The sequence below is a fragment of the Podarcis vaucheri genome (assembly GCF_965113315.1).
Source record: "Podarcis vaucheri genome assembly, chromosome: 5".
Lineage (NCBI taxonomy): Eukaryota > Metazoa > Chordata > Lepidosauria > Squamata > Lacertidae > Podarcis > Podarcis vaucheri.
This window is the reverse complement of record NC_138763.1, coordinates 98,285,095-98,357,183: the sequence shown is the minus strand read 5'-3', so window position 1 is coordinate 98,357,183 and position 72,089 is coordinate 98,285,095. Positions and strand designations below refer to the sequence as shown.

Here is a 72,089-nt window from a genome sequence, read left to right as displayed (position 1 = left end):
CATGTATGTGCTCACAAACACCACAGTTTGACTTACTATGGCCTGTGAACCAATCCAGGCCTTTTTTTATTTGCTGAACCATCCACTTGCATATACTTGGGCTGTGATGTTCTTGGCACTGGCTAGCTGCTTGACTTTGCCTTACTCATTCACAGGAATTTCTCCCCTTCACCCCTTATGCTACGGGGCCAGAGAATGGGCATCAGAGCAGTGCAAGTGTGGCAGCAAGTTTGCTCTCCCTGCTATATCAGATTTCCTGATCAGAGCAGAGCTTCAGGCTTCCCAGAATCCAGCCCTGGCAACTCTCTCAGGATATTTTCCATTTGCATATGTTTCCAAAACGGCTGACCTCCCTTTAAGCTATCCTCCTAGTAGCAGCCCTTTCTCAGCTGCACATTACGCTAACTCACCCAGCAAACTCACTTTGCCATCTTTTTTTCCTAGAACGCAGAATAAAGTGAAAGGATATTACGGGAACCCAGGAGATCAGGATTAAAATTACCACTCAGTCACAAAGCTCACTGTGTGACTGGTCACTGTTTTTCAGCTTATCCTTCCCACAGGGTTGTTGTGAGGAGAACATGGGGGAAAGGACAACCAGGAATGTCACACTGAACTACTTGGAGAAAACATGATAGATTGATTATGAAAGTAATACTCAATGAGAAAGAATGATAGCAATTAAAATGCCTATGTCCAATCAGCATGTCCACAATTTTGAATTGGAGGGGTGTGTTTGTGAAATCATGGGGGGGGGACATAATAAATATCTGGGACTCAACAGAATATTCAGGTCTACAAACATTGGTCTTTGCAAGAAGTTCCTCAGCAAATCCAATTTGTGGCTGTTGTTGGCTGGGCTAGGCTTGCTTAGGTGATATATGCAGGCAGGGTGCAATCCATAATCCTGAACTATATATAGGCACTGAGCTCTCATCTGAACCATCTCTTGCAGTCTTATACTTTTTGGTTAAGAACCTTTTTATATTTGCCAGGTTGTTTTAGATTCTTATTTCCCACAACGACCACGTGAGCGCATTTTTAGCAAGACAACAGAAAATAACATCGCTAGCACCTTCAAGACTAACACATTTATTTGGGCACAAGATTTGTTGGACGCAGCTCACGTCATCAGATGCATCATTCTTGGTACAGTGGTACCTCAGGTTACATACGCTTCAGGTTACATACGCTTCAGTTTACAGACTCCACTAACCCAGAAATAGTGCTTCAGGTTAAGAACTTTGCTTCAGGATAAGAACAGAAATCGTGCTCCAGTGGCACAGCGGCAGCAGGAGGCCCCATTAGCTAAAGTGGTGTTTCAGTTTAAGAACAGTTTCAGGTTAAGAACGGACCTCCGGAACGAATTAAGTACTTAACCCGAGGTACCACTGTATTCTATGAAAGCACATGTACTTGAAAGCGCTACTTGATTCCTGTGGCTGCTGTTAAGCCCTGGCTAGTTGGCTACCACTTGGATCGAGAACATACCAGACCAGCCAGACCAGAGTAATCTATCCAAAACTACAATGCCTGTGACAGATGGAAGGAATTTTAAATTTGGCCTCTAGGTCTTCTGGTGGGTCGGCTTTTTAAAAAAGTGTGAAGGCCAGTTAGCTTACTGAGAAGGAATGACTAGAACTTATGAGTGTCAGAAATCCATGGTATATATACTGTGGGGAATAAGATGATTTCCCAAAATGTCCAGTATGCCTTTGAAGAAAGCGCTTCAGAACGGATGCATTGTCTATCTAAATAGCAGAGCTGCTAAGCTCAAATCCTGTGGCGGGACTGTCATCATTGGCAGCAGGAGAACTGCACAGCCACTGCTAACCCCCAGTGGCCCCAGTAAAATAAAAATAAATATTACAGCATGCATTTACTGGCTGGAGACAGCTGAGTAGCACTTCCTGGCCAGAGCAATACATTTGAGTGGTGCAGAGAGCTGATTGGCCAGGTAATGGAAGATTGACATAAATGTCTCCAGGCGCCTCTCTAAATTCAAATAGATTTTGGAAGGATGTGTGGGACAGGAAACAAATTGACTTTGAGATTATTATTATTATTATTATTATTATTATTATTATTATTATTATACAAATGGCTGGCATTCCACTTGGTAGGGACCAGTTTACATAATCCAAGGGAGAAAACAGCAAATTCCACTGGATTAAAAGGGGAATCCTTAGCATGGGCAGGGGGGCTTCTGTCCCCCCTTAATCAAGTAAATAAATAACTAATACTTAACTAAAAGTAGAAATTGCAGAAAGGTTTTGACAGATTTTTCTGAGCACTTGGGGTCAAAAGAAAGTGACGTAAAACAACTGTTGTCAAGACATTTCATCCCGAATCTGCTAGACAGAGCCAGACAGAGGATGATGACAGGTGTGTGTCCAGACCCCACCCCCACGACATAAATCCTGACTATGCCATGATGCTTAGCCTACTATGACCTGAAAGAACATAAAGATATGCACCACTCCCTCTTCCCCCAGAAAAGCTGTGCCACGTTTATGCTCTTAACGTAAAGTGGCCATTAATTTGTGCTGTTCCTACCCTCTCTCTCCATTTGCAGCTGGGCTTAGAGGTTTCACGTAAAAAGCCCCCATCATTTAGGGCCCAGTTACAGGAACACGGGACGAAGCATTTTTCCCCTTGAGCACTGAAGTCCAAATAGTGAAAACTCACATTTAAAAGCACCATTGCAACTTGCATGCTGTTTAGACAAGTTGGTGTCAACCATTCGGGTGTTGTTAATTCGTATCTCCAGTAATATTGGACCTCTGCTTTCTCCTAGAGTGAAATATGGAGGGCCTTTAAGGAAGCGTTCAGAAATTCTAGCTGCCCTTGATAGTCAACCATTCATTTTACAATATCAAAGCATTTACAATATAAAACAAAATGAAAGACTCTCAGAGCCATTTTTATAGTTATGTATTAATAACTTTGACTTTATCGAGGTTCCCGAACACATACAATTAAAAGAAAATGCTTAGGCTGCAATTCTATACACGCTTACCTGAAAGTAAGTACACCGAATTCAGTGAGACTTACTTCCAATATAGGTTAGCACTGTCAATCCTCTTATTTATTTCATGACTATTGATACTCCTTTTTTCTGATTTTAAAGGTAATTTTTTCCTTTCTGGAAATATTTATCATTTTAAACAAGATTGGCTTTTTCTTGGCCAGCAGTGTGTTTATATTTAGCGTGCATATCCAATAAACCCCCCAAAATCAGTTGGTTCAACTAGCAGAACGCTTTGGCATTTTTAAGACCAATACCATTTTTATAGCATCAGTTTTCATAGGTTAGAGTCTACTTCTCAAATGCACTTTTTCAGTGAAATTGCTGAAACCCTCTGCTTGACAAGTTTGGAAAAGCTCCGAGATTTATTTTGTATTCAGGATTCACTGTCCCACCCCAAATACCAACCAATTCTTTTTGCATTCAAAAGCACTCTCAGAATAAAATTAAAAGGTTTTATTGAAAATGTAAACCAAGGTCTTTGTTTAAAAATACAGATTTCATCATTTGCAACTGTTACAGCTACAAAGTTTAACTTTTCCAGAGTCTTCTAAGATGTTATGCACATTGAGTTCAGCATATTCTCCATTAAACTCCATGGGACATAACGAAGAATGCATAGCATCAGGTAAACATGAGCCAAGAATCTTCTGTCACCTGAAACAGAACCTTTGCATTTCAAACCACAAGCTAAAAAGTCTAACATAGAACTGCTGCCATTTCAACATGTTTGCTATGTTCCTCTAATTTTTCTAGACTGCTATTCTGAGGGTCCAGGCATCCCTTAAAGCAGGGGTCAGCAACCTTTTACAGATGTGGGCCAGTCCACTGTCCCTTTGACCATGTGGTGGGCTGGACTATATTTTGAAAAAAAAAATTAAAATTCCTATGCCCCACAAAAAACCCAGAGATGCATTTTAAATAAAAGGACACATTCTACTCATGTAAAAACATGCTGATTCCCAGACCGTCTGTGGGCCAGATTGAGAAGACGATTGGACCGCATCCGGCCCCCGGGCCTTAGATTGCCTACCCCTGCCCTAAAGATTATTTTTCTCATTTTCAATTCCAACTTGATAAACTGTTAGCCTAAGTGGTAAACACACAGGCCCAGATTGGGCCAGGGTGCCTTCCCCATCAGTGATAGGATGGAATCACTGCCAGATCCACCTCCCAGATCCACCTCAAAAATGCTTCTTCAGAGTGGCTTGCCCAGTTTCCTGCATCTCTAAAGGTAAAGGTAAAGGGACCCCTGACCATTAGGTCCAGTTGTGACCGACTCTGGGGTTGCGACGCTCATCTCGCTTTATTGGCCGAGGGAGCCGGCGTACAGCTTCCGGGTCATGTGGCCAGCATGACTAAGTCGCCTCTGGTGAACCAGAGCAGCACATAGAAATGCCGTTTACCTTCCCACCAGAGTGGTACCTATTTATCTACTTGCACTTTGACATGCTAGCAAACTGCTAGGTTGGCAGGAGCAGGGACTGAGCAACGGGAGCTCACCCCGTTGCGGGGATTCGAACTGCTGACCTTCTGATCGGCAAGTCCTAGGCTCTGTGGTTTAACCCACAGCGCCACCCGCATCCCTCCTGCATCTCTACACCTTTATCATTTCTGCCCATTACCCAGACAATAGTAAAAATGTAAACCCTGCCTTCAGCCCCAAACTTATCAGCACCAGAATTTGGAACAGCTGTCAGCAGTATCCAAGGGAAGGGAGTTTGTATGTGTTCTTGCCTATAAGATCCCATAGAAAATAGCATTAAGACTCTCATCCTCCTCCATATATCTGTCAATATATCCTTATCCGCCTTGTACTTTTGAACTAGAAGCAATAATCCTTATCACAATTCCATTATTAAAATATTTTTGGAGTCGTCAGGTACATCTTTTAAAACACACGTACTGAACCGAGGATTGTTTTGGCTTCTGTATCTGATTACAAAAGAGTTTTTTCAGGTATAGGGGATTAAGAAGTTTTTTTAAAAAATGCATGTAATTCAATATCCTGAAACCCCAGATTCAAAATATTTAATTATGCTTTGCTGCATGGAATGCACAATTCCAACCTGACCAGAACAGGAAATAAACATCACAAAGAAGAAAGGGTTTGATTCATAGCTGTCAACGTTTCCCTTTTTTTAAGGGAAATTCCCTTATTCCGAATAGGATTCCTCGTGAGAAAAGGGAAAAGTTGACAGCTATGGTTTGATTTTCCCAAAAAGAAGTCCGCTCAATTTAATTTGAGTCTTGAGCATGTATGTGCCTCTATTCACTCGCCTGCAGGGAGAAAATAATGACTTAACTAGGCTTATTATATTTAATTGGGCGGGGGGGGGGAGTTGCCTTCAAGTGACCAAACAGGGGAATTTTGCAAGATTTGGCTTCTTTAGGCAACTATCAATTTGCATTTATGTATGAGCAGGCAGGAATAAACACTGAAGGATAGCAACATTTATGGAGATGAGACAGAATTGCATTTTCAGACATTTTTTGGCTTATAGAATGTAGCAGTGATAATGCAATTTGAAGGGGAGGGGTCATTGATGCCGAGTGGGGCTTCTCTCCCCCTTGTCTGTTTTATCTTATGAAAATCCCCCTCCCCTCAGCTGCTTTTAGGGAAAACATACAGGAATCTTCTCTCCAGGCACAGGTTAAAAGCTTCTTTTCATATTCAAAATGTGGCCTCTGTGGGTGCATTTGTAAGACCAAAAAAAGTCTATTAAAAATCACCAAGTCACGTAGAACGGCAATTCTGCTCCTATTTGAAAAGTTCTGGCCAGTTCATTGGTTGCTTTTATCTCTGAAGCGAAGTCAGGGAGCACCCCAGAGTACAAACCTGAGGGTCAACTTACCCCTTGGCTAAACTGAGGGTTATATCCCACGCCCTGAATATAGTAGTTGTGTGTTTGAATTGTCCACACAAAAATAATCCCTGTTTGCAGAGAAGTTTGTAGAGAAGTATGCTAGAGAGAAGGGTTTAGCTAAACTTCATTCCTGATATGCTATCTTCCAATGAGCTGGGAGTTTTGTCTCTTGGGGATACACCCCACCGGCAGCTTGAAGTGTTGGGGTCCAAAGAAAGTCTTTCCACTTTGCTCTGCTGTCTGTAAGGTAAAAGGTAAAGGCCCCCTGGACGGTTAAGTCCAGTCTAAGGTGACTCTGGGGTTGCGGCGCTCATCTCGCTTTCAGGCCGAAGGAGCCGGCGTTTGTCCACAGACAGCTTTCTGGGTCATGTGGCCAGCATGACTAAACCGCTTCTGGTGCAACAGAACACCGTGACAGAAACCAGAACGCACAGAAACACTATTTACTTTCCTGCCACAGCGGTACCTATTTATCTACAGTGGTACCTTGGTTGGCAACCGTTTTGGATTATAACCATTTTGGATTACTACCATGTCAAACCCTGAAGTGTTGTTTCCCCTTTTTTTGGATTACAAAGGTACCTCGGGTTACATACGCTTCAGGTTACAGACTCCGCTAGCCCAGAAATAGTGCTTCAGGTTAAGAACTTTGCTTCAGGATAAGAACAGAAATCGGGCTACGGCAGCACCAGGAGGCCGCATTAGCTAAAGTGGTGCTTCAGGTTAAGAACAGTTTCAGGTTAAGAACGGACCTCCGGAACAAATTAAGTACTTAACCCGAGGTACCACTGTACAACCCTTTTATTATTATTATTACAACCAAATGTTTTTTGGAGGCCCCATTGGCAAAAGCGTGCCTTGAGTTACAACCTGTTTTGGTTTACAACCAGACCTCTGGAACGGATTATGGTTCTAAACCACGGTATCGCTGTACTTGCATTGGCATGCTTTTGAACTGCTAGGTTGGCAGGAGCTGGGACTGAGCAACGGGTGGCGCTATGGTCTAAACCACTGAGCCTCTTGGGCTTGCCGATCAGAAGGTCGGCGGTTCAAATCCCCGTGATGGGGTGAGCTATCTGTATGTACTTGCCTCCTGTGTGCTGAGGTCTTTCTGGCATGTAAAGAAGGATTAGGCCATATGTTAATCATGACAGAATTCAAAGGAGTCTCAGGGCTAAGCTTTCAAGAGTGATTTAAAGCTACCTTGATTCACTTTCTTAGCTAAAGCACTCATTAACAAATGCAATTCAGCATGAATAGTTTTGAGTTAGATATAAACTAACCTTGATTGCCGGTCCTCTTCTATGTTCATTGGTAAAGGGCTGAAACCTTCCTTCACAATGAAATGGGAGTTCGACACAAACTCATATGACTTGGTTCCTTGCTGCAGCAACAAGAAAAATGATCGAGGATGGTTGTCTGAAGACATGGCTCAACTGATTTCACGGCAGGCTGCGTTATCCTAGATGAACAATGGAGTTCTGTGCTTCATAAAGGTAGTCTTGACTCCTGCCATGTATCATTCAGGAACTTCTGTGCAGGAGACTGCCAAATGGGCCCATTGAAGATTTCTCCATGCTTGTCCCATGCAAAATCGAAGCCACAAGAGCATTGTTTAGATAACTGCATTTGATACTTTCAGAAGCGACCATTCCTGAAATACTGTCAGTGAGACAACCATACAGTGAAAGCACTAAATGGTACTACCTGGAATCTAGAGTGCCAATTCCAAAGGCTTCACATCCTGAACATATTTATTCTCACGCTCTGCTTATGTCATGTCCAGTGCCTTTGATCTGTGGTGCACTTGGATCAAACCTGATTAATAGTAAACAGTTTCTAGTAACAAAACAAAACCCTTAAAAAACACCAGTTATAAAGGACAAACAACCAAACAGCAACAGCAACAAACTTTTAAGATTTTTGTTTCTTGGGATAAAAAGCACATCACTGGATTATCAGAAATATTATACAGCATTATATGTATTTATTAAGAAAAAAATCTGCATTTTTAATAATTTAAGGCTCAACAAGAGAACAAAACCCCAACTCTGACAACAAAATACTTTTCTGCTAGAAGGCTGAAAATACCACATTCACTTCACACACGAGAAAATCAGTTTTGTACTAAACGGGGGGGGGGGTATATTACTTCACTAAAAGTTTCTAGAGATTTTATGAAGTCATACATCACCGAAAAAGTGCTCTTTTCATCTATAAATATAATCAGACATATAGAAAATAGAAATATTTCAGCTTGAAACTACAGTACCAACAAATAATCCATTTACTTCCCATGGAAAAAGAGGGTTTGGACAAATGAACTGTGCTACAAATGAACTGTTTCTTTTTTAGTAAAATAAATTATCCGCAAGCAACATCAATTTGCACTTAAACAGCTTAGAAAGCCTCCTAGATAATGGGAGGTGTCTAGCTTAATCTTAGCTGGTTTTATAAATAGATGACAGTCTCATGGGAAGGGGAGAACATTAAAAACCAAAATGAAACAAAATAACTTGCTTTTTCCTGAAGGTTTCTTAAGAACGGCTACCATATTTCAAAAATGAATACTAAGTGACAGTACCATTTAGCTTTCTCTAACAATTCCATCAAGCAAACGTTCTTCCTATTCCCCTTGTCTTACAAGTCTGTTTCCCTGTTGGTATCCAGGCAGAGTGCATAGAGAGATTTTCTGAGATCCATGCTGCTTTTAGCTTTGATGTTGGCCTTTTCCACAGACCCGGTCCCATTGTTAACCCCCTCGGCGTTTTCCAAGTGCACAACGGATTTGTCCAAAGAGTTTTTGCTGGTTCGTCTCTTCAAGTCCCCGGCTGAGCCGCCTTGAGCAGTACTAGACTCCTCCTTGAGGATGGCCTCTCCCTCATGGTCCGTTTCTCGGTGGTAGAAGTAGTTGAAGTTGGAGACAATAACCGGGACAGGCAGGGCGATGGTGAGCACCCCAGCAATAGCACACAAGGACCCCACAATCTTGCCCCCCACAGTGACAGGCCTCATATCTCCATAGCCCACCGTGGTCATGGTGACCACGGCCCACCAGAAGGCATCAGGGATGCTGGAGAAATGTGATTCGGGATCATCAGCCTCAGCAAAATACACGGCACTGGAGAAGAGAATCACGCCGATGAAAAGGAAGAAGATGAGAAGGCCCAGTTCCCTCATGCTGGCTTTCAAAGTCTGACCCAAGATCTGCAGCCCCTTGGAGTGCCTGGAGAGCTTGAAGATCCGGAAGACCCTGACCAGGCGGATGACTCTGAGGATGGCCAAGGACATGGCTTGCTGCTGGCCTCCGTTGCTGCTGCTGCTGCTGCTGCTGCTGCCCTGCGGCTGCTCCTTCTTCTGCTGCTCCTGAGCCAGCTCCGTCCCCAGCGTGATGAAGTAGGGGATGATGGCCACAATGTCAATGATGTTCATGATGTTCCTGGAGAACTCGGGCTTGCTGGGGCAGGCGAAGAAGCGCACCAGCAGCTCGAAGGTGAACCAGATGACGCACGTGGTCTCGATGATGAAGAAGGGGTCGCTGAGTGTGCTGGGCGCCGTCGGGGCGCTTTCCGCCGTGCCGTTGGGCGACGGGAGCAGGGGCACGCGCAGCTCCCGCTCGTCGCGGAACTCGGGCAGCGTCTCCAGGCAGAAGGTGATGATGGAGATGAGGATGACGAGCACGGAGACGATGGCGATGCCCCGCGCAGAGCTGGAGCTCTCCGGGTACTCGAAGATGAGCCACACTTGACGCTGGAACTCGTGCGCCGGGAGCGGCTTCTCCTCCTCGCGGATGAAGCCTTCGTCCTCGCGGAAGCGCTCCATGGCCTCGTCGCCCAGCTGGTAGAAGCGGATCTCGTCGGCGAAGACATCGATGGAGACGTTGACGGGCCGCCGCAGCTTGCCGCCCGACTGGTAGAAGTAGAGGATGCCGTCGAAGCTGGGCCGGTTGCGGTCGAAGAAGTACTCGTTGCGCAGCGGGTCGAAGTACCGCATGCGCTTCTCGGGGTCCCCAAGCAGCGTGTCCGGGAACTGGCTGAGGGTCCCCAGCTGCGTCTCGAAGCGCAGCCCGGAGATGTTGAGCAGGACGCGCTGCTGGCCGCCCAGGGCGCGCTCGCTCTCCGCCTCCGCCTCCGGCCCCTCGTCGCCCTCGTCGCCCCCAGCAGCCGCCGCCGACGAAGACGGCGGCGGCTCAGTGGCAGAGGGGGCCCCCGCCGCGGGCCTGGCCCTGCCCGGGCGGGGGGGCCCTTCCTCGTCGGCCGCCAGCATGGCCACGTCGGGTGGGCGCAGGAGGCCTCGCGGCGAGCCGCGCGCTGCGCCCGGCTCCGGGCAGCCCTCCTTGGCGCCGCACTCGGGCAGCCAAGGGAGCCGCTCAGCCCGGCTCAGGCCGCTGCCGGGGCCATCTTCGCCGATGGCCGTGGCGCCGCCGTTCTCCAGCGTTACCAGCGCGATCTCCATGGGGAGCAGCCGGGGCGGCGTCGGGGGCACCAAGAGGCATCGGAGGCGCCCCGCATGCTGCGCCCCGTCCGAGGCAGCCACCTCCCGGTGGGGCGGCGCGCCTCCTCCTCCTGCTGCTGCTTGGGCGCGCACGAAGCGCGCCAAGCGGCGGCCAAACGCGGAGAGGAGGCGGCAGGCTCTGGCTCGCCGGCTCCTCCTGACGTCAAGCGAGGCTCTCGCCTTCTTCCCGGGCGGCGGCGAGGAGGCGGGGGTCCCGGCGGCGCTCGTGTCTCCGGCGCAACCGCGGCCTCGGCAAATGCGCGCGCGCGCGCGCCCCCCACGCCGCCACCGCCGCCTGCTAAGCGAAAGCCCGCCCCCCGCGGCGCGCCGGGCCCGACGACGAAGAGCCGCTGCTGCGCGCGCCGGGCGGGACGCGGGAGATGCGCGCGCGCGCGCGCCGCCTGGACCTCTGCCTCCGGGTGCAACGAGAGTGCCTCCGGGCGCGCTGCGCAGCGAACGAGGTAGAGAGCCCCGGGGCGCCTCTCTCCAAACGGGTCATCTCCATAGTTCTCCAGGGAGCGCTCCCGGCGCAACTTTGCGCACCTGTTGGGATGCGCGGGGATTCCACTCCGAGGCAGCGGAGGAAAAGGAGATGCGCCCAGGCGGAAGGGGGGTTGTTTTGCTTCGGCAAATACGGCGGCGGGGGAGGGGGGCCGGCGGCGGGGGAACTGCGGCTTCCCAGGGATAATGCAAGAGATTATTACTGTTCCCTTGTGATATTACTTTCATCATCCAGCGCACGAGTGGAGAGCGGGGGGGGGGGGGAGAGGGAGAGGATTATATCTCAGGAAAGCCACACGGATGTTTTGCCAGTACATTTGCAGCAGCAGAGAAATGGAGGCGTGTGGAAAGCCAGACATCTCTGCAAACGCCGCTACCATTTGGCATCTAGGTAGGGCTTGCGCATGCAGCAGCTTCAGAAATCTTTTCCGGTTAAGGTTGGTCCGTGTTTTATCTCCGAGACGCGGATGTAGAGAAAGTGGCCGGGGAACCTGTGGCTGATAAGCCCACCTGGTGCATTTACAGCGAAGGTGAAATTTGAACCAGCGACTCGCCTAGTCACACACAGGATCAACAGAAGCCAAAAGATCTCAGTCTCAGACCTGAGACTCAGAGGCATAGATAGCCCCTTTCATGAACTGGATTTTTTTGGGTTTGGCTAAAGGGATTTTACATCAACAGGGTCATATGCTAGTACCTCAATATATATACACCCTAATGAAAAAATTCTCAACAGCCAAGAAACTGCTCTCCTTCTCCTATATTGGAGATGCTCCCTTGAACACCCCCACTGGCCTTAAAAGTATAGTAACCTCTGATGGACACAGAGACTGGCAGCAGATCATGGCAAATGCACAGAGGATGACCAAAGAAGTATTAATAAGAATGGCCATTGTTTCCTCTTCAGAACAAAGGAGTGAAGGAGCTTTGGTTGCACCTGCATGACCTCAGCTAGTTGTCATTGTCAACTGTTCCTTTAAATGTTTTGGCTTGTTTTCCCACTACATGGAGTATGGGATCAACTGCCTTGTGGACTCAGTAGGCAGCAGCACGGTTGTGGCAGATAACCCACAGGCATGGTCGTGTGGCAAATCTTAGATTTATGGAGTTGGAAGGGACCACGAGAGTCATCTAGTCCAACGCCCTGCAACGCAGGAATCTTTTGCCCAATGTGGGGCTTGAACCCACAATCCTGAGATTAAGAGTCTCATGCTTCTTTCTATGATTCTCCTGAGATCCTGGTCCAATCTTGCCAGAGATGGGCACTGCTCCTCGTCTTTCCTTTCTTCAACTATGCTTCTGATTTCTAGGCATATGTTCTTGCCGGCTTCAAGGTCACTGGCATTTCAAATCCCCCTTTGTACTTGTTTTTATAATCTTAAGGACTAGAAACTTAATTAAAAGAAGAATCTGCACCAGCTAAAACTTGGGGCGCTGAATACAGGTGTTTTTTGTTTGTTTGTTTGTTTGCAACCACTTGCTGACAACACACATTCCCAGCATTGTTGGTCTAGATCAGGGGTCAGCAACCTTTTTCAGCTGTGGGCCAGTCCACCGCCCCTCAGACCATGTGGTGGGCCAGACTATATTTTGAAGAAAAAAATCAATTAATTCCTATGTCCCACAAATAACCCAGAGGTGCATTTTAAATAAAAGCACACATTCTGCTCATGTAAAAACACCAGGCAGGCCCCACAAATAACCCAGAGATGCGTTTTAAATAAAAGGACACCTTCTACTCATGTAAAAACACGCTGATTCCTGGACCGTCCGTGGGCCGGATTGAGAAGGCGATTGGGCAACATCCGGCCCCTGGGCCTTAGGTTACCCATCCCTTGTCTAGATGACTCTTTGGGACTGTTCTAATGCTAGTTTTACAATTTTGTGAAATCAAAAACTTCCTCTTTCAGGTTCAGCCTCTCCCATTGCTATTTCACTATACAGTAATGCAATTTTAAAACCCAGGAATCTAAAACAGAACCTGACTAAACAAAGGGCACTTACCTAATCACCTACCCATCACACTGAGCAGTAAAGCAATAAAATGAGCTCAACCTGTAATCTCTCAGTTAATGTTAGAAATTACATTTGGTGAATGGAACTTACTTGCAAGTAGGCAATATGGAAGGATACTATAATATAATGCATTGCAGGATAATATTCTGTAGAATTAAGTGCTTTAATTTTGCTTCCTGCCAATTGAAGAAAAACTGCCTCTGTGATGCTGTAGAGTAGGTCTTTAGTGTGGAAACAACCGGTGCAGTTTTTCCTGCAAAGATTTTGTTGTGGAGATTGCTGTGGCCTGGTGTCATTTTGTTGCTGCAATTACTATTTTTCCTGTTATTTTCCCTATTGCCTTTGCTGTTTTGTTGTGGTTTTTTTTTTTGAAGTTGTTTTTGTATGTTTTATTGTCATAATTTTGAAGGCCACCTCCAAACGGTGGGGGGTGGGGTGGGATAAAATGTTCCAAATAAAGAAAATGAAATAATAAAACCTGCTGAGCCAGGCTTTTGTGGGGCAGGAAGAGCCCCCGCCCCATAACCCGTTGCAAAAAAACTCCTGGGTCACTCTGCAGGGATATTTTCATACTCAATCTGTCTGGCATCTTCATCAAGCCATATCATTCCCAATTTCCTAAGGATTAACTCATTTCCCTTTAATGCAAAACGTTGCCCTCATATTTCAAATCTGCCCCAAAGATACAAAATATCCCTGCGACAGAAAAAAAAGTAATTATGTTAAATGGTTGACATTAGTGATTATTTCCTGCCAACGTGGTCCTTTTGATATAATTTTCTTCCAACAATTTAATACGGTGTTAGTGGCATCTAAGGTTACAAGCTTGCAAAAATAATCGGTGTAGATTATTTATTGTTGAGAACTGGAGGTTACCTTATGAGGGGAGGGGCGTCAAGAGTCACCCGTGGGGCGTGAGAAACTTGCAGGTACATCAACTGGCCACAGAGACAGGAGCTATGAAACTGCAGACGTAGCTTTATCTCTGCCATTCTATGCAACCGTATTTGGGGATATTTCTTCATGTTTCTTTATTTTTTTTGAACGAGAACTAGGAGCTGCACTCCTGCTCATGTTGCTCACCAGCCCAGCCAACCCCCTCTCCCACCCTATGCCAAACAACCCCAACCCCACACACTGACCCCTTAGACCTGTCAGTTTGCATTTCTTAGTCCAGAAAGTATTGGTTTGGTGTGCAGAGATCTTTCCTATTCTATTTAATTCAAGAGGGTTCTGGCAGCTTCTTTGTGTGAAAGAAACAAGCAGAAGGTTCATGATATTTGGGTGATTCCTTCAGAGAAGCTGATTGCAGCTGTCTTTAACTGGTTCTCTTAACTCTTTCTGTCAAGGGCATGCTGTCTATAAGAAGCCAGAAGGAGTCTGGGTTTCACTTGCTTTCTCTATCTCTTTTCCTATCGGTGTGGTGTTCTGGATATAGTGTTAAGGTTTAGTCTTATTATAACTTATTGTAAGTTTAAGTGAAGTCTGATGCAACTGGATTTCTTATGGACAGCGCCATTCCTGAATGTACTGGATTTGTGACCATTATGCTCATTTGCCTTCAGTTGGTACAAAAATGGTATTATATACCTGTAAGGTTATATCATATTACAAAATCTGGAAGTAAGAATTGTTGGAGGAAATGTGGAGTGATGGGAACGTACAGTCATATGTGGTGGGACTGTCCGTTAGTTAATGAATTTTGGAAACAGATTGGTATAGAAATATCGGGAATTGTGGGTTGGAAGGTGGGAATATCTAAATTAATGGTTCTTATTAGTATGAGCAGCACCGAGTTAAAAACAAAAGAGGAATATAAATGGGTAAAATTGATGGTAACTGCAGCCAGACAGGTTATAGTGAGTAATTGGAAAAATGCAGAAGAGCTAGGGGTAAACCAATGGAGGAAAAAACTGAATAATATTATAATTTTAGAATATCTAACTGTGAAGATTCACAGAATGAAAGGGTTTAAGGTCAGTGAGAAAGAGGAGGATTGGTTTGAGAAGATATTGAATTATTTGGGTAGGTTTGAACAATTTGGGGCAATTAAAATGTTAAAAGTTAAATAAACCTTGCGGATGGAGGAGTATTAACATATATAAAACTGTACATATGGTTGATTTGAATATGTTATTATTGATTATGTATACCCAATGTATCAGTCACCTGGGGGGTTTCACTGTTTGTGTTTTGGTGTTTTGTGTCTTGTTGGTACAAAGATTTTTTTTTTTTTTAAAAAAAAGTGCCTTCAGTAGCAGAAAAGCTCTGCTGGATGAAATATTAATTGTCTCCAGTCTATCTTTTGGGAATCCTGCAACGTGCTTAAGTTTTTACTCTGCTAACTGTACTCTGGAGTTCTGCTCTGGATCAATATTGAGTAGAATTCCACGACAAGACCAGCAACGAGAAACCTTTCTGGCTCCCACTCTGAGGACTAACATTTGACAGGTGGGTGGGGCAACCCACCTATCAATCACATGGCATTCTGGTGTCACACGGTGGACACGTGCTGCTCCTGCCCGCTGTCCAAATCAGCAGTTGAAATGGGGAGTGTGGGAAGGTGTAGTGGGAAGGTGGGAGTGTGGTGGAGTGGTTAAGAGCGATGGACTTGTAATCTGGTGAACCGTGTTCGCTTCCCTGCTCCTCCACATGCAGCTGCTGGGTGACCTTGGGCCAGTCACACTTCTGTGAAGTCTCTCAGCCCCACTCACCTCACAGAGTGTTTGTTGTGGGGGAGGAAGGGAAAGGAGAATGTTAGCCGCTTTGAGACTCCTGAAGGGGAGTGAAAGGCGGGATATCAAATCCAAACTCTTCTTCTTCTTCTTCTTCTTCTTCTTCCACATGCAGCTGCTGGGTGACCTTGGGCTAGTCACACTTCTCTGAAGTCTCTCAGCCTCACTCACCTCACAGGGTGTTTGTTGTGGGGGAAGAAGGGAAAGGAGATTGTTAGCTGCTTTGAGACTCCTTTCGGTAGTGATAAAGCGGGATATCAAATCCAAACTCTTTTTATTGCAAACACTTCCCTACACTAATTTCAGCCACTTCATCTCCTCCCCCTTGCATGTCAGAAGTGCAAAGGAGAAGTGTGGGGGTGGTCACAAAAGGCTCAGACCCCCTTTCCACCTCATGCTGCTGCCCCAGCCAATGTCATAGAAAGTGGTCTCGGCCAGAGGGGACAGCACAGGAAGGAGCCACCGGATGGGGGATCGGTGGCAGTTGCAGGACTGGCTTGGCCACGCCAGTTGTCTGCCACTTCTGGCCACCTTCCCCCGTCCTGCGCTGCTCTTCCTCCCAGGCTGACTCTTCATTCTGGGGAGAGGCTGAGGTAGCACAGCAGATGACCAAGCTAGGTGGCAAGGAGGAAGGTGGCCAGCAGGAGCACCAGCCAGCCTGCAAATCTGGCTGGCAAGTGGAGGAACCAAAAGAGCTTGAGGGAGCTGCTGCAGCCTGTTCTATGTGGGATGTGAAACACAAGAGCAGTCAAGTACAACATTCCTAGAGTGAGCATGTTTACACATGGGGAGGAATGTTTGTCCAGCCAGCAGGTAAACTTCCTGTTTCCTTCTGGGCTGGGACAGACTTCCTCTGCGTGTGACTGGAGGTGGGTGTGGCCTCACCTGTGCAGGTAATGACAAAAGCACAGGGCAGGGCAGCCATCTCTCTTTCATCACATGCCTCGAAGAAACAACATCTACTGAGCCAAAGATGCCCTCTTGGCTTCCAGCCAAGAGAGGACAAAGGGACTGTCTTCCTTTGAGATAGATTCCAAGTGTATGTTACTTCATTAAGCTAAGTCTGCCTTCTGGGATCTGATTGTGAACAGAATGTGAGTAAACTCTTTTTATACTTTTGTAAAAGACTGTGTCGTCTCTTATATTTTATGAGGGGGGAAAAGGGGGAAATACCAGAACAGTTATTATAGAGGCTTTAGCGAGCCTGAGCAAACGCATCCATTGCAAAGTTTAAAATAAGGGGAATGTTACTCTGCTGAAATTGTGGAACTTGTTAACACAAGTTGGATAAGGATATAATCAGACAATATATCCTCTCCTGCATCCCTGAACATTCCCACATTCTAGCTGTCCTGCTGTGGATCACCAGGACTTCCCTTCCAACATCTCCTTCTGTGGCCAAGCAAACTGCAGTGTGACTACAGTCTTACATTTTTATTACATGTAAAGATAGATTGGGGGCATTCTTTGCAAAGGGCTTAAATAATAATAATAATAATAATAATAATAATAATAATAATAATAACAACAACAATAATTTATTATTTATACCCTGCCCATCTGGCTCGGCCTCCCCAGCCGCTCTGGGCGGCTTCCATAGAAACCAAAAATACAGTAAAATATCACACATTAAAAACTTCCCTGAACAGGCCTGCCTTAAGATGACTTCTGAATGTCAGGTAGTTGTTTATCGCTTTGACATCTGCTGGAAGGGTGTTCCACAGGGCGGGCGCCACTACCGAGAAGGCCCTCTGCCTGGTTCCCTGTAGCTTTGCTTCTCGCAATGAGGGAACCGCCAGAAGGCCCTCGGCGCTGGACCTCAGCATCCGGGCAGAATGATGGGGGTGGAGACGCTCCTTCAAGTATACTGGACCAAGGCCGTTTAGGGCTTTAAAGGTCAGCACCAACACTTTGAATTGTGCTCGGAAACGTACTGGGAGCCAATGTAGGTCTTTCAAGACCGGTGCTATATGGTCTCGGCGGCCGCCCCCAGTCACCAGTCTGGCTGCCGCATTCTGGATTAATTGTAGTTTCCGAGTCACCTTCAAAGGTAGCCCCACATAGAGCACATTGCAGTAGTCCAAGCGGGAGATAACCAGAGCATGCACCACTCTGGCGAGACAGTCCGCAGGCAGACGGGTTTAAAAGATATATCGTCATCATTTTGGGAGGTCTAAGGGGAAATCAAATGTTAACAGTGGGACTGCGTCAATGTAAACATGCTGTTCAGTGGGACTTACTCCCAAGTAAACACACTGAGAAATCAACAAAATGATTCAGCGAAACGAAGTTGGGAATCCTTATTTTTGATGTAATCCTTGTTTCTCTTCGGCCCCAGTCTAATGATAGACCCTCTGAGTGTCCCTATTTTCCAGGAATTTCCCTGATTTAGAGAAGACATCCCGGTTTCTGATTTGATCCCAGAATGTCCCGCTTTTCCTTGGCATGTCCCAATTTCCATTGGAGAAATGTTGGAGGGTATGGTGTTATTATCCAACCCCCAAGCCACCTGAAGGCAATCCTCTATAGGGAAGTTTTTTTAATGTTTAATATTTCATTATGTTTTTATATACTGTATGTTGAAAGATGCTCAGCATGCTGGGGGTGACCCAATAAGATACAGTGGTAAATACAGTGGTACCTCAGGTTAAGAACTTAATTCGTTCCGGAGGTCCGTTCTTAACCTGAAACTGTTCTTAACCTGAAGCACCACTTTAGCTAATGGGGCCTCCTGCTGCTGCCGCGCCGCTGGAACACGATTTCTGTTCTCATTCTGAAGCAAAGTTCTAAACCCGAGGTACTATTTCTGGGTTAGCGGAGTCTCTAACCTGAAGCATCTGTAACCTGAAGCGTCTGTAACCCAAGGTACCACTGTAGTAAAATTATCTTTATGGAATGGGATGTCCATATTTTCATTGGAGAAATGTTGGAGGGTATGTAATGAGGAATGCCTGTTCATCTGCTGTAGTGCCTCTGCATGTTGAATAACTTTCTGGGGTATCTTTTCAAATAAATAAAAAATTCTGCTATTGTACAGTTGAATTCCTGCAGAACACAACAATATGAGGTTGGTTTTTTTAATGACGCAAGTTTATTTCATAACATGATAGTGTTTAGATTCATTTTAATTTCTTTTCTTCCAGTTATCCTTCCCCAATAAAAGATAATTTAAAAGATGATTTGGAAAGTAAACAGCAGCTTGGGGGGGGGGCTTTTACATCGGCTGAATCACCTGCCCCACTGTACTGCATTCAATTTTAAACTATCAATACGTGGGATTTTAATTTCTGCTTTTTTCTTCCTGCAGGACCACAATGGTGCTCCTGCAGGAAGGTTTCAAAATATCAACAACAAGCTTTAGAGGAACATTTAAAAAAGAAAACAGTGTGTGAGGAGACTCGGCAATAGTCCATAATCTAAAATCTGTGGTGCAGAACCCCCATGAACTGAATTGCCAGGACAATATGGATTACAACTAGGGGAATTGGCTCAATCTCTCCCCCCCCCCGGCAGTATGTTTTAGGGCATCCTGTTGATTCACACAGGCAACCACGAGGCCTTGATCATGCCCTAGTCCCATATGTGGGAATGTTGAGGGTGGCAGGAGAGGATATATTGTTTATTACTATCTACCCTAACTTGCGCTAGCATGTTCCTTCAATTAGCAGGGTGTGTTCCCCTTCTTAAAAGGTAAAGGGACCCCTGACCATTAGGTCCAGTCGTGGCCGACTCTGGGGTTGCGGCGCTCATCTCGCTTTATTGGCCGAGGGAGCCGGCGTACAGCTTCCGGGTCATGTGGCCAGCATGACTAAGCCACTTCTGGCGAACCAGAGCAGCACACGGAAACACTGTTTACCTTCCCGCCAGAATGGTTCCTATTTATCTACTTGCACTCTGACGTGCTTTCGAACTGCTAGGTTGGCAGGAGCTGGGACCGAGCAATGGGAGCTCAACCCGTCGCGGGGATTTGAACTGCCGACCTTCTGATTGGCAAGTCCTAGGCTCTGTGGTTTAACCCACAGCGCCGCCCGTGTCCATTCCCCTTCTTACACAGCAGAAAGCTGGTTGCAAGCTCAGTTTCAGCAGTACAGGAAGTTCACAGGATGGAAAGGAAGAGAGAAAAGTGGCTGCGTGACTTGACCTTTTACCAGGTCTGGAAAGGTCACGCCCACTCACTAGTCACATGCAAGGAAGGATGCTCCAGGCCAGGAGGAACAGGAATTTTCGACTGGCTGGACCAAACATTCCCCTGCATGTCCACTCTAGCAAAACAAGGAATGTTGTACTTGACTACTCCCACTGGATTACATCTCACACCGTAACTTCTCTGTCCTGAAACACTCTTGAGGAAACAGCGGTCACAGTCGACAATGGAAGCTTGTCTGTCATTATGGATCCTCACATTGAGGAAAGCTTGATAAGCTTTCTGGGAAATGCAAATGATCTCTGGAACATTGATTAAAAACCCGTGGGATTGCGGGAGAATAGCTGAAGGAAATATGGGCACAGCAAAGGCATGGAAAGTCTGTTCTTAGAGGCTGTTCAGTCAGTCCCTATTTTCATGAATCCAAATTACTGGGAATGGGGAAAGGAGATAACGTTTCTGTGTAAGCTCCCAGAGGGAGACCCCAGCTGAAAGGCGCTTCTGTTTCCTGTACAGTGGATTAAATTGCAACGCCATTGACAAATCACAGCAAAACATCTGCATGGGGGTGTATTCTCTGTACTGAAGTCTAATCCCCCCTGAAAAAATTCATTAATGTATTCAGGGCATTCACATGCTTCTATCTATAGCATCTGGCTGGTCTATTTCAGCCTCATCCTTGCAGGTGATGATGCTTCTGGGGGCGTTTCCCAGTACAGTGGTACCTCGGGTTAAGTACTTCATTCGTTCCGGAGGCCCGTTCTTAACCTGAAACTGTTCTTAACCTGAAGCACCACTTTAGCTAATGGGGCCTGCTGCTGCTGCTGTGCCACTGGAGCACGATTTCTGTTCTCATCCTGAAGCAAAGTTCTTAACCTGAAGCACTATTTCTGGGTTACTGGAGTCTGTAACCTGAAGCGTATGTAACCTGAGGTACCACTGTACAAGTCAGGTTTTATTTTGATTTAGAAAGAAACTGGTTTTCACCCAAGCCTTGTGGCAGGAATTGGGAACTAGGAAGAGGACCTGTTTTCTGGTATGTATGAGCAGTGCTTTTGTTCCATTAAAAATGTTTAGGGGTACGCTCATTTTCCTATTCATATTGAAATACTGTCCCTCAGTGAGGCCAAACTTAGATTCACAAAATGTTTAGGGGAATGCGTACCCCTGTGCCCCCCCCCCCCGAAAAAAGCACTGTGCATTAGAAATGGATAGGTTGGAGGCCCAAAAGGAATTGCTGGGGGGCAGAGAAACAAGACAAAAAGGCCCACCCCTCTATAGTATCCCACTGTGAGATTTCTGAACATTAACTGCCCAGTTATAGGACTGCTCATCTAGATCCAGACTTGAGTGGAGGAGAGGGTGGAGAAGGGTGTCTACTGCTATGGGATAGTTTGGTTGGGGTGGAAGAGGGGCTCATATCACACACATCCTCAGCCCTAATTTCATCTTTCATTCCAGGATATTTTAAGCTGTTGGGGCATTTGGGGAACACTGTGTACAGTTCCTGTCACCTCACCTCACAGAGGGTTTTATGGAGTTGGGAACGGTTCAGAAAGGGGCCACTAAAATGATCAAGCAGATGGAGCGACTCTCCAAGGAAGAAAGGTTGCAGGCAGCTAGTTTAAAGAAAAGGCAAGAGGAGGTGACATCATAGAAGTACCTACAACTATGCATGGCATAGAGAGAAGGAATAGAGAAAGGTTTTTCTCTACCATAACACTTGTGGGATTTCAATGAAGTGGAACGTTGTTGGGTTGAGGACTGATAAAAGAAGGTACTTTTAATGCAGGGCCTGGTTAAACTATGGAACTCGCTGCCACAGCAGGCAGTGCTGGCCGCTTTCATGGAGGAGAAAGATACCAATGGTTGCTAGCCATGTTGGCTATGCTTTACCTCCACAGCCAAAGGTACCAATGCTTCAGGATACCAGCTGCTGAAAACCACAGAAGAAGGGAGTGGTCTGACCATACTCTTCTTATTTCCTTGTATTCTCTCCTTGTGGTATGCAATAAGATGGTTTAGTGTAGTGGAAAAGAGAATAAGCTATTAATCCAGACATCTTTGCTTCAAACCTCTCTCTCTCTCTCTCTCTCTCTCTCTCTCTCTCTGCTTCAGCCTCTTTCTGCAATATGGGGCTATAATAATGACCTTACAGAGCTGCTGTAAGGATTTCAGATATTATTTTTGAGTGCCATTTAGGCACACTTGTTGTTGTTTAGTCATTTAGTCATGTCCAACTCTTCGTGACCCCATGGACCAGAGCACTCCAGGCACTCCTGTCTTCCACTGCCTCCCACAGTCTTCTCTTCTCATGAGGTGGCCAAAGTATTGGAGCCTCAGATTTAGGATCTGTCCTTCCACTCAGTGCTGATTCCCTTCAGAATGGATAGGTTTGATCTTCTTGCAGTCCATGGGACTCTCAAGAGTATCTCTTGGTAATTAACAGTAATACTTTTGTATGCATGTAGACAGCATCTAGACAGCATCTTAAACAGCAGAGACATCACCTTGCCAACAAAGGTCCTTATAATTAAAACTATGGTTTTCCCAGTAGTGATGTATGGAAGTGAGAGCTGGACCATAAAGAAGGTTGATCACTGAAGAATTGATGCTTTTGAATTATGGTGCTGGAGGAGACTCTTGAGAGTCCCATGAACTGCAAGAAGATCAAACCTCTCCATTCTGAAGGAAATCAGCCCTGAGTGCTCACTGGAAGTACAGATCCTGAAGCTGAGGCTCCAAAACTCTGGCCACCTCATGAGAAGAGAAGACTCCCTGGAAAAGAACCTGATGTTGGGAAAGATGGAGGGCACAAGAAGAATGGGATGACAGAGGATGAGATGGTTGGACAGTGTTCTCGAAGCTACCAGCATGAGTTTGACCAAACTGCGGGAGGCAGTGGAAGACAGGAGTGCCCGGTGTGCTCTGGTCCATGGAGTCACGAAGAGTCAGACACGACTAAACAACTCAACAACAACATAGCTTGGGCAGCACAGGGCAAAGAATGAAGGGAGAAGCCGAAGCACAAAGGACCTTTTTGCTCTAAGGTCCCCTGTCTAATCCTCAATTTATTCCCTCTGAAATCTCTTCCTCTGAATCATCATCATCATCACTTGTTACATAGGAAACATCTCCAAGTGACTTAGGACATTTTAAAGAGCAAAAGTGCAAGTAAAACAAAACAAAACATGATAAAAAACAAGCAGTTCATAAAAATCCTCAATGACAGCAGCAAAAAGCTTCAGCAGCACATCTAACAGGAAATAGTTATAGAGCACAGGACTCTTAATCACAGGGGTTCAAGCCCCACGTTGGGGAAAAGATTCCTGCATGAAAAGTTTAAATTGAGACCAAAAAATAGTTTAAAATTAATATTAAATAATTTTTGGGCATGCAGATAAATTACCGATGGTTTTAATCATCTGATCCATGGAAGGTTTTCCATGCACGAACAGAGTCTCATTTTATATTCCAAGCAGAGAATAACTTCTTGGGCCAAGATGCTCAATTCACAATAGCTCCAATATGAGCTGTGCAAATTAGTATTCAGAACCAAGGAATACAGAGGAGGAGAATGAAATCTTTCCATTCCATTCCAAAACTGGGGGTCCAGCATTGGTTTGGTCTGGTCCAGTTAAATTCCAGGTGGAAACCCAGATTTTTGAATGCTGGGATGATACTGATTCTGTGCGTGAACTATTCATGTTTATTTGGCTTTTCAGTATTTTTCTTTTCTTTCGAAAAGAACATCAGTTCCCTTGTGTCATTTTTATCTACTTCCATTTAAGTCAACGGGGACATATTGACTTGTGAACATAGACAGAAAAGCAACAGACATCACTGCTGAAATCAGTAGGAAGGTTTAAAGAGGTTGCAGCTCAGGAAATGTGTCATGGGGACAAACTTCAGACCAAGCATTCCCAAGGCTGTAGCCTCTTCCTGTCCCTCACTGCTCAGCCAACAGTGTATAAAAACAATAACTTTGACTTTAATGGGTCTGAATATGCATTAAGTGTGTTGCCATCCCCTGCCCCTCTGCTCTTTACCCCGTCTTCTGTTCAGCTCTAAAAGCACAAGTACAACATCTTATGGCACCTTGCAGATTTAATTACAGATAGGTAGCCGTGTTGGTCTGCCATAGTCAAAATAAAAAAATTCCTTCCAGTAGCACCTTAAAGACCAACTAAGTTAGTTCTTGGTATGAGCTTTCGTGTGCATGGTATCTGAAGAAGTGTGCATGCACACGAAAGCTCATACCAAGAACTAACTTAGTTGGTCTTTAAGGTGCTACTGGAAGGAATTTTTTTATTTTGCAGATTTAATGACATAGTCTAGGCAAAGTTAAGCACCTTTAAGCCTCCTTGATTTCAACAGGCTAAACTTCTTCCACCCAAACTAACGAGGCTTAACGCTGCCTGATAAACTATTATAGCATGAGTTTTCAGAGGCAACCAACAAATGCCACCAGATATGCCATTTAGAATAATAAGGATTTATTTGTTTTACTACTCACAGAGATATAAAAACTCTTTACATGATAAGCTTAGAGTAACTTACATATGGTCTCCCATCTAGAGTGCTGACCAGGCCCACACCTGCTTAGCTCCAATAGTGTTTCGGAACACAGGTTGCAGGCAAATGGTGCTGCGATCCTGACCTTCTTGTGGGCTTCCTATGGGCATCTGGACTAGATAGCTTTTGTTTTGCTCCAGAATAGCAATAGTGTTCTTAATAATACTATGGTAGCAAGTCTGAAGCCACAGCATAGGGATACCATCATGATTATGGGATTTTTTTAGATGTATCCAGCTTGCTTCTATGAGAAACAGAATGCTAAGCCAGGATGAGATCTTGCCAGGATGGCAATTCAGATGTTTCCAAGATGGAATAGTTGGAACATATAAACATGTTCTTCGTGACTGCAAGGTCTGCCCATTAAGACCTGCCAAAAGAATCATCAGTTTCAATCCAGACGAGTTCCATTTTTCGAGGGTTCAACAATTGAAGGGCTCCATTCTTCAGCGCAAATGCTCAAAGTCAACTGCTTTGTTTCTGATGCCATTAAGACACCCAGGAGGGAACAGCGCAGTATCCTTTCCCACCACTGGAAGAGCTTCATCTTGGAACAGCTGCTATAAAGGCAGTCAAAATTCCAGCAGCAGTCTCAAAAATGTCTTTTGTCTTTTTCACTTAAGTCCAGCAGTAGAGGTTTCGGATGACAAGCAAAGATTTAGATGAAGACCACCAGGTTTGGAATCCAGCTGGGAATACATGCACCACAAGCAGACTGCTAGAGGCGTAGACAGCAGTGGCCAGAAACTGGAACTGCAGTGGGTAGGAAAGGAGAAGAATATAGATCAGCTATATTGGTGATCTCCATCAGTCAAATAATATAGATAGATGAATCCTTCTTAATCAAAACAAAATAAATAAATAAATAAAAATTCCTTCCAGTGGCACCCTAGAGACCAACTAAAGCACAATAACAAACTTAGTTGGTCTCTAAGGTGCTATGCTACTGGAAGGAATTTTTACACGGCTACCTACCTGTAACTTCTTAATCAAATTACACTTAAAATTAGCAATTAAAAACAAAGCAGAAGTACTAAAAACAAAATGTCTAATTCAATTACATTGACTACTTAACACACTGGCCATGTATCCGGGACGGATCCACTGGTGTATGAGCACCGATGAAGAACCTGCACTTGATTGTCATTGTCATTGTCCTGTCTCTGTGTTGCAGTAGCATAGCCTACAGCCTTTTTGCAGACATTGTGCCCACCCCCCTCCTTGGAACTCTGCTGGAGCCTGTGATATGGATGGAGCACAAACGAAAGATGTTATGGCCTTCAACAATAAGGGTAAAAGCATGAAACAAATATGAGTCCTGAGACTCCACATCTTCTTCCTCTTTTCCTATGGGGTGAAGCGATACAGTGTCTTGATTTAGTCCTTATGCTCATGCAGTGGACAGTTGCCCAGGATTGGAGTTCTGCTGGAACAACTATAGATTGGAATCAAGTTCCAGTAACACCAGAGAAGCAGAAGCCAAAGTAATATCCACCAGACCTGGATGAACTATGGCAGGGGTCGGCAAGGTTTATCTTGCCTGGGCCAGATTGGTCCCACAGAGATCCCTTCGTGGGCTGGTCTGTGTGTGTGTGAGAGAGAGAGAGAGAGAGAGAGAGAGCGTGCGCACCCGTGATTTTCTTAAGTAATGTAGGCACAAGAAGGCATAGGTAAAGATAAAGGGACCCCTGACCATTAGGTCCAGTCGTGGCCGACTCTGGGGTTGCGGCGCTCATCTCGCTTTATTGGCCGAGGGAGCCGGTGTACAGCTTCTGGGTCATGTGGTCAGCATGACTAAGCCACTTCTGGCGAACCAGAGCAGCGCACGGAAACGCCGTTTACCTTCCCGCCGGAGTGGTACCTATTTATCTACTTGCACTTTGACATGCTTTCAAACTGCTAGGCTGGCAGGAGCAGGGACCGAGCAATGGGAGCTCACCCCATCGCGGGGATTCGAACCGCTGACCTTCTGATCGGCAAGTCCTAGTGTAGTGGTTCTAGGGGTTGCTCGTGAGTAAGCTGGTGCAAACACCTGGCTGGGTTGCCTGAGTGAACCTTTTCTGTCCGGACAGCCACTCACCCGTGGCTGTCTCAATCGCTGGCAGAATCCGTCAGTGGGCATTTCTTAAACTTCTTCCAGCAAAGAAGCTCTTTGACGCCTAGTCTCCTCCTACTCTCTCTGCGCGAAAGCCTTCTGCGCAAGGAGGGCGTAGGCAGCAGAGGACCTCTACTCTCCCCACTGTTCCCTGGCAAGGAGTCATGGGACCGCCTCGCCACTTCCCCCATCTGCCCCCCTTCTCCACTGGTGCTACGCTGATTCTCTTCCTCAGAAGATGGGCTGCCCCTCCCAATCCCGGGATGCTCGCTGGAATCCCTCTGGATCTTGCTCTCTCCCTCCGGCACTGATGGCAGTTCCCTGACACCTACGCTCTGTGGTTTAACCCACAGCACCACCCACATCCCTACAAGAAGACATAGAGAAGGGTTAATAGCTCAGCTATCGAAAATAAGAGTTTCGGGGTGGAAAAAGCAAAAGACAAAAGATGCGTCTTGAGAAGCTTCTTCAAGTAAAATAGATTAGAAGTTAGACAAGCATTATGTGGGAGAGAATTTGAACCATATGCAGCAGGAAGTGGAAAGAGAGAGAGTATCAGATTCAGCAAAGCCACCCTTCCTGTGTGAAACAACTCAATGACTTTGACGAAGAACCACCAACACACTCTTGCCATCTGCTGGGCAAAGGGCTTCATGCCATCACTAAGATTGTTTGGGTGATAGGTAAAAACTTGTCTCTTTCCCCAGGCATCTGGTGGATTAGCACAATTTTGCTGTCAATTGTTGGTGTGCTTTTACTGCTGAGCCTTTTGCTGTCATTTCACTGGTTTTGCTCTTTGGGCTGTTTTATCTGTAAGCTGCTTTGAGTACCTGTCAGCAGCAAAAGGTGGGGTAATAATAATAATAATTTTTTAAAAATGACTTTTATTGCAATGCATTTTTTCCATTTTATGCTAAGCTTTTGATTTTTTTAAGTCACTTGGAAACTCTTTAAGGGTTAAGTAAATTAAAACTAAGAATAACTGTCATATATCTGCATTCCCAGCCCATATCAGCTGTCATCAACTATGGTTTACCTTGTATTGGTTCATCCAAGGAGACAACAAAATCAGCAGTAAGTGACCATGGTGTGTATCCTGTATCATTCAGAGTGATGGCACATGCAGACTGTGAACAAATAAAAACATTCCTATCAGTACGTTAAATATATCCTGTCCAACATGCCCACAAACATTTTTTTTAAAAGCTCCTGCATTTTTAAAATTGCTTTTTATTGATTTTCCAACATGACAAAAATAATACATTGCTTAAGTCTTTTTCTTAATTCACAAATTATTAATTCCTCCATATGGCTTCCAACCTCCTCATTGAGGGGTCATCCTTTCCCCCCTTTTTGTTATCACTATTTCCATATTCCTTACTCAATTTCTTTCTTCTATTATGTCTCATGTATTCTTAATCTAACTTGCAACTTGCGGAGTTTAGTCAAAACATGTCCATTGTGGACAATGTTTAATTAAATATTCTTTATAAATTCTCCATTCATTGTTGTACCTTTGGGTTGGCTGCCCCTAATTATCTCAGTTAATTTAGCTAATTCAAGTTTCTCCTGCCACTCCTCTTTTGATGGTATCGTTTCACCTTTCCATTTTTTGGCAACCAGTATTCTAGCTGCTGTTGCAGCATATAAGAATTTCTTTTTTTTTTCCTTAGAGAACTCTGGTCCCAATATTCCCAAGAGGAAGGCTTCTGGGTTGTTTTTTGAAAGTTTGTTTAAATATTTTTTAAATTTCTTCGTATATCGTGTCCCAGAATTTTTTAATTTTATTGCAGCCCCACCACATATGTATCATTGTCCCTTCAGCCTGTTTACACCTCCAGCATATGTTGTATGTATAGAATATGTTCTATACATCTTTGCTAATTTGTTGGGGGTTAAATACCACCTGTAGAACATTGTCATATGTTTTTCCTTGAATCCATTTTCCCTTGATTAAAATGCAAGAATCACAGCTTTTATTAATAAAATGTTTTCGCATTCAAAAGAACAACTTTAAAGTTTTAATTCTCAATCAGGACAACCAGAAACCAAATTTTTTGATCTGTACGAAAGCAAGGTGTTTTGGCTGACTCATGAAAGGCTGCCCCCAATATTTAAATCTAGATGGCAATTGTTATGTACTGAAGTTCTCACCCTGGGCCAGCAGAGGCATACTGTAGATAGTTCAGGTCCACATATGCAAATAAGGAATCAAAAGTGACGTTCAGTGATTGGATAGTTACAGAAAATGGTTACTGTTGCATTCTAGTGGAGCTCTATATAAGCAGGCTGGCTGAACCCTTCAGTTCAGTTCTGTTCTGACCTGTGAATAAACAAGAGCTGTTTGGAGAATCGCTGTGTCGTCTGATATGTTCACCCAGAACCTAACAGTAATCTAGATGGATTTGGAGCTGGGTCCTGTGTTTTGCTATTTTCGCTTTGTAAAACACCATGCACAGCAATAATAAATGATTGCCAGCAGGCAATGTGAAAGGGCCAATGCCTTATATCCTTGAAAATGAAAGGGAAGGTTGAGGGAATTTCTTTTGCTTATACCTCATGGAACATATGAAAGCCTTTAAGACCTGGGAGTTTCTGCTTCTGCAAGTGAGGTGTCCTGCCACTATGATCAAATGATCTGTATATTGAGCATTTATCCCAATTTGCTTGTGGGGAGATTAGACGATGTTGTGCCAAGTAAGTGTTATCTCAGATTTGCCAGTGCACCAAGAAAAACAGCTATTTATTGCAATTTATGAAGCACAATAGGGACGTGGGTGGCGCTGTGGGTTAAACCACAGAGCCTAGGACTTGCCAATCAGAAGGTTGGCGGTTTTAATCCCCACGATGGGGTGAGCACCCGTTGTTCAGTCCCTGCTCCTGCCAAACTAGCAGTTTGAAAGCACGTCAAAGTGCAAGTAGATACCGCTCTGGCGGGAAGGTAAAAGGCATTTCCGTGCGCTGCTCTGGTTTCGCCAGAAGCGGCTTAGTCATGCTGGCCACATGACCCGGAAGCTGTACGCCGGCTCCCTCGGCCAATAAAGTGAGATGAGCGCCGCAACCCCAGAGTCGGTCACGACTGGACCTAATGGTCAGGGGTCCCTTTACCTTTACCTATGAAGCACAATTGACATGCCTGGTTTTAATCCAATATCCAGCACGAACTCACTGTCCTTGTTATCAAAGCTATCCAGGGAACTTCCTTCCCCTCTGCCTTTATTTCGAAATATATCCCAGCCCGTGAAGTTTGCACTTCTGACTGTAACACCCTCAGGTGCTGCAAAGTCTCCCCCTGTTCACTTAAACTCTTCTAGTTTCTTAGTCTTGCCATGCCCTCTACGTTCCTCTTAAAATTCCTACACAATGCCAGCTCCCTCCTCAAAGCTCACCTCTTTCACTTAACCGCTTAGTCTCCTCGCATCTGAAATGAAATGTAAGCACATAGGTGCATTTGCTATTGTATTGTATTGTACTGACCCCTTGCGACTCTTCCTTCTGCATTCTCCCTTTGCTGTCTCTTCTGTCATTGAAATTTATATTGCAAGTTCCTCAGGGCAAGGACTAGTCATTGTGGATGTGCTTCTTTTATGCTGTAATGTGTAACGTGCAGTGATTGCAATATATAAATAGGAAATAGTCATAATAAACTGCTGAAGTTTTTGACCGCAGTTTGTTCCCTCGCTGGCAAGGGAGAGGGCTGGCAGGCCTGAGGTTTTCCACAACTGCTTTAAGATAACCTTAAAAGCTGCTGTATTTGGAAGGCTGGAGTGCATATTATTAAATAAATAACTTTGACCAACTGTTATTCTCTTTCCTTTGACAACATGCAAAATTCCAGTGTCTGCAACCACGCAATCTTTAGAATAAGACTTAGTACGTAACACTTCTAAGTGTACAAATACATCATCCTGCTGCCTTTCGACAACTCTGTAAGATTCATCAGTAACTTTATCTTAATATTGCTGATGGGAGGGCAGGCTGCTGTGTCTGAGTGGCTTAACGTAAGGCCAACTTGTGGTTTTCGGCAGAGGTGATTATTGAACTAGGGATTTGAGAAATTTGAACCTTTTTTGCTTCTCAGCCTTGCTGACTACCCTTTGGCACAGCAGTTTTCTCTTAGCATTTGAAGGTAAGCTACTCGAGTGAGCCAGATTGTTTCTAGAAACCTTATTTCTTGAACATTCCTCCTCATTTGTTCGTGAGATTGATGGCGTTGCATCAAGCAAATATTATTCCACACTTCCCAGTGTTTTCCTATCACGTTCCTCACTACAAAAAGTCCAGTTTTTAAGAGAAACAGATCTGTTGCACAAGAGCACCAGACCAGCAAAACCTGAAGCCCAATGCAATTTTGGGCTGCATCAATAGGAGTATAGCATCTAGATCAAGGGTAGTAATAGTGCCACAGTATTCTGCTCTGGTCAGACCTCACCTGGAGTACTGTGTCCAGTTCTGGGCACCACAGTTCAAGAAGGACACTGACAAACTGGAACGTGTCCAGAGGAGGGCAACCAAAATGGTCAAAGGCCTGGAAACGATGCCTTATGAGGAACGGCTAAGGGAGCTGGGCATGTTTAGCCTGGAGAAGAGGAGGTTCAGGGGTGATATGATAGCCATGTTCAAATATATAAAAGGATGTCACATAGAGGAGGGAGAAAGGTTGTTTTCTGCTGCTCCAGAGAAGCGGACACGGAGCAATGAATCCAAACTACAAGAAAGAAGATTCCACCTAAACATTAGGAAGAACCTCCTGACAGTAAGAGCTGTTCGACAGTGGAATTTGCTGCCAAGGAGTGTGGTGGAGTCTCCTACTTTGGAGGTCTTTAAGCAGAGGCTTGACAATCATATGTCAGGAGTGCTCTGATGGTGTTTCCTGCTTGGCAGGGGGTTGGACTCGATGGCCCTTGTGGTCTCTTCCAACTCTATGATTCTATGATTCTATGAATTTACCTTTATGTGTTTGAATTCTGCCTGAACATAACAATAGTCTGGAAGCAACCCCAGTGTGGTGAATTGGATTGTAAACCAATTATCTCAGAGTCTACCCCCCCAGGGGGGTTGTGGGGTTAAAGATGGGGAAAGAAAACCATCTAAAATGTAATAACTAACATCTCTGAGTGCATCTCACAGTCCCTTTTCACCTCTTCCATTACACAAAAGCATTTCAGGACTGCCAAGACCACACATCACATGGGCCATGGTATTGCAGCTCCACCTGGCGGTAATATCCAGTACAGCCTTTCTCAACCTTGGGTCCCTTGATGCCATTGGACTACAACTCCCATCATTGCTAGCCAGCATGGCCAGTGGTCAAGGATGATGGGAGTTGTAGTTCAAGAACACCTGGTGTCCCAAGGTTGAGGAAAGCTGGTTTAGAACTACAGAACACATCAATCGCCACCATTTAAATATGAGTCTGTAAGATTCTGGTGAACTTATATGGACATTTTCAACATGGATCAGTTCTCTACTTTATGGCCAGGCTGGGGGTTCTTTATTGTGTAGAGAGGGAACTTTTTATAGTAGCATCCCCAACCGGTTTTCCAAAATGCAGAAGGTGACAAGAAGCAGTGAACTATATTTAGCAGAACTGTATAAGCACAGACACGGGTGGCACTGTGGGTTAAACCACAGAGCCTAGGGCTTGCTGATTGGAAGGTAGGCGGTTCGAATCCCCGCAACGGGGTGAGCTCCCGTTGCTCGGTCCCTGCTCCTGCCAACCTAGCAGTTTGAAAGCACATCAAAGTGCAAGTAGATAAATAGGTACCACTCTGGTAGAAAGGTAAACGGTGTTTCCGTGCGCTGCTCTGGTTTGCCAGAAGCGGCTTAGTCATGCTGGCCACATGACCCGGAAGCTGTACGCCGGCTCCCTCGGCCAATAAAGCGAGATGAGCGCCGCAACCCCAGAGTCGTCCGCAACTGGACTTAATGATCAGGGATCCCTTTACCTTTACCTTATAAGCACAGAATAGACTTTGCAGCTCAAGGGAGGACAGACTGTGTATGTTCAAAGGAAATGAGTAAGACTGATTGCCAAGGATTAAGGAAGCCTTTCCATGGTAAGAAATGATTAGATCTGACATGTCTAGGAAAGACCCTCTCATGCTATCTCATGCTGTCTATTATCTGCTCAGGCATTTGCTGCTGTCACCATAGAGGAATAGCCAAGATACTTAGCTGTGAATCAGAATCCCATCTACAAACGCAGTCCTTGATCATACTGACCTACCTTTCAGAATTCTGGTATCGCATTCTGAGATAAGGTGTAGAGCTCACTTTGCTCACTTGAAGGGGTTATGTAAATACAAAGTACAGTGGTACCTCGGGTTAAGTACTTAATTCGTTCCGGAGGTCCGTTCTTAACCTGAAACTGTTCTTAACCTGAAGCACCACTTTAGCTAATGGGGCCTCCTGCTGCTGCCGCGCCACCAGAGCACGATTTCTGTTCTCATCCTGAAGCAAAGTTCTTAACCTGAGGTAATATTTCTGGGTTAGCGGAGTGTGTAACCTGAAGCGTATGTAACCCGAGGTACCACTGTAATATCATAAACACAAGGTTCTAAAGAGGTTTTATTTTGGAGTAGAAATGTAAGTTGTTGCCTCGTTTATAGGAACCTCAGTGGAGTACACATCCTGTTTACAGTTTGTTTGTTTGTTTGTTTGTTTGTTTGTTTGTTTGTTACAAACGGATGCTGTCTGGCAAGGCTCCCCAGATTACATTTCCATTTTTCTCTGCCTCCGTTTTCAGGAGCCTAACAGCAGAATTCTTGGGTGTTCCTTGCAAACAGAGGCCATAACAAATTTTGCTTGTAGAGCACAGAAAGTGGCTAAATATTCAGTTCTAATGAATTTTAAGACAACAGGGTGGTGATGTCAGGGAATTCCAACAAAAAATGGAAACAGGAGTGGAAATTGCTGCAGTTCACATTTTTATCTGTAGTCAGGAATGGAAATCAGTTAAGAGAATACGATCAGTGTCTGTTCAGATTGTTGCTTTTGTTTTAAGTCTGCAAGTGATACTTACTATGATTTATTTATTTTTTACATTGTTTTCATGTTTTCTTTACATGGATGTATCTTATATAAATCGTTACATAAGTTATGTAACTTATGTTAAATAGTGGAGAGAGAGATAAATAATGTGGTATTTGGCAGAAACTGAACTGCAGCAGTACGGAAACAGCACTGGTTATGGTGAATACAGGTCGGAATGGAAATTGCTGGTACTTACATCCCTCCTTGTAGGGGTTCAATCACAGCTCCCTCCAATAATAAGTTGTTGAATTGGGTGGTGAATTTCTGGTGGTTAAACATAACTGGATTAATTTGTTTCTGCTTCCTGGCCGAAGAATCCAACCAGTCTTCAGATTTCCTCTGCCCCCCCAGGCCTTGGTACATTTTACCTGCATTTGATTCTGCCATGGGTTCCATAGAACCCTCCCGGTAAAGGTCCAAAAACAAGAACAGTTTCAGGTTATGAACGGACCTCCGGAACGAATTAAGTACTTAACCTGAGGTACCACTGTAGTCAAATAATTATTAAGCTCTTAAAATGATTTTTTATTCATAACAAACTTAATAATGCAAACACATTGCCATTTGTAAATTACAAAAGTTCCTTTAGAAACACAGTCTACAAAGACTCATAATCTTGTCTCTAAAAACTTGCTATAACTTGAAATAATAATAGCAAACCAGTGATATTTTAGGGAGCAGGCTAGCAGGTGGGGCCCATTACTTACACCATAGGAGCCTACACCACACAAAACACTGTTGGTGTATGTAGGTTTTATTTTATTTGTTTTTTATCTTATATTTTGGAAATGTACATCCAGTTTTTTTCTTCCTTTAATTTTTTTTTGGGGGGGCCCAAGAGAGTGGGGCCCTAAGCTATAGCTTGTTTAGCTTATACGTAAATCCAGCACTGCAGAGGGTGCTCTCATTAAGAATGGAGATGTGGTGGAAGGGACTTTAAATGACAATGGCTGCAAGTAGTAGACTCTTACTGAACGTCACAATATGATTTTACCACTGGAGAGAGTGACTGGGAGGTCAGGAGGGATGTCTGGTTAATCAGAATTTGCAGCAAGGGGACGCGGGTGGCTCTGTGGGCTAAACCACAGAGCCTAGGACTTGCCGATCAGAAGGTCGGCGATTTGAATCCCCGCGACGGGGTGAGCTCCCGTTGCTCGGTCCCTGCTCCTGCCAACCTAGCAGTTCGAAGCACATCAAAGTGCAAGTAGATAAATAGGTACCGCTCCGGCGGGAAGGTAAACGGCATTTCCATGCGCTGCTCTGGCTCGCCAGAAGCGGCTTAGTCATGCTGGCCACATGATCCGGAAGCTTTACGCCGGCTCCCTCGGCCAATAAAGCGAGATGAGCACCGCAACCCCAGAGTCGGTCACGGCTGGACCTAATGGTCAGGAGTCCTTGTACCTTTAACTGAGGTATAGAAAGTGGAGGCATTTCCCGAGAAACTTAAAGTTGGACAATGCACACTTAGCCTTAATCTGGTCGCTGGGCTAAGGCACTTGCCAGAGAATGCCATCTTAATTGTCCAGGATTACTTAATACCAAATACAGGCATTCACTTCCAGGGGTTCTGAGGGCTAGTTAGGCTTACACTTAATCTCTAGTGTTCTGTGCACATGGGTTTTAGTGGGAAAATTCCTCTGCGTGGCAAATACCATGCAGAATATGTGTGGCAGGAAAAAACCAGAACTTCCTTTGATGCTTAGCTTGAACTGATTCCTTTGCAATGGCATCGTATACTCTCAGCTTGAGGCAAAGCCAAATGAACACAATGCGCAAGAGGCATGTGCAGAGTTCGAGCTGAACCGAGTTTCTTGGAAACAAGTGGAAATGTGTGTAATTGGAGCAGACTTACCCTCTGAGAGCAGCTTTCCCCGTACTTTCTTCAAGGACACCCCCAAGACGCAACCTCGTTTGACTCTTCCGGCAGACACTGCAGATGGCAAAGGAAGAGTTGGAAGCAATGTCTGTTTCTGCGCAATTTTCTTCTGAGGAGGGAGATTCCTTTCCCAGACTTTGGCGGAGCTTCCCCAGGTATGGCTTTGTCCCCCTCTCCTTTGTTGCGAAGGTTAACAAGCAAAATTATTTATTTGTTCATGGAGTGAGCACTAAAAGATGTGCAGACACCAGGATGAATTTGTTGTTTTTATTTGAACATGATTCATTGCACGATTTTATCACATTGATTACAGCTCGAAGTCTTAGGCATTTTCCTTTCTTTGTGGGTAGCAGCATATGAAAACGTAGTAGGGTTATATGCACTGTTGAGTCCGCATGCAGTGATCTTCAGATGAAGGATGGTGTATCAATTTAATTAATATAATCATCATAATCATCATCAGTAATGCGGTCCAGGGCCCTCTCCCTATCCTATCCTATCATTATTATCATGATCTTCATCTCACCCTTCATCCTAAGATCCCAGTTTAAAGCAACTTACAAACACAGAAGAAAAGGGAGTCCTAAAATATGCCCAGGGCAGGGGCAGAGCCAGTAGGAGCCCCCAAGGTGGGCGAAGGCCAGGGTATCAGCTTTCACCCTCTCTCCATGCTATGTGATGTCCCCAAGGGTTAAAGTTACTGTTGTTATGTACTGAAGTTCTCACCCTGGGCCAGCAGGGGGATACTGTAGTTAGTTATGCAAATAAGGGATCGAAAGTGACGTTCAGTGATTGGATAGTTTTAGAAAGTTGCTACAGTTACGTTGTACTGGAGCTCTATATAAGCAGGCTGACTGAGCTCCTCAGTTCAGTTCTGTCCTGGCCTGTGAATAAACAAGAGCTGTTTGAATAATCGCTGTGTCGTCTGATATGTTCACCCACAACTTAACAACTGTCATTTTCAAAACCCTTACTTCCAGTGGGTTTCAATGACTGAGCATTTGCAACAGCTTCCTCATAGACTAATGTGAATCCATGGGATAAATTTGGAAGGCAAAAGTAATTTTGGTAAGACTAAGGAACGTAGGTTGTGCCTTGCGTACATTCCTACATGTCTTTGGTCAGATGGTGTCGTTTGTGTCTTGCCTGACTAAAAACATTAATGGGCGTTCTGGAGATAGCGAAGAAATTATCCCTGCACTGGATAAGGCTGAGGTCTAGGGTATTTCCACTGAATATTTCCTAATGCGAAATTCTGAGGTGAATTTTGTGGTTCCTTCTTGGGAGAAAAACCCAAGGAACCTTGGGGAAAGCAAAGAGGCTTTTTGTAAGGTTAGAAAAGTTTCATTGGTGCGCAAGACTCCTCACAACCTGACAAATTTGCAATCAATGTGTGCCTTTGTTTCCATTTTGCACCACTAGAGGTCTGTATGATTCCACATAAGTCAGGAAACACTCTAGTGACTGATGCAAATGTAAAATCCATGTAGTGTTTTTAAGAAAGTCCACTGCTAGGTTTTACTTTGCTAGGTTTAACTTTGTGTTTTACCTCCTCTTATTTATTTAATGTTGGTGTATTATTGCTGTTTTCAAATTTTGTAACCTACCTTGAGATCTGCGGGCTGAAAGAAACCTCTGAAAAGAAATAAACAGATGATTAAATAAAAAATGTTTTTAAAAAAGGAAACCTTTTATAATCACTTGTTTTAGCATTTCAGTGGTAGAATACTGTGCTACTTATATCAGTCAATAGCAGAGGGGATTATGAACTGCAACATACACAAATGTAATGTTAGGAATCTGAATGGTCTTGTTAGAAAAAAAACAAGGTGGTTTCTTGCTGTTGTAAAAGTGAATTCAGGCGAGAGATGGCGAGCTGAACTAGTAGTGGCATTTGATGTAATGGCTACCATTAATGGGTTCTGCACTCACATTGCAAGAAAGGTTTATCCAGATGAGCAGATGAAGCCATCTTGTTCTGAATCAGACCTCTGGCCCACAAATTCACTGACCAGCAATTGCAATCTCAAGGATCATAGCTCTGATTGACCGGTTTAGGCATTCAAATAATGTACTCTACCATTCTTACCAAAATATTGGCCAGACTGACATGCAGTAGGGGTGTGTGTGCCTGTGTGTAATTACTGGGATATTTACAGTAAATTAATCAGCACCTGGGTCCAAGTGGAGAGTTAAGACTTTTTCAATATCATGCCAGCACTGACACACACTGTATCCTTAAAGCCCTTTCGAAGCACATTCACACACACACACCCCAATGAATTCTGGGCACTGCGGTTTGTTAAGGGTTGCTGGGAATCATAACTCTGCGAGGGATAAACTGCAGTGCCCAGATTTCTTTGCCGGAAAGAATGAGCTCTCAAATTTCCTTTAAAGGTACAGGGCATGTACACATTGACAGCTGAAAACACAGCAAAGCCCTTTCTCCCCAGATTTATGTTGCTGTACGCAACACCTGATTTGCTTCCTCACACCTGCACCCCTCCCCAAATTCCTCCTCAAGGTAGCCGAAATCTGAACATGCACAACGATTATCGAAAATGTACCTACCTTAGCACAACCATAGCTTACGTTTTTGACTCAGATGGAAGCTGCTTTGAGAGGAAACACATCAATTGGCAGCATTTCTCAAGAAACTACAGGATACAGGTGGATTGTGGCTCAAGCCATGTGTCTTCAGCTTCAAACACCAGCACTGGGATGGAGTTGGAGTAAACAGCCGTGCATACACAGCCCCGGCCTGCTGGTGTGTACAGATTCCAGTGAACTCCTGGGAGAACTGAGGTTTTAAAGTGACATATAGGTATTACCTTTCTGCAAACATGGCCAAAAACATCTGGCAAATATAGAACAGACCCATCTCCTGCATGACAAGAAAATGAAAAATAAAATTTGTTGAAGTTCTGCAGAAACAAATGTCCTATGAATCACACGTCTTCTGCATCATTTGTAGTTTGGATGTCAAGGATGAATCAAATGTCGCACGTTCCATTGCCCCATTTGAGGTCATTAAAACGTGGGTGGGAGAATTTTGGTGACGTTCCAAGGTGGCAGGGTTGGGATGAAGCAGTGGCAGCTACACCTCAGACATCTGGTTGTCCTCTCTCTGCCCCACAGGTGTGTGTGCTGCAAGTTCCAGTTGGCTTTTTGGAAAGAGCTAGGAAAGGCAGCCAACTTTGGGGGCAAGAGAAAATATTTCCGTAGGCATTGTGGTGGAGAAATGGGAGTCCCACAGCCACCTGCTGCAGAGCAAGAAGTCTTCTCCCCCCCCCCCAAAAAAAGGGAGACAAGCCTCTCTGCTTTCAGAAACCTGCCCACCACCTCAAAAATTGTGACGGTTGTCCGGCCCACTCATGAAAATTGCGGAAATTGCCTCCTTCCTCACTTTCACAGCCAAAGAATGTAGCTGTGAAGATTGGACCCAAAGTTTCCTCCAACTCTACTTTCCCCTGACCAGGGAACAGAGCTGCCTCATCACTGGCCATCTCTTGTTGGGTGGAGGAGTGATGCCAGAGTAGCATCGCTGCTGCCAGGGGGACAAGCCCTGCCACCCCAAAACTGAGACTGGGGGGGGGGACATGAGCTTGGGGCAGCATGTCCACCTCAAAAGTTGGGTGAAAAGCTCTTAGGGCATGGGTGGAGAATCTGTGGCCTTCCAAATGTTGCCAAACTACAACTCCCATCATTCCTGACCACTGGCCATCCTGTTAGAGTACCCAGCAACATTGGAAGAGCTCTGTGTTAGGGGAATTTTCAACTCAACACCACCTCTAGCAATGCGCCAGCCTCTCTCCAAATTTGGCTGAAGTATACTTGGGATATGGGACGCAGCTGGCACTATGGGTTAAACCACAGAGCCTAGGACTTGCCGATCAGAAGGTCAGCGGTTCAAATCCCTGTGACGGGGTGAGCTCCCATCGTTTGGTCCCTGGTCCTGCCAACCTAGCAGTTCGAAAACACGAAGTGCAAGTAGATAAATAGGTACCGCTCCAGCGGGAAGGTAAACGATGTTTCCATGCGCTGCTCTGGTTCGCTAGAAGCGGCTTAGCCATGCTGGCCACATGACCCGGAAGCTGTACACCGGCTCCCTCAGCCAATAAAGCGAGATGAGCGCCGCAACCCCAGAGTCGGTCAAGGGTCCTTTACCTTTATACTTGGGATATACAGTTATCAGAGAGGGATAAGAGGAATAAGTAAGAAAGGTGGGTTTGACTCCAGAAAGGCCTTAATTTATATGGCTTATGAATGGCTATCTAATGGCAATCTCTCTTCTGTCTCTATCGCAGCAGTCGCTATGGATAAATGATCTCTCCAGTATACCTTGCGGATGTGAGCTGAATCCGTAATGTTGAAGATTTTCCAAGTTTGTGTTGGTGCCATGTGGATGACTGCGTAAAATAAAGTTTGTAAAATAAAATAAGTTTGTAAAATAAAATAAAATAAAATAAGCCCTATACCTGAAATATTAATTGACCGTTAACTGTACAGCCAAATACAGTCACTTGGCAAATATTGTTACCTCAGTTGCTTTGCTCCATGACTCAGCAAATACAAGAGTGAAGGGGTTTTGTTTGCTACAGAAGTCAGTAGACTCACACCCTTCATTTAGGGGTATTTAATTCTTGACACCTGTGTATGAATACCTCTGGGGTTCCAGAATTAAAAACAAGAACTGTTGAATATTTAATATCATTTGTATAATGTATTGAATTATAAATAATAATTGCTTACTACCATTTTCATAAAAAAACATATTCAAATGTTATTTAAAGGCAGCTTTCTAGCGCACAATTCTCATATGGCAGGAAAAAACAAGAAGGCGCTTTAAGATGCGTCGCTTCAAACTGTCGTAATGGGAGTTCAGTACAAACCAGCAGCACAAAAACATTGTTAGGAAAAGGTGGCCTGGAAGAGGTTAAATTTTCTGTGTCCATTTGAAAACCTTATAGATGACATTCATCGTTCAGTAGGAAAGGAGTTCGGAAGCACAACTCCCATTTGCACTTTCAAAATGTGGCTGGCACTGGGGACAGGCGTTCCCTCACCCCAATAGTTGAGCTCTATCGAAGTAAGTTGTACTCAGACTAGAACCATGAAAGTTAAGGGGCGTAAGTTAGGTAGTTTGACTTTGGGATCAGCCACACTTACCTTGTGCCCCGCGCTTTCTAGGAGTAGGTCTCTGCAATGCCCCCCCTTTTTCGCCCTAGCACTTTCCCCATAAAAATTATTTAATGCTGGATCAGAACAAACAGAAATTCAGATGAACGACAGCAGCAGTGTTTGGACACGGCACTTTTAAGTGCTGATCTGTGTCTAGAAATGCAGAACAAAAGGAAGTCTAGATGAGCTCTAACATTTTATCCAGGCCAATGTTTCTGAACATAATGCTTCATCATTTCACGGACCATTTCTGGTCGTTTTGTAGGTGCCTGGTAGGAGTTACACTTGCTAGCAGCTTCTAGCGGCTTTTATGCTTAATTTTTTGATGAAGGAGGCGGAGGAGACATTTATACCACTTCTTAATTGAAACGCTAATTCCTTCTTCCCCCAAAGAAGTGTTTACCTCAAGTCCTTTCCGACCCGAATTCAAAAACCCACCCAAATTCACCTGGGTCTAAACATGTGGGGACCTAGCGTGCTTGTCCCTACTTCCCACCCACATTTTTCTTTACTCGGGGGCCAGCAAACTTTTTCAGCAGGGGGCCGCTCCACTGTCCCTCAGACCTTGTGGGGGTCCGGACTATATTTTGATGAGGGGGAAAAACAAACGAATTCCTATGCCCCACAAATAACCCCAAGATGCATTTTAAATAAAAGGACACATTCTACTCATGTAAAAACACGCTGATTCCTGGACGGTCAGTGGGCCAGATTTAGAAGGCTATTGGGCCGGATCTGGCCCCTGGGCCTTAGTTTGCCTACCCATGCTTTACATGGACTGATAATACCTGGGAAAGACCAGTCCTTCAACTCCATTTCACTAGAGAGTAACCCTTCAAGCATCTTCTCTATCCAAGCATCATCAGGCTGTATTAATAAATGAAATTCATCCAAGCAAAGGCAATCAGGTGGCTTTCCCGTAACATCCTGTACTTGTACTGCATCCAAGAGAGCATCTCAATTGGATTCGATTTGAGTTTTTCTCTCTCATAAAATCACAGAACTGTAGAGTTGGAAGGGACCCTGGGTATCATCTAGCCCAAAACCCTGCAATGCAGGGATGTACAGTTGTCCCATACGGGGATTGAACCTGCAACCAGGGTGTTATCGGCACCATGCTCTAACCAACTGAGCTATCCAGGACCAGCTTGCTAAGTGGTATGTGAACACATCATAGTGGGATATCGATAGACTAGCAGGAACCTGTGAGAAGAGGATTCCTCATCACTTGAAACCACTCTGCTGGATGACACTGTTGACGCAAAAGGAGGAAAAATATTATCATCAGCACAGAGTAGGCTGTACAGTGAACTCTGCCAGGACCAGGTTTTTCTCTGCTTGTCATCAAGCTGTTGTCCCAACTGCTTCAAAGCCTCCACACCTCTTGAATTCAGGAAGGAGACTTGACAGAAAAAGCCTACCGTCATTCTGGTTAGTAAGGCTGAAATCCTGCATCCATTGACCCTAGGAGTAAGCCCCATGAAACTCGCTGGGACTTCCTCCAGCATAAATACCTGCAGGATTACACAGCGAGTTAATTACCGTACATTTAAGTGTGAGGCAGGTGAGAAATTAAAATGCGGGAAACTCCTGACGTGCCCACAAATTGCATTTTTGAAAGCCAGGGTACCATGATGAATAGAAGCCAAGAAATTGCCTGGGTTCAAATCTCTATTTAGCCGGCAAGTTGGTTTTTGGGAGGCTACCTTAACAAGATTGTTATGAAAATAAAATTGGATATACTATAGGGTAGATCAAGGCGACTGAGAGAATCGTTTGTGGTTGAGATGAGATTTGAACTGTGGAGTTTTCTGGTCCTCTTCACATGACCTTTTTAATGTGCATTCAGGGTATCGGGCTGGTCACACACACTCAAGTGGATTGGCACCCTCAAAATGTTTGTGGTGGTCACAGGTCACAAAGTAGCCATCTGTGCATGGTCCGTAGCTTCCAGCAAAGATCTCAAACCTTTTCCTTCCAGGGATGCCCCCCTTTTCTTTTTTACTACCAGCTTTGATGTGCCTCCATGTCAACGTGCCCCACTGACGCCACTTCTTCCTGGCATAGGCAACTCCCGTGCACTCGCTGTCAATGCTTTTGTGGAACCAAGAGAAAGGTTCAGCAATCACAGCCTGAACATTAAAAGCTGCAAAAGAGAAAGTAGGATGCTGGCATGGTGTCATAGTGCAGATAACGTACCCGTACATTAAAAATGGGGGTGCGGAGAGCTAATACTGCTGTAGGCTCACTCTCACTAGCCGTGTGGTGTGCTTGCATTATAAGGAGGGTTAAAGGGAAGTTTTGTGGCTGACGGGTCCTGTTTTGTTTCGTTCAGGGACAAGCCTTTGCTTGAAAGTGGAAGGCGTCCAAATGGAGGAAACGCACACAAATACAGCAAGGTCAGATCCACACTTACCTTTTCTCTGCATTTCCCCAGGCATGGTCCACGCTTTAAAACTTCATGTCTGAATGACCCCCCCCCTCATTTTTGCTCCAGAGCTTTCCCCGCAAAAGCCCACTCTTTACGGCTGAATCGGAGCAAACGGCAACGCACAGAAAACCTGAATTGAACTTTGCTCCGATGCGGCTTCAAAAGAGCAGGTTTTTGCAGGGCAAAATTTTTTTAATAAAAAATAAAATTTAAAAATGGGGGGGCATTCAGACACAGAGCTCAAACACCGGAGCTCTCCTCCCCACCCCCAAGGGCTGTGTCTCTGTGAAACTGAATGTTGCAGGGGGAGGGATAAGAGAAGCACGCCTGCTGCTGCTACTCTTAGGGCAGATGCTGGCAAGAACAGCAGCCACAAGGCCCCTATGGATCCTGCCACCTGAGGCAGTCACCTCACCTTTCCTCATAGGTGGGCCAGCCCTGCAACCAACTTCCACTTTTTTGGTGGGGAGGGTGGACTGTGGGGATAGAAACAATGACTTGGGAGGAGTCAAAGAGGCCACTGAGGAATCATTAATGCAGGAGTACTAAAGAACCTTTATGTGGCAGACATTCCAGTGCAAATTCTTTTACCAATTCTCTTTGAAAGCATGCACGCTGAAGGGTCCCTTCAACAGCGCATCTTGGGCTGGCTGGCTGCGCTCCTATCTCCCCCCTAAGAGTATCTCCAGTGGGTTGTAAGCTCTCAAAGCGTAATATGGCGCGGGCAGCAATTTAGCACAACAGCAGACCACAGCGATTTGGATTTGCTCTCTTCTTCTGCTACGATTCCTGTAGTACTGTGGGTGAAGCCATGCCACTCTTCTGCTGGTTTTTATTTCATTCCCTCCCCAACGTGTTAAAAGGGAGAAGGAAAATGAAGCCTGCTGCTCCGCCTCAGGTTGAGACACCGAGTTCCAAATGAACATGTCAAACTTCACTGTTGTAAGAGGGTTGAGACATAAAAATAGAATAGAATAATACTGTTGTTATGACAAGCTGTACATTCAGTTGAGGTGGGTGGGTGTGTCTTAAAAGAGTGGGACATTTCAGAACACGAAACTGGGTGAATGTACTGAGCCAGGCAATGCCAGGGCTTAGCCTTCAAATATATCCTTATTGAAAGTACAGCAAAGGTCTGCTTTAGCATCCAGGAGCATATTCGCCTGTTTCACTACTACAGCCCTTCGAAGGACCAATCCTTTCATCTTACCTGCAATTTATCTTTGCCATGTATCTGTGGGGCTGGTGCATTAAGCTGCCCCAACATCCAGGGTTGGGGTAAGCAAAAAGACGGTTGGACATACCTGATGTGTTGAGAAAACTACACCACAAAAAATTGGAGGCGGTGAGTTTCAAAGATTAGCTGTACTGAATGCAAAGCAAACCCAAATGCCTCTGTGGCGTTTGCCTCCTAGGATGGGGTCATAAGGAAAGGGTTAAAATAGGTGTGATGTGATTGGCCAGTGAGAATGCAAGGGGGGAATAAAGAGTGGGAGGTTTTGAAAGCCAGTTGAGGTTGAGGTTTGGGAGTTGAGAGTTGAGGTTTGGGAGTTGAAGAAGGAAGAGGGAGGTTTAGGTGTGGGTCGGTAGAGTTGTATTGTGAGAGAGTGAGATGAATTGTTAGGTGGAGTCAGATAGATAGTTGGAATAATCAGTTTGGAGTTGTTAGGAACTAAGAATAAGAAACTGACAAGAGAAAAATTAACTGAAACCATAAGCTTGTTCCTGCATTTAAGAATAAACTAGATTATCTATTTGTGTTAACAACTGACTGGACTCCGTGTGTCCCCGTGAGATATGGGGGGGGGGTGGCAGCAGAAAAAGTAATCGCAGTGGCGGCACAGGGTCAATAGACCGTCAAACGTCCGGGGGCCCTGTGTGTGATCGCCACAGCCTCCTTCATTCCTAGCGAGGAGAGGTGAGCAATCAGTAAACAGCAAATTCGACCGCCTGCCCTGTAGCACCATGAGCTGCGGCTTGAAGGGGAGAAGAGCATGGAAGAGAGGGCCGTGGCTGCTCCTTGCCGCCTCTCGCTTGCTCAGCTGCTGCTCTGGGCATCATGATGGGGAGTACTGAGTCTTTGGTGCTGCCCATGAGTTGCTTCTGCCCATTCACCCACCCTCTCTCTGCGGGCTGCAGCATCAAAGGCTGGTCATGGAAAGAGCACCCACCTCAACCTCATGTTTGACACTCCTCCTCAGCAGCACAGCCGTGGTCCAGGGAACGCAGTCCTCCCTGCCATGCCTCCCAGAGAGAGCAAGACCCTTGCCACTGTTATGTATTCAGTGGTCTGTGTTTGCCTGAGCTTGAGTCTGGACTAAGGATTCTGAGCTCCTGTGTTCTGATTCGATACATGATGTCCAATCACAGAACATTTCAGGATTTGGGCCTCTGCCATTGGCCCTTGAACTCTGAGTCGCGATTTGCAGCTTGGAGGTTTGGATAGCCAATCACGTTGGGAGTGGGAGTGGCCCAGGCTTTCAGGAATGTACATAAGCAGTTGCTCTGCTCCTGTTTCCCGGTTATGTAGTTCAATAAAGGTTCTTGCTATTATCACTGCATCTTGTCTTGTGGGAGCCCACCTAGACTTCAGCCACCAAGGATGGTTGGGGAAACAGGGGTTGCTGCTGCCTCGGATCGCTCACCTGCTCTTTCCCACTAGAAGTCTCGACCTGGTCATTCAACCTCCTTCAGCCTCTTTCTCTGCATTGGGAAGGTCTGGGCCTAGCGAGACCATCGGGAGATCCTACCTCCATAATGGAAACAACCTCAAATATTGCAGACAGCATGCACCGTGAGCCTTTGAGAAACCTGCTACCTTTAAATAAGCAAACATGGGCTTATTACCAATATTTGTGCTCTGGTCCTCTGATTAAAGGAGATGCTACCTGCTAATAATGTTACCTATATCATATAATCATAGAGTTGAAAGGGACCTTGAGAATCATCTAGTCCACCAATGCAGGAATATGCAGTTGTCCCATACAAGGATCGAACCTGTAACCTTGACATTATCAGCAACGTGCTCTGCCCAACAGCAGCCCTACTTGGAATGACTGGTTGGCAACACATGTATCTGCTATCTCTCAGGACTCACTCCATTCCCAAGGACTTTGCCACATGTGTTGCTAGGGGTCATCACAAGAACATATGGAGGGTCTGCTGGATCAGGCCCATGGCCCATCGAGTCCAGCATCCTGTTCTCACAGGGGGAAACCAGGGAGCAGAAGATAACACAAGAGCATCTCTCCCCTCCTGTGGTTTCCAGCAACGGGCCATCAGAAGCATTGCTTCAACCCTGGAGGCCACCAGCCCTTGCTAGCCTTCTCTTCCATGCATTTGTCCAACCCACTTTTAAAGCCAGCCAAGTTGGTGAACATCACTGCCTCCCAGGGAAGCGAGTTCCACAGTTTGACTATGGACTTTTCTTTTACCTGTCCTGAATCTTCCAACATTCAACTTCATCGAATGTCCACAAGCTCATGTTTAGAAATGCATTCCACTTGCCACCCAAGCAAGCCCTAACTGGGAGTGGAGAAACAGCAGGGATCGGGGAACCCACCGCAGAGGACTCTCGGTGACCCTCCCATGGGGAGAGGGGGATCCCAGGGCACTGAAGGCGGCAGCCTCCCTACTGGTCCAACACTGGAAGTCATCTGGCAGGGAGGCCAGGGCCAAAGTATGGTGCAAACAATCATGTCAGGGATGGAGCGATACCTTTGCTCTGAACTTCTCGTTGTGTTTTTCCCTTCTGCTCTGGGCTGGGCAAGTGGAGGATTCGACATATATTGTGTAGCTTAATAATAATAATAATAATAATAATAATAATAATAATAATAATAATAATAAATTTATACCCCACCCATCTGGCTGGGTTTCCCCAGCCACTCTGGGCAGCTTCCAACAAAACACTAAAATACAATAACTTATTAAACATTAAAAGCTTCACTAAACAGGGCTGCCTTCAGATGTCTTCTAAACGTTTGGTAGTTATTTTTCTCTTTGACATGTGGTGGGAGGGCGTTCCACAGGGCGGGTGCCACTACCGAGAAGGCCCTCTGCCTGGTTCCCTGTAACTTGGCTTCTCGTAGCAAGGGAACTGCCAGAAGGCCCTCGGCATTGGACCTCAGTGTCCGAGCCGAACGATGGGGGTGGAGACGCTCCTTCAGGTATACTGGGCCTTTGAGGCCGTTTAGGGCTTTAAAGGTCAGCACCAACATTTTGAATTGTGCTTGGAAGTGTACTGGGAGCCAGTGTTGGTCTTTCAAGACCAGTGTTATGTGGTCTTGGCAGTCGCTCCCAGTCACCAGTTTAGCTTCCGCATTCTGGATTAGTTGTAGTTTCCGAGTCACCTTCAAAGGTAGCCCCACATAGAGCGCATTGCAGTAATCCAAGCAAGAGATAACCAGAGCATGCGCCACTCTGGCGAAACAGTCCGCGGGCAGGTAGGGTCTCAGCCTGCGTACCAGATGGAGCTGATAAACAGCTGCCCTGGACACAGAATTGACCTGTGCCTCCATGGACGGCTGTGAGTCCAAAATGACTCCCAGGCTGTGCACCTAGTCCTTCTGGGGCACAGTTACCCCATTCAGGACCAGGGAGTCCTCCACACCCGCCCGCCTCCTGTCCCCCCAAAACAGTACTTCTGTCTTGTCAGGATTCAACCTCAATCTATTAGCCGCCATCCATCCTCCAACCGCCTAGCTTAGCAGTGACAATAATTGGAAAATAGAATCGCCCTGCCCATCTATACTTGTGCACTTTGCAAAAATAAAAAATAAGGTATTTCAGAACCTTCTAAAATATTTTATCGGTGTTCCTTTCTAACAATCCTACATCAGATATCCAGAGGGCCATTAATCTGATTACGTGTTGCAATTCTAGATTATGCAAAAGTGTGCAGCTGCTCTGTGGCCTGCAAGAAAGGATTCCTTCCTTTGACACATCCTTTGTGCCAAGCTTAGGCAAAAGGCTTCATGCTGGACCGGGAAATCTTTCCCTTCAATATTAAGAAGCTAAACTTTGCATGTTACTCTGTTAGCTGTGGCACTCACTGGCTGCCTTCTGATTTGCAGGGATTAGGAGTCCTATCAGTGAGTCATAGCTTCTGACTTGGTAACATTATCTACCCCCCTCCCCACCACTCTTTGCATCCCTAGGCACTTCTGCTGACTTCTGTTGACTTTGTAATATAACCTCGCCTCTTGACATTGTTATATAATTCCCAGAGACTTTTGCAATGGAAAAGGCTCTTGCAATGAAGCAGATACGTAATTAAGTTTCTTGTTTTCTCCTGCGTTGTAACAAAATTCCCTTCCACTTCTTTTGACACTGTCGTTAAATACTAGAAAGACGCCCCTTGTGGATTGTGAACTGTCAGAGAGGTGGGGATCTCTAGTTCCCAGGCCAATTAATCCCTGGTTCTTCCCACTCCAGACTGATTTTATGCAGATATGATCTGTGTGTTTGTATACACACATTTAACCCTGATGAAGTGTTTCCAACTTCACTGAAGGTGAATTAGCCTTTGAAGCATATCAAGTGTCAAGGGATTAACAGCTCCCTCACTCACATTTATTAAAAACCAAGTGTAAGCTGAAATGCCCCCCCCCTCTCCGCTTCTACAGCCCCATTTTCAGGCTGTGTGGTGGCAGCATAGTGATTGTCAGACATATGAAAGGTGATTGTTTTGTGGCCTTGTACTGAGTTTCCCATAGGGACGTGGGTGGCGCTGTGGGTTAAACCACAGAGCCTAGGACTTGCCGATCAGAAGGTCGGTGGTTCGAATCCCCGCGACGGGGTGAGTTCCCGTTGCTCGGTCCCTGCTCCTGCCCACCTAGCCGTTAGAAGGCACGTCAAAGTGCAAGTAGATAAATAGGTACCGCTCCGGCGGGAAGGTAAACGGCGTTTCCGTGCGCTGCTCTGGTTCACCAGAAGCGGCTTAGTCATGCTGGCCACATGACCCGGAAGCTGTATGCCAGCTCCCTTGGCCAATAAAATGAGATGAGCGCCGCAACCCCAGAGTCGGCCACGACTGAACCTTACGGTCAGGGGTCCCTTTACCTTTACCTTACTGAGTTTCCCAGCCACCTGCCTACCCCTCAGAACAGCCTCTGTGAACAGTGCTATAGGCTGACACAGCATACCCACATGGGGCGATAGGGGCACAAATATGGGATGTTTTGTCAGCTGCTGGTCATCCAAAAAGAGCCATTGCCAGAAGTCTGATGGCGGGGAGTTGGACACAGGGAAAAGCAGGCCAGTTGCTCACTTTTGGTCCTTAATCCCACCTCCATCACCCATGCAAACTGACAGTGAAATTTTGACTCACTTCTATTTTTTTATAGTCCCAGGCAGGCACCAGAGGCAGAAGGTTATCAAGCTCAAAGTCACAATGCCCCATTATTTATGAAAAGTTGAAACTTAGGAGCCTGGTTCACAAATGAATATATTGGATAGCTGCCACACCTAGTAGTAGTAGTAGTAGTAGTACTAGTAGTAGTAATACCCGCCCATCTGGCTGGGTTTCCACAGTCACTCTGGGCAGCTCCCAACAGAATATTAAAAACACGATAAAAGATCAAACATTAAAACTTCCCTAAACAGGACTGCCTTCAGATGCCTTCTAAAAGTCAGATAGTTGTTTATTTCCTTGACATCTGGTGGGAGGGTGTTCCACAGGGAGGGCGCCACTACCGAGAAGGCCCTCTGCCTGGTTCCCTGTAATCTCACTTTTCGCAGTGAGGAAACTGCCAGAAGGCCCCCAGAGCTGGACCTCAAACTAAACTAAACTGAACTATGCCAGTTCCTGAAGAGGCAAGGTTCAGCACTGTGGGAAAGGGACTGTGATAGGCAGTTTCATAGTACAGAGCTTGAGTGAACACTTAAGCAAGATACTGACATTCAACATTCAGCGTCAGATTCCACATAGCATGGAGCTCCTACAGAAGGATTTTTATTTGCATCATAAATGAGTCTTTCTGAAGCTAAATTAAGGGGCCTTCTACACATTCCATCCCCATTGACATATTAAGACTGAGAAATGGTGGGGGGGGGGTAAATCACTTGTTGCCACACTTTTCCTGTCCATTTATTACTCTGCTGAGCTGGGTCAAGCATTCAGAAAGCGCTATTTCCCATATACAAGCATACCAGGAACAAAAAGTAAGGTTTTCAACAGAAAGGAGAACCGGGTTCAAGATGGGAACTCGGGATTAAAACCGTTCTCAAGTGATAAAACCGCCAACGTAGGGTTCGAGACCAGATTGTGATTACCGGTAACTGTAATAGAAATTTCAGAGAAAACATTTTGCCAGAATGAATGTATCAGGACAGAGTCCCACACCACCTGTGGATCAGAAATCCCAAAGACTCACACACTCTCCAGCATTTTGGGGATAGATTGTGGTTAATTTGAAAGAGTTTGAGTGGAATCCAAGGCCACGTAAATATAACTTGTGTTATATTTAAGCGTTCTCTTGTATCTTGGCTGCTATTGTTTCCAAAAGTGCTCTGGACTATATCCTCTTTGGATCGCAAGGCTAAGTATTTTTCCCAGAATGAAGGCTGCCATTTTCCTCCCCATAACAATATACTGGGAATGAAACTATGTCACAATATAGTGCTGCTTAGGGAGGCATTAAAGTCTCTGGAAAGCTTAGAGAAGCAGCACCAAAACCCTTTTTAAAAGAAAGGGAAAACTTTCATAGTTTGCTTCTCCCTTCCCTGCCCTCAAAAAAATATTGCTTTCTCCTCCCCTCTCTCTGCTCCTCCAAGCCCTCCTCAGGGGAACAATTGGCCCACCTACAATCATAGAATTGCAAGACCAGAAGGTACTTCAAGGTTCATCTAGCCCAAACCCTCTGCAATGCGGGAACCACACAAAGCCTCTGAAGGGGAGTCTGTTCCAGAGTCAAACAGCTCTTGTTGTCAGGAAGATCTTCCTAATGTCTAGCTGAATTTACCGTCTTTTTTGCTCCATAACACTCACTTTTTTCCTCCTAGAAAGTAAAGGGAAATGTCTGTGCGTGTTATGGAGTGAATGCCTACGGATGGCGGGGGGGATCTGCTGCAGTCATGAGCAGAGGATCCATGGTTCCCCTTCCTTCCCTCCTCCATGGCTCTCTTTGAAACAGCAAAGCGGGAGAAGAGCCGCTGAGTGGGGAGGAGAGAGGGACAGAGAGCCTGGTTACAAAGCATGGATCCACATGGATCCTCAGGATTTTTGCATTGGGTCACCCCAAATTCACAATCAGATCACATAGCATGTCCATGGCTACAGCTTGCACCAAAAAAATCACACACCCACTGTTGCCTGGGGCCGCAGTGGTGCATAAACGTGGTTACAAAGCATGGATCCACATGGATCCTCAGGATTTTTGCATTGGGCTACCCCAAACTCACCGACAGATCACATGTCTGTGGCCACAGCATGAACCACAAAAATCATACATCCACTGTTTCGTTTAGAATATATTTTTTTCTTGTTTTCCTCCTCTAAAAACTAAGTGCGTGTTATGGTCGGGTGCGTGTTATAGAGCGAAAAATACGGTACTTTACGTAACTGGAATCTGTTGGTTCCGGTTCTACCCTCTGAAACAGCAGAAAACAAGCATATTCCATCCTCCATGTGACAGCCCTTTGGATATTTGAAGATGGCTATCATATCACCTCTCATCTTCTCTCCGCCAGGCTAGACATACTCAGCTCTCTCCACCATTCCTCATAAAGGTCTGGTTTCCAGACCCTTGGTCATCTTGGTTGCTGTCCTCTGCACACGTTCCAGCTTATCAACGTCCTTCTTTAATTGTGGTGCCCAGAACTGGCCACAGGACTCCAGGCAGCCTGGCCAAGCAGAGTGCTGCTGCTACTTCCCTTGATTTGGGCATTATATTTCTGTTGATGCAGCTTAGAACTGAATTCACTCTCTTTGCTGCTGCACCAGACTGCTGACTCACATCAAGCTTCACGCATACTGCTGACTAGCCAGGTGTCCCCTATCCTATATCTGTGCATCTGATTATTCTTGCCTGAGTGCCTACTGAAATTCATTTTGTTAGTTTGGGCCCCATTCGTCAATCTGTTAAGGTCATCTTGACCATAGCTACCTCTCCCTGCTTGGTGTCATCTGCAAATTTGGTGAGCATCCCCCCAATTCATCATCCAAGTCCGAATGACAGAACACATGGCACCCCAATTGTCACTTTTTCCCCAGGATGGCAAGGAACAATAATAATAATAATAATAATTTATTATTTATACCCCGCCCATCTGGCTGGGTTTCCCCAGCCCCTCTGGGCGGCTTCCAACAAAACACTAAAATACAATAACCTATTAAACATTAAAAGCTTCCCTAAACAGGGCTGCCTTCAGATGTCTTCTAAAAGTTTGGCAGTTATTTTTCTCTTTAACATCTGATGTGAGGGTGTTCCACAGGGCGGGCACCACCACCGAGAAGGCCCTCTCCCTGGTTCCCTGTAACCTGGCTTCTCGTAGCGAGGGAACCGCCAGAAGGCCCTCCAGAATGACTCCCAGGCTGCGCACCTGGTCCTTCAGGGGCACAGTTACCCCATTCAGGACCAGGGAGTCCTCCACACCTGCCCGCCTCCTGTCCCCCAGAAACAGCACTCTGTCTTGTCAGGATTCAACCTCAATCTGTTAGCCGCCATCCATCCTCCACTCACACAGGACCTTCACCACCTTCACCGGTTCCGATTTGAAAGAGAGGTAAAGCTGGGTATCATCCATTGCCATTAGTGAGCACACTTTACGTTTGGTCAGTCAACCAATTACAAATCCACCCAGCAATAATGTTGTCTAGCGCACATTTTACCAGAGTCTCTGCAAGAATATCATGGGGGACTTCATCAACATTCGTCTGATCCACCAAGCCGGTAACTCTATCAAAAGGGGGGGGGGATCACATTCGTCTGCCATGACTTGCTTTTGAGAAACCCTTGCTGGCTCTTAGTAATCACAACATCCTTTTCTAAATGTTCACATATCAACTGTGTAATTATCCATTCTAGGATCACTGTCACGTGATAGACAACAATCCCATGACTGCATTCACGGAGCAGGAATTCTAACAATTTCCTGGCATTGATGTCAAGCTGACCAGTCAGCAGTTTATTGGGTCCTGCTTTATTCCCCTTTTTGAATATTGGGATAATTGCGTGCCTCCAGACCATAGGGACCTCGCCTTCTCTCCAAGAATTCTCAAATATGGTACACAAAGGCTCTGAGATTACACCTGCAAGTTCCTCAGTCCCTGGAGATAATGATAGTAGTAGTAGTAGTAGTAATAATAACAACAACAATAATAATAATAATAATAATAATAATAATAATAATAATAATAATAATAATAATTTTTATTTATTTATACCCCATCCTCCCCAGCCAAGGCCGGGCTCAGGGCAGCTAACAAGCAATAATAAAAACAAGTTGAATGAATACAACTTAAAAACAAGATTAAAACACAACATTAAAATATTAAAATGCAGTCTCATCACAGGAGGAGAAAGGAAAAAGGAAAAAGAAAGAGGGGGAGGGAATCAAATTGACTCCAAGCCAAAGGCCAGGCGGAACAACTCTGTCTTACAGGCCCTGCGGAAAGAAATCAGATCCTGCAGGGCCCTGGTCTCATGAGGCAGAGCGTTCCACCAGGCCGGGGCCAGTGCTGAAAAGGCCCTGGCTCTGGTTGAGGCTAATCTGACTTCCTTAGGGCCCAGGACCCTTGCTATTTATGGACCGCGGGGCATACCAGGAGAGGCGGTCCCATAGGTACGAGGGTCCTAGGCCATGAAGGGCTTTAAAGGTCAAAACCAGCACCTTAAATCTGACCCTGTACTCCACCGGGAGCCAGTGCAGCTGGAAAAGCACTGGGTGAATATGCTCCCATGGCAGAGACCCCGTGAGGAGCCTCGCTGCAGCATTCTGCATCCACTGGAGTTTCTGGGACAGCTTCAAGGGCAGCCCCGCGTAGAGCGAATAACAGTAGTCAAGCCTGGAGGTGATCGTCGCATGGATCACTGTGGCCAGATCTGGATTCATTCAAAGTAGCCAGGTGTTCCTTTACCACCTCTTTTCCTTTCTTGGGCTGCTACTAGCAGCTGGTTAGGCACTGTCCGAAATCCTCCAGCATATTCTCAGACCAGGGTCTAACCCCAAGGAATCTTCTCACCCAGCTGCTCCCTCCAGTAGTTGGAAGAAGAAAAGGCACACTATGCCCTTTGACAGCAGCTCTCAGCACCGTGTGGTTAAGTCAAATGGAGCTACGAAAGAACCACACTATTCAAGACAGTTCAGCAACAGCTTGGAAACCCACAAAGCACAAAGCTTTTATGCTTATTGCACTAAGTGCTTGCTCAAAGCAGGGGTCCTTTTTATCACCAGTTAAGGAAACTGTGGTGGCATTAAGTGGAGTTAAGCTGCAAAGGTATTAGCTGGCAAATGTGTGTAAAATGAAAGGTCACTTAATTCAATAGAGAATACACTTTGGTCTTGCTGACATTTGAGAAGCAGGCTGAAGCCCAGCTTTGGTACAAGCAATGGCTGTCTCTCTCAGGTTGACTGCCAGTGTAAAAACCTTGCTCACACAGACAGGACAAAGCATTACTCCAGTATGTTATAGAGTACGCCAAACTCTATAACACCTTCCCCTCCTGCTTTCCTATCTTCTAAAACAAGGGTTGCCACTGAATTTATCCAAATCGAAACGCTGAGGTTCCAGCTTAGGTAAAACATGGGAGGAATTTTGAGGGAGGTTAAAGGTATTTCAGTAAGACTATGAAAATTTCACATACCCTAAAATTGTCACACACTGAATTTCACCGAAAGCAAATCTTCAAGAAGAATTTGAAGGTTCTTGCTCAGAGCCAGACAAAACATTCAAGTAATTGCAACTGCATTTTTCTAATGTCATTCAGAAGCAGCCTTGTTCTTTACAGTTACCAAAGCCATAAAGGGTGTGTTTTTTTTAGTAGAGTAAATATTAATTTTAAAAGTTCAGGATAAACAAGCATCCGCCCAAGTCTGTGTGCTACCTTTGACAATTCTGATGTTTTTATGGAAATGTAATTTTAATTCCAAGCCACAGTATTCAACTTTAGCAAAAAAAAAAGTAGTTTTATGCTACTTTAATAGAGCAGTCAAAATAAACAGGTCCAAAACCACAGCTTACAAATGAAGACATATCCTCCTCCCATTTCCTCAGCTAACAAGAAACAAAGACTTCATAGTTTGCACTTACCTATTTTGAATGTTGGTGACAGAGCTTGAGCAAGTTATGAGGCTCTCAGGTAAGCAAGTCTGGCTTCTGCTGTCGGGGATTTCTGACCACTCATTCCAATCTTTGTGACTGAAATGAGGCCACTGGGCAGGAAAAAGTTCTTCAGCATGCTTGGAGGGTGGCGAGGTACAAAATGTGACAAATCAAACCCAAGGGAGGAAGCCCTACAAAACAGGCCAAAGAGCACTGAACATACTTAGCAGCCTCAGAGCATTGAGAATCAGTAGGAAAAGAAAACTGGTGTGTGTGTAGGAATGGAATCAGTGGGATGGCTGTCTAGAGATGGGTGGTGAAAAGAGGGGGTGGCCACAGAAGGCCAGGAAGCTGCAAAACATCTGACAGGTTGTCAGGAAAGGCTGGCTGACAGGCAAGGGGTGCAGAGGTGATAAAAATGAAAGTGGGGGGCACAGCAGGAGAGGATGAAGACACACAGAGAACTACTTGAAAATGATTTACTGTATTTTTTGCTCTATAAGACTCACTTTTTCCCTCCTAAAAAGTAAGGGGAAATGTGTGTGCGTCTTATGGAGCAAATGCAGGCTGTGCAGCTATCCCAGAAGCCAGAACAGCAAGATGGATTGCTGCTTTCGCTGCGCAGCGATCCCTCTTGCTGTTCTGGCTTCAGAGATTCAGAATATTTTTTTTCTTGTTTTCCTTCTCCAAAAACTAGGTGCGTCTTATGGTCTGTTGCGTCTTACAGAGCGAAAAATACGGTAACTCCGAGCAGACTTGCCAAGGTGCATAAGACTGAATCGGTTAAATGCTGGAGATGCAGTGAGGTTGAGGGTACTTTCTTTCATATGTGGTGGGCCTGTAAAAGGGTAAAAGAGTATTGGGGGGGGAATATAATGAATTGAAAAAAGTGTTTAAAGGCACTTCCCCCCCCCCAAAAAAAACCCACAAAAAACAGTGTCCTTTTTGTTTGGGAAAACTCAGATGGAAATTCCCAGGTGTCAAAAAAGGTTATTTATGTATACCACGACGGCAGCCCATGTTTTATTAGCCCCCAGATGGAAAAGGAGTGAGGTCTCAACCAAAGAAGAATGGCAACTTAAACTGACTTTTAGAAGACATCTGAAGGCAGGCCTGTTTAGGAAAGTTTTTAATGTTTGAAGTTTTATTGTGCTTTTTATTTTCTGTTGGGAACCGCCCAGGGTGGCTGGGAAAACCCAGTCAGATGGGTGGGGTATAAATAAATTAGTAATAATAATAATAATAAATTTTATTTATACCCCATCCTCCCCAGCCAAGGCCGGGCTCAGGGCGGCTAACAAGCAATAATAAAAACAAGTTGAATGGATACAACTTAAAACCAAGATTAAAATACAACTTTGAAACATTGAAACTTTAAAATGAAACATTAAAATGCAGCCTTATTATTATTATTATTATTATTATTATTATTATTATTACTGATGGAATATGCACAGTTTGTGGATCTAACTTACATAATAAGAGAACAAGAAGAACATTCATTTAAAGAAGACTGGAAAATGCTTATTGAATATATGGGGAGAATTGTGTACTCTTGAAAACGTTGGCCGCGTTAAGATAAATTCAACAGTGTAAATAAGTTTTGATGGAAGTAATAATGGAATGCTGAATGGTTTAGTTTATATAAAATATGAAGGGATTTATGCTATGCAAAATGAACCATGGAAAGAGAAGAAGGGAAGTCTAAGATTGCCTAAATGAATATTCTAAATTGTAAAACAGAAAATTTAATAAAAATTATATTAAAAAGAGACACAGAGATATAAACATGGCTGCCCACAGTGTTTACATGGAAGCAACCATGTTTTCTCCTGGAAGTGTGGGGCAGGAAGGAGCTCCACTTGGCAGCCACTCAAAACACTGGGCAACTGGGTAAACAGTTTTAAAGCAGAAACCTCGTGGTGGTGGGAAAACAGAGGCAGTCTTCCAGACTACAGATTCCAAAGCAGATCATTGATTCAGTCCAGGTCATGATCCGCCCGGATCACATCAAGCGTGTTGACTTTGGAATCGGGATTGGGCAGAGTCCTCTTTCAACTCTTTGCATCACAAAACCACAAGAAATCTTGTGATTCAGATCTAGTAAAGAAAAAAAGGGGATCATAATGAACGCGGGTGGCACAGAGCCTAGGACTTGCCGATCAGAAGGTCAGGGGTTCGAATCCACGCGACAGGGTGAGCTCCCGTTGCTCCTGCCAACCTAGAAGTTCAAAAGCATGTCAAAGTGCAAGTAGATAAATAGGTACCGCTCCGGCAGGAAGGTAAACGGTGTTTCCGTGCGCTGCTCTGGTTCGCCAGAAGCGGCTTAGTCATGCTGGCCACATGACCCAAAAACTGTACGCCGGCTCCCTCGGCCAATAAAGCGAGATGAGCGCCGCAGCCCCAGAGTCGGCCACGACTGGACCTAATGGTCAGGGGTCCCTTTACCTTTTCCTAATGAATTTGCATGATTTTTTATATAGGGGGACCCCCTCCCACACAATAACTATCCAACTAAAGTTTACATTGGTGTCTAGAGCAGTGCAGAGCTAATATTCAGGGTGGGAACTGATTTCACTGGGCAGGAAGGGGCAGGAGGAAGATGAGAAAACAGCCCAATTTGTATAAGGCAGTTTCTGTTCCTTTCTAAGGTTGGAAAGCTAAGTTGCAATGCTAGAGATGCAGACTAAGATGGTAGAGCCAGGATCTTTTACTTAAGCATGAATTTTTCATTTGAAAACAGAGGGCAAAAAGTTCTGAGTGCTATTTTCAGTTGGGAATCCTTTGATGCTGGTCTACACATTTTTCTTAGAAGTCCCATCAGGTGTTCAATGGGCTTGTTCTCTTAAGCGTATTAATTAAAAATAGGGGGTTTTAAAGTACAGCGGGTTTACAAGGCAAATGTTCTGAAAATGCCTAAACCAGAAATTAGCAACAGTAATTCCTTTTGATAGTACTATATGCTGTAATCACACATACAACTGGTTTGCAAGGACCTCAAGTGCAATGATCTAATTCTACCTCTATATTCAGCTGTAGGTTCAGCGTGTGCAGAACTCTGGCAACAAGCAAGGTGTCATGTTCTCTAACCTCCGTTGGCCCTCTAGCTCAGAGGAAGACGCAGGAAGAGGAGACCATCTCCGCAGAACCCTCCCCAACCCTTTACAGGCCTAAGGGTGTGACTTCACTTGACTGCTTTAACCCAAGATGGCTTTCCCATTGCAGTGCACACCATAGCTGTCAACTTACAGATTTGAAAATAAGGGACCAGCAGCCTGGAAAATAAGGGATCAGCAGCCAAAATAAGGGATTTTGGCTTAGCTTATGCAGAAATTCGGCACTGATGGAGCCATGCTGCTTTTGCTGCGACTGACTGTGTTTTGAGGGGGTTGGACTAGATGATCCTAAGGGTCTATGACTCCCACCAAAGAAGAGTGGCAGACAAAACTGGTGAACGATGTCGAGAGAAAAGGATCTAGGAGTCTTGGTTGACCACAAACTTGACATGAGCCAACAGTGTGATGCGGCAGCTAAAAAAGCCAATGCAATTCTGGGCTGCATCAATAGGAGTATAGCATCTAGATCAAGGGAAGTAATAGTGCCACTGTATTCTGCTCTGGTCAGACCTCACCTAGAGTACTGTGTCCAGTTCTGGGCACCACAATTCAAGAAGGACACTGACAAACTGGAACGTGTCCAGAGGAGGGCAACCAAAATGGTCAAAGGCCTGGAAACAATGCCTTATGAGGAACGGCTAAGGGACCTGGGCATGTTTAGCCTGGAGAAGAGGAGGTTAAGGGGTGATATGATAGCCATGTTCAAATATATAAAAGGATGTCATATAGAGGAGGGAGAAAGGTTGTTTTCTGCTGCTCCAGAGAAGCGGACACGGAGCAATGGATCCAAACTACAAGAAAGAAGATTCCACCTAAACATTAGGAAGAACTTCCTGACAGTAAGAGCTGTTCGACAGTGGAATTTGCTGCCAAGGAGTGTGGTGGAGTCTCCTCCTTTGGAGGTCTTTAAGCAGAGGCTTGACAACCATATGCCAGGAGTGCTCTGATGGTGTTTCCTGCTTGGCAGGGGGTTGGACTCGATGGCCCTTGTGGTCTCTTCCAACTCTATGATTCTATGATTCTATGAGATGGCAAAGCTTACAGGCAGAATTAGAAACCAGGAAGAGGACCTCTTTGATAACGAATGGGGAAAGTTTATAATTTAGTTAAAAGCTATTGTAAAGAGTTGCATACATTGGTAGGATTGACAGAAAACTTGTAGTAAAAATTTGAACCATGGATGGACAAATGATTTATAAAAATAGAGTTATGAAAGGGATGCAGAGGGGGAAATCGCTACATTAAGATGCTGCACTGGTTGGAGGGGATGCTAAGCAGCACGTCGGGGCTGCCGTCGTCCTGGTGCGAGGAGTTCCATCAGCCCTTCCCTGCCCAAGAGGGGGGGAGAGAGACATTCCCCCACGCCACTAGCGAGCCCGGCATGAGGCGGTTGCGGCGCCACGGCAGCCGCTGAAGTGCCGCCCTTCTGCGTCCCTCCCCATCCCCTCCTCTTCCTCCTCCCTCAGGCCACCTCCTCAGCCGCTACCACTCCCGTCTCTGGCTTCCCCTGGCAGTGCGGCGGAAGTCTCACAAGAGAGGGGCTGGCTGCCCGCCCGCTGCCACCCATCTCCTCACAATGCGCCCCTGAGGGGGAAAGGGAGAGACAGAGACGCGGCAGCTCGTGCGCGCGCTCTCTCACACAGCGGAGGACCCCGAGCTGCTGCTTCCCTCCCGAGCTGGGCGAGCATGAAACCCGGGAAATTTAAGGGACATCATCAATAAGGGACAGCAGCAGGACACAGCGCTGGGATGAGGGAGTTTCCCGCCAAATAAGGGACGGTTGACAGCTATGGTCCACACTGCCTCTATGCTGTAGGAACCAGTGGCTGGAGAATCAGGCATTTTAAGAAACAAAGGGCGCTTCCAGGCTGCCACTATTTTGACATACCAGCAAATTCGGATCTCACAAATGTAGTGGGTTGAGAGGACTTGCATGACAAACCTGCCTCCCCCAACATTGGATTTTTATTTTTATTTTTTTTTATTTTTATTTTTTGCACCAAGGAGAGTTATGCACTGGAAAGTGGGGACAACACTTGCTTTGATGCAACCAGTGAAGGCGGTGAAGGTCCTGTGTGAGTGTCTGGAGGTGGTTAGAGGATGGATGGCGGCTAACAGATTGAGGTTGAATCCTGACAAGACAGAAGTACTGTTTTGGGGGGACAGGAGGCAGGCAGGTGTGGGGAACTCCCTGGTCCTGAATGTGGAAACTGTGCCCCTGAAGGACCAGGTGCACAGCCTGGAAGTCATTCTAGACCCACAACTGTCCATGGAGGCACAGGTCAATTCTGTGTCCAGGGCAGCTGTTTACCAGCTCCACCTGGTATGCATGCTGAGATCCTACCTGCCTGCAGACTGTCTCGCCAGAGTGGTGCATGCTCTGGTTATCTCTCACTTGGACTACTGCAATGTTCCCTATGTGGGGCTACCTTTGAAGGTGACCCAGAAACTACAACTAATCCAGAATGCAGCAGCTAGACTGGTGACTGGGAGTGGCCACCGAGACCATATAACACCGGTCTTGAAAGACCTACATTGGCTCCCAGTACGTTTCCGAGCACAATTCAAAGTGTTGGTGCTGACCTTAAAAGCCCTAAATGGCCTCAGTCCAGTATACCTGAAGGAGCGTCTCCGCCCTCATCGTTCTGCCCGGACACTGAGGTCCAGCGCCGAGGGCCTTCTGGCGGTTCCCTCACTGCAAGAAGCCAAGTTACAGGGAACCAGGCAGAGGGCCTTCTCGGTAGTGGCACCTGCCCTGTGGAACGCCCTCCCACCAGATATTAAAGAGAACAATAACTACCAGGCTTTTAAAAGACATCTGAAGGCAGCCCTGTTTAGGGAAGCTTTTAATGTTTGATGCATTACTATATTTTAATATTTTGTTGGAAGCCGCCCAGAGTGGCTGGAGAAGCTCAGCCAGATGGGCGGGGTATAAATAATAAATAATAAATTATTATTATTATTATTATTATTATTATTATTATTATTATTATTATATCTAGTGGGTCAACCGCAGGTTCGGAGTAGCCAGGGAGCCTCAGAGATCTCTCCCAGCTGCTGAAGCGAGTTCTCCTTGGGTCAGTTTCAGCCGGAAACTGCTACAGTGATCTGTCCAGAGTCTTCGCATATTGTGCTGGAACTCTTGTGTCTTGATTCTACTCTATGAGATGTACTCTGTCCTTCCAGTAAATGCGACAGATTCAAGCTAGTCTCCCCTAGGAGCTTTGAGCTGAGCTGGGAAAGGACACAAACATTTCTTCTGCATTTCTTTCTAGCCAGCAACATTATCGATTATTAGCATTATTATTGCCTTGAGAACAATAATAAAGAATTTAATCACTGCCACCACATCCCTTGATGGGATATGGTGTTATAGTTTATAATCTGGATCAACTTGATTATAAATTGTGTGTCAGTGTGCTAAAAATTCCTTCTGCATTTTTCTTTTAGCATTCTTTATCAATTGCATTTGAAAATTGTAAGACCAAAGAGATCTGTGTGTGTGTGTGTGTGTGTGTGTGTGTGGTACAGATTTTTTGGTTGTGCTTAAGATTACACCCAAGGGTGGCACTGTGGGTTAAACCACAGATCCTAGGACATGCCGATCAGAAGGTTGGCGGTTCGAATCCCCGCGACGGGGTGAGCTCCCATTGCTCGGTCCCTGCTCCTGCCAACCTAGCAGTTCAAAAGCATGTCAAAGTGCAAGTAGATAAATAGGTACCACTCCGGCGGGAAGGTAACCGGCATTTCCGTGTGCTGCTCTGGTTCACCAGAAGCGGCTTAGTCATGCTGGCCACATGACCCAAAAGCTGTACGCCGGCTCCCTCGGCCAATAAAGCGAGATGAGCGCCACAACCCCAGAGTCGGTCATGAATGGACCTAATGGTCAGGGGTCCATTTACCTTTAAGGTGCTACTGGAAGAATTTTTTTTATATTGTAAAGTAACTTCTTCCATGGGAATTCTGCCACCCTTTTTTTCTTTTTTCTTTTTTACAGATCAAGAAGCGCAGGCAACCAAGGAGGCTTCAGAATGCTGAAGAAATGATTAAATTGAAAGAAAAACACAAACCCCGTCCTCAAACCACTGCACAACAATAAAGAGGAAGAAGCACAAAAATGAAAGCATCTTTTACAAGGGAGACGACTTTTGGAGACTTTCAAAAAATTGGAGAACATAATTTCACACGGCACTAATATTAATACATGCAGTTTAGCCCAGTGAACAGGTCATGATATACATTATATACATATAAATATACATTTATACAGAAACCAGAAGCATTTTTACTGGGCATTGTTGGGAGTGATATAAAGAGAAAGGAATATAAGCTCTTTTTGTATGCAATAAGAGCAGCAAGAATATTATTGGCCCAAAAATGGAAGCAAGAAGAATTACCAACGATTGAAGAATGGAAGATGAAGTTAATGGACTATGCAGAACTAGATAAACTAACAGGAAGGATTCGAAACCGGTGGGACCAGAAATTCACAGAAGACTGGAGTAAATTTACGGACTATTTGAAAAGTATTTGTAAAGATCAGACAACGTTTGTAGGTTTGCAAGAAGTTTTGTGAGGAGTATCATTGGAAGTATTGCAAAAATGGAGAAGGGGAAGGATGATTTGTTAAGAGATGTAAAGGCAATATAAAGTTAAGGAATGCATAAGAAGTGGTTAAAACGGTGGATCATCAGAGGTGCTGATGGAAGTCTAAAAAGATTGTATAAGTGATAAGTTTTGTGGTACATTTTATAATTTATATGTTAAAATCAATAGAAATTATTAATAATAAAAAAGAACAGGTCATCCTGGACTGCAGAAGATAATTTCAAGGAGGTCTGTCCTTAGCTGCCATGTTACTGAGCAGGCAATGTTTCCCTTTCTCCCAGTCCCGACCTTTTTTGCTCGTAATTTGAGAAAAAGGAAAAGATCAGCATAGTTTGACAGAACAGTGAAGGACAGGCGGATTACACCCAAGGATGACAATGGACCCATCTGCTGACAGTAGCGGCACCAGCTCTCAGGGGTCACATGCCAGGCAGGGTGTTGAGAGGTGTCTTGGCCGACCTATTCAATTTGACCACTGCTGCTTCGAGGTAGGAGAAGCTGCCTCTGGAGGCTGAGCTGGGAGAAGCCATAAATACTGTTTTGTTCTGTATCAGTTACATACATAGAGCTCTGCCCAATCACGTAAGCTAATACTCTGCCAGATTGTTTCAGACTCGCTGGAGCCTTGCTCAGGTTACCACGGAGCACTTCGGTTCTGCGAAGTGTTCTCTTCGTCAGCTGCAAATTGCACTTGGTATTTCATGACCGTGCAAATTTTGGCCAGCCACAACAATGATGACCTGGTTCAACCTCGCAGAAAGATGACTGGACATACTGGTGCGTAAGACAAATTGTCTCACCTTTATTCTTGTAGGTCATGGATAGGCAAACTAAGGCCCGGGGGCCGGATCTGGCCCAATCGCCTTCTAAATCCAGCCCGCGGATGGTCCAGGAATCAGTGTGTTTTTACATGAGTAGAATGTGTACTTTTATTTAAAATGCACCTCTGGGTTATTTGTGGGGCATAGGAATTCATTCATTAGTTTTTTCCCAATATATAATCCGGGCCCCCACAAGGTCTGAGGGACTGTGGACCGGCCGCCTGCTGAAAAAATTTGCTGACTCCTGTTGTAGATAAACCTCTGCTTTAGGTTGTTTACATACTGTCTTCTGTTACATATTATTTATTACAAAGGTATGTCTTAATTAGGGATGCAAGTGGCGCTGTGGGTTAAACCATAGAGCCTAGGACTTGCTGATCAGAAGGTCGGCGGTTCACATCCCCGCGACGGGGTGAGCTCCCATTGCTCGGTCGCTGCTCCTGCCAACCTAGCAGTTCGAAAGCACATTGAAGTGCAAGTAGATAAATAGGTACCGCTCCGGCGGGAAGGTAAGCGGCGTTTCCATGTGCTGCTCTGGTTCGCCAGAAGCAGCTTAGTCATGCTGGCCACATGACCCGGAAGCTGTACGCCGGCTCCCTCGGCCAATAAAGCGAGATGAGCGCCGCAACCCCAGAGTCGGCCACGACTGGACCTAAAGGTCAGGGGTCCCTTTACCTTACTATGTCTTAATTATGCATTCTTAACCTATTTTTATTTTTAATTTTCCTTATTCTGCTTGTTCATTCAGTGCAGTTCTGTTACAACTGATTTTGACAGCTCGATGACTAAGCTTTTTAGGAACGAAACGTCAGATTACTGGAACACCATCCAAGCACTGAACCACAAGTGGACTCTGTTTACTGCGTTTGCTATTTTTTAAGATAAAACCTATTTGGGAAAGAAACTGCTTTTGCCATTTCATGGATGCTTATTGTTTGTTTATGGATAGTTGCCTTGGTGATATTATCTTGGATCTCTAGCCAGCTGCTGGGCCAAGTGTACCACCACATAATGTAAAAGCTTTACTAGTTAAAGTTGAAAGTGCAGGAGGTGCAGAGAGATGGAGCAGAGAGAGGACATAAGGTCAGGCACCACCATGTTAGGACCACCCCCAGCCAAACAGAAGGCTTTTGCAAAGGTGTTCAGAACCTGGCTGGAGACAAATCAGGAGTTGCTTAAGGACTCTAAGCAGTGTGAAGCTGGCTTGACAAACAGTGCATCCGACAGTAGCATCTTACAACAAAGTGCAGGATACATTTGCATTTTCAAGAATGTGCTGTGTTCATGGATTAATAACCCAGCACTGGAAATGCAGTGAGGGAACATTCAACAGGAGTGTGGAAACAGCCTACCATTGTAGTCATGACCATGGTCACCCTCATTAACAATAACAATCTGAGAAAAACCACAAAATTAATATACTCCAGAATTTTGCAAAGTCTTGCCTAATACAGTGGTACCTCAGGTTACATACGCTTCAGGTTACATACACTTCAGGTTACAGACTCAGCTAACCCAGAAATAGTGCTTCAGGTTAAGAACTTTGCTGCAGGATAAGAACAGAAATTGGGCTCTGGTGGCGCGGCAGCAGCAGGAGGCCCCATTAGCTAAAGAGGTGCTTCAGGTTAAGAACAGTTTCAGGTTAAGTACGGACCTCTGGAACGAATTAAGTACTTAACCTGAGGTACCACTGTAATAACAATAATGACAATAATAAATATAATTCTACTTTGTCATGCAAGATTGGTGCATATACACTATAATTTGTATTACATAATAGAAAAAAGCAACCTGCACGTTTCATAAAATTTAACACATAAAATGTAACTGGCAGATACCTCCCCTTATCAGAGGTCGACACTGTTTATTACAGTGTGGCATTATAAAGAGATTCCAGCATTCCTGAAGGCCATTAATTAATTAAAACAAAATATTAAACCCACAGGTTGTGATAACTTGTCCGCCTTTGCTGTTTGGAGTTCCTGAGCAAAGAGCTCTTTGGAACCAAAATTTCTAGAAATGAAATAAAAGTGGTGGACTGAAACAAAATGGCTCAGGTGGAAGCAGGTGAGGAACAGTGTGAAGAGAAGCAGACACGGAGCAATGGATCCAAACTACAAGAAAGAAGATTCCACCTAAACATTAGGAAGAACTTCCTGACAGTAAGAGCTGTTCGACAGTGGAATTTGCTGCCAAGGAGTGTGGTGGAGTCTCCTGCTTTGGAGATCTTTAAGCAGAGGCTTGACAACCATATGTCAGGAGTGCTCTGATGGTGTTTCCTGCTTGGCAGGGGGTTGGACTCGATGGCCCTTGTGGTCTCTTCCAACTCTATGATTCTATGATAATGAGGCATCTAATCATAGCCTGCATTTTTATCAAGGCTTATAGTTTGATTAGGGTCTGTATTTTAAAATGAGCTTAAAGATTTTCAAATGTTTTATGCCAGGCAGAAGACCAGCTGCCTAAGTACTTTGGCAAGATGTTTATCCTCCTGGACAAGGGGGCCCCCTGATTTATAGTAGAAAACAATTCTCAAAGTCAAAGGGAATTACAGGCTGAAGAGCAAGGTTACATTGACCCTACATAATTAAAAGTTGGTAAACAGTAAAATAAAACCATGTGCCTCTATTAAACTTGAGCCATATCTTCCTAAGGTTAAAGGCCAAGAGCAAATGGCTAGAGAAGGGGAGTGTAAACAGAAGAGGCTTTTTTTCCTATTTTATTTTGAGGCTGTAAACTAGTCCTTCCTTTTTACTTTGAGAAGGTTTATTCTTCTAAAAAGCTATCTATGATAATGTATGAAATATACTGGCTTAAATGTAATTATGCAAAGGATCTAGAAAGAAAGAAATGTTAAATTCTTATTTCATAGGGTCATATTGCTGTAGGAGACCAGGGGGGCATCGAGCACCCCTGACATATGGTTGTCAGGCCTTTGTTTAAAGACCTCCAAAAAGGAGATCTTTCATTGATGATGCATGAGAATGTGAACCCAAGATCTCTGACATCTGTTTAAGATAAAAATTTAAAACTATTAACCATCTGTTTTGGAGGGCAATAGGGCAAGGAGGGCAAGAGGTGAGCTGGTAATTAAGGTTCCTTGTCGAGACAAATGTAAGATATATGACTACTTATTTGTCATTTATAGATAGAAGAATATATAGCTTTTTGTATCCCATAAAAGGCAATAGGAAATGGGTGTATCTTTTAGGATTGGTTATACCAATCAGCCAATAGGAAATTCAACCAGGCTGATTGGACAGAGGCAGCCAAAGGAGGAGCAAGGGGCCTGGGCTGAGGGAATATAAGTGCTGGCCATAATGGCAGGAGCCCAGGCCAGAGCTTGGTAACCATATACCACTGTGCCTCTCATTTATTTGTCTGACAAATAAATTATTATTTTAATTTCTCTATTGCTGCGTTGAATATTTCATTCCAGCTAAGCGTTAACCACAAGCAGGGTGCTACAATTCTAGGACCTCCAAGAACACCTGAAAGCCACACCCACTGAAAGGTAAGAGCAGGCATCCCCAATCTTCGGTATTAAGTTGTGAGTTGACATAGCAGCCGGCACAGCGATTTCTTCAAGTAGCTCTTTTATTCTGGTAAGCTGGAAATAAACTGACTGCAAACAGCTCAGCCGGCCTGTATTTATAGTCAGCCGGCTGTCAACATTGTAACCATAACAGCTCAGAGTTCCCGCCTAAAATAACGGACGCGGACCTGAGTGAAAACTATCTACAGACCTGAGTGAAAACTATATACAATATCCCCCTGTTGGCCCAGGGCGAAACTACACTACATAACACCCCTCCCCACCAAGATAAGGCGTTAGTTACAATCGTAATGGTTTCCTTATATACAGCACTACGCGTAATGGTTCAATTAGGCACAAAAGCATATCGGTTACATTTCCCCTACTTAGACCAACAGTGATACCTGTCCAACAACATAGTCCTTTAAATAAGTTGGGCGCTTGGAAACTCTGCCAGACCGCCGGGGACTGGTAGCCAAGTCCGGAGGGCCACACAGTTCTCGCTGAGGCTGTGGTGCGACCCTAGGTGGCGTTGGAACCAACTCCCCTGGATCCGCTGCTGTGGGTGGAGCCTCCGCAAGTGGAGTGGTCTGAGTCTGTTCTGAAACGGCTTGGTTCGGCTCCACGCTGGCAGTTTGCGAGGGAGGTGTAGGTGGCGCCTCGCCATCTGTACGTGTCTCTTCTGGAGCCGCAAGCGCAGTTGGGGGCACCTCGGTAGTGTCCAAGTCCCCAACCCTGCGCCTAAGCTGGTCTATGTGCCATCGCCACAAGCGTCCGTCTTCGAGTGCCACCTGGTATGAGCGAGGTCCAGTGACTCCCACTACTGTGGCTGGCACCCAAGGGATGTCCCCCACATAGTTCCGGGCAAAGACCTGGTTTCCTGGGACAAATGACCGTGGTGCGTTGGCACAGCCTGGGGATTCAGCCACGGCAAAGTCTGGGTGTAGCCGGTCGAGCGGTGACCTGAGGCGGCGGCCCATAAGCAGTTCAGCAGGGCTCCTCCCTGTGGCCGCATGAGGGGTGATGTGCTGCACGAACAAGTATTCGGCGACCCGCTCATGCCAGTCTCCCCGGTCCAGGCGCGCCAGTGCCTCTTTTGTCGAGCGCACCATTCTTTCTGCTTGCCCGTTGCTGGATGGATGAAAAGGTGCCGTTAGGGCATGGCGGATGCCCAGTCCCAAAAGATACCGCTCAAACGTGCCTGACGTGAACTGCGGTCCGTTGTCAGAGACCAGGACATCAGGACACCCATGCATTGCAAACAGGCCTCGCAGCACCCGGATGACAGCTTCGGTAGTGGTGGAGGGCATCAGGGCGACCTCCAGCCATTTGGAATAGGCGTCCACCACTACCATAAAGGTCCGGCCGTGAAAGGGGCCAGCCAGATCGATGTGCACCCTCGACCAGGGTGTCTTTGGCGTCTCCCAGGTGTGTCCCTTAGCTGCCGGTGGTGCAGGCCTCGACTCTTGGCACGCTTGGCAGGCGGACACCCAGGCAGTGATGGCATCGTCCATATTAGGCCACCAGACGTAACACCGAGCCAACGCCTTCATTTTGACAATTCCCGGGTGGCCAACGTGCAGAGCCTCCAGGACACGCTGACGGAGTCCCTGGGGAATCACGACGCGGTCTCCCCACAGCAGACAGCCGCGATGAGCTGAGAGTTCATGTTGTCTGGTTGCGAAGGGCTGGAACTCCGATGCAAAAGGCCCTTGTGGCCACCCCCTCCACACCCAGTTGAGCACCCGGCTGATGGTGCGATCCTGGGCAGACGCGGAGGCCACAGTGGCAGCCGATACAGGCGCTGTCGGAAGATCCTCAATCAGAAGGAGCGATGAAGCTGGAGCCGGGTCTTCCACAAATGCTGGAAGAGGGCAACGGCTGAGGGCGTCGGCATGGCCCATCAATTTCCCCGGGCGATGGATGAGCTGGTAGTGGTAGGCAGCCAGGAAAACAGTCCATCGCAGCATGCGTGGTGAGAGGACCGGTGGAGTTGGACGATCACCGGCGAGGAGGCCCAGGAGTGGCTTGTGGTCAGTGATGAGGTCAAAAGTCCTGCCATAGAGGTATTCATGGAACCTCTTCACTCCAGCCACAAGTGCCAATGCCTCCTTGTCGAGCTGGCTGTAATTCCGTTCCGTCGGAGATAGTGTCCTGGAAAAGTAGGCGAGCGGTGCTTCTCTTCCATCTGGAAAACGGTGACTAAGGACAGCACCGATGCCAAAAGGTGAGGCGTCGCAGGCAAGGACCAGCGGCCTGGATTCACTGTACTGTACCAGCACACTGTCTGAAGAAAGGAGAGCCTTGACCGCGTTGAAGGCCGCCGTCTCCCGATGACCCCAGGCCCAAGGCGTCTTAGTGCTAAGGAGTCGGTGAAGAGGCTCAGCCACTGTGGCTTTGTGGGGCAGGAACATGTTATAAAAGTTCAGCAGCCCCAGGAATGCCTGCAACTCCGTTTTGTTTTTTGGGGTGGGGGCCTGCTGGATAGCGCGGATCTTGGATGTGGTTGGATGAAGGCCGGAGGCATCGATAAGATAGCCCAGGAACTCTACCTGTGAAACGGCAATCTGGCACTTCTCCCTCTTTACCTTGAGCCCGGCCTCCTGGAACCTGGTCAGCACGGAGGCGCTCGAACAGCTGCTGGTGTGAGTCTGCAGACACCAAGACGTCATCAAAATATGGTACCACGCCCGGAAGCCCTTGCAGGAGACGCTCCATAAGGCTTTGGAAAATGCCAGGAGCCACACTCACCCCGAACTGCAACCGGCGGCAACGGAATGCCCCCCGGTGGGTGACGATCGTCTGGGCCTCAGCAGTGGCATCATCGACAGGCAGTTGTTGATAGGCTTGGGCAAGGTCCAGCTTAGCGAAGACCTTACCCTCACCCAGGGAATGCAGCAGGTGGTGGACAACAGGAACCGGATAAGCGTGCTGCTGAAGTGCCTTGTTAATCGTGCACTTGTAGTCAGCGCAGATTCTCACCGACCCATCTGGCTTGACAGGCGTGACGATGGGGGTTTCCCACTTTGCGTGGTCAACCGGCTCCAAAACTCCTTGGGCGATCAGTTTGTCCAGTTGTTCGTCCACCTTAGCCTTGAGAGCAAAGGGAACCCGGCGTGGTTTTAGCTTGATGGGGGCGACTTGTGGATCAAGGCTAAAGGAGATGGGCGTACCTGTATATTGCCCCAAGGTGCCGTCAAAAACCTCGGCAAAGTCTTTGACCAGACCCTCAGTCTCTGCGTTAGAGATGCAGTTGATGCCGGTGATTTCCAGGCCGAGGGCATCAAACCAGTCTAGCCCTAGGAGGCTTGGCCGCTGACCTTCGACCACCACCAACCGGAGCAGGCCCGAAAAATCCTTGAAGGCGATCCGGAACCGGCCAACGCCTACCACAGGAATGTCGTTTCCCTGGTAGTCTCTCAGGTGTACGCGGTGAGAGTCGAGTTGCCTTTTGGACACTCTGGGTACCAGTCTTTTGAGGGTGCTCCATGACACGATGGACAGGGCAGACCCGGTATCGATCTCCATGTCACATGGAGCTCCTTCAATGAGCACCGTGACGTTCAGCTTGCGTCGCGTCGACGAGTCGGTTTGGCCAATCGTGGTTCCAGACGGGCAGCGGCAGTTGGTGAGAGCGAAACAACTTTCCTTGGCAGACTGGCGTGAAGACTTGGACTTGCGAGTCGATGAAGGGGGGGTGTCAGACGGAGCCGATCGGCAGACCTTAGCGATGTGGCCCCTTCTGGAACACTTCCTACAGATGGCGTCTCTGAATCGACACTTGGCACGGGAATGGTTGCCTCCGCAGCCAGCACATTCCGGTTGGCCCTTGGAGTTCTGTTGGAACTTCCTGCGCTCCCGCTTTGTCTGGTGCACATCATCGTCTTCACTGGAGGATGCCTCATCACTGCTGGCCTCTTCATGATGCACCGGAACTGGCTCCCTAGCAAGACGCGGGCTGCTGGACTTGCGGATCTCCTGAGCGGAGCGTTCAGCAGCTTCTGAGGCCACAGCCTCCTCAATGGCTTTCTGTAGTGTGAGGTCTGGCTTGGCTAGGAGACGCCGTTGCAGATGGATGTCCCGGACCCCGCAGACGATTCGATCCATCAGGGCATCGTCCAAGTCTCGGAACTCACAGTGCATTGCGGCCTGTCGCAGGGCGGTGGTGTAGTTGTTGATTGACTCCCCCTCTGCCTGGTTCCGGTGGTAGAATGCATGGCGGGCAGCAATCTTGGACGGCTTTGGTGCGTAGTGGCTGCGGAGCTTCTCTTGGATCGTGTCCCATGGTGTTTCCTGGACTGCTTCAGGCGCAACCAATGCTCGGGCCGTCTCAAACACCTCAGGCCCACAGAGGCTGAGGAATAGGCCCCGCTTCCGATCCTTTGATACTGCTGTCAGCTCGTTGGCTTGGAGGTAGCAGTCGAACCGAGCGAGGTAGGAGTCCCATGATTCAGATGCTGGCGCAAACGGCGGTAGAGGCACAAGTGAAGCCATGATTCCGATGCCGGCGTGAAGGGCGATGGATGGAACACAGTGCTCCAGCCAGAACAGTCAGCTCTGAATTGGTTCTGCCCAGTGATTTCGCTCAGTGATTTCGCTCAGTGATTTCGCTCTGTGATTCAGCTCAGTTCAGAGGCTGGCCGCATCTGGCTGTGCTCTGATGTCCATCAATCCCACCTTCGTCGCCAGTATTAAGTTGTGAGTTGACATAGCAGCCGGCACAGCGATTTCTTCAAGTAGCTCTTTTATTCTGGTAAGCTGGAAAT

The 72,089-nt window shown here is 45.9% G+C and overlaps 1 long non-coding RNA gene and 1 pseudogene across 5 annotated transcripts; both read right to left on the bottom strand.

Moving 5' to 3' along the window:
• Positions 1 to 3,469: 3,469 nt before the first annotated feature.
• Positions 3,470 to 10,643, bottom strand: LOC309532623 (potassium voltage-gated channel subfamily A member 1 pseudogene; annotated as a pseudogene). Of its 2 annotated transcripts, none has more exons than XR_014224718.1 (2): positions 7,179 to 10,643; positions 3,470 to 3,885 (listed from the first exon to the last, which is right to left on the bottom strand). The product of XR_014224718.1 is annotated as a potassium voltage-gated channel subfamily A member 1 pseudogene (transcript). The 2 variants fall into 2 exon arrangements; XR_014224719.1 differs by having other exon boundaries at positions 3,470 to 3,685.
• Positions 10,644 to 24,264: 13,621 nt separating this feature from the next.
• Positions 24,265 to 42,393, bottom strand: LOC309532720. 3 transcript variants are annotated; one of them, XR_014219972.1, is made up of 7 exons: positions 39,907 to 42,393; positions 39,708 to 39,775; positions 35,343 to 38,166; positions 33,687 to 33,754; positions 28,610 to 28,778; positions 27,492 to 27,582; positions 24,265 to 25,113 (listed from the first exon to the last, which is right to left on the bottom strand). It is a non-coding gene; the product is annotated as an uncharacterized lncRNA (long non-coding RNA). The 3 variants fall into 3 exon arrangements; XR_014219970.1 differs by having other exon boundaries at positions 39,708 to 42,393; XR_014219971.1 differs by lacking the exon at positions 33,687 to 33,754 and having other exon boundaries at positions 39,708 to 42,393.
• Between the last annotated feature and the right edge of the window lie 29,696 nt (positions 42,394 to 72,089).